The sequence below is a fragment of the Lolium rigidum genome, chromosome 1 (genome assembly GCF_022539505.1).
Source record: "Lolium rigidum isolate FL_2022 chromosome 1, APGP_CSIRO_Lrig_0.1, whole genome shotgun sequence".
Lineage (NCBI taxonomy): Eukaryota > Viridiplantae > Streptophyta > Magnoliopsida > Poales > Poaceae > Lolium > Lolium rigidum.
In genome coordinates, this window is record NC_061508.1 from 39,068,379 (window position 1) to 39,140,467 (window position 72,089).

General features: G+C 45.7%; 1 protein-coding gene across 1 annotated transcript; it reads left to right on the forward strand.

The window, feature by feature from the left end:
* The first annotated feature begins 43,750 nt into the window (after positions 1 to 43,750).
* LOC124671474 (hexose carrier protein HEX6-like) lies at positions 43,751 to 45,416 on the forward strand. Its single transcript, XM_047207846.1, has one exon. It carries the CDS (start codon positions 43,878 to 43,880, stop codon positions 45,414 to 45,416), a length of 1,539 nt encoding a protein of 512 aa, XP_047063802.1. The 5' UTR covers positions 43,751 to 43,877.
* The last annotated feature ends 26,673 nt before the right edge of the window (positions 45,417 to 72,089 follow it).

Sequence of the window (72,089 nt, forward strand, 5' to 3'; positions counted from 1 at the left end):
GGACTCGTGTCCAGCAAAGGCCTCTGCGGGCCGAGGAAGGGGCCTGCTTAAACTTTTGGGCATGCGGCACCAAGGTGGCCCGAAGAGGACGGCGGCGTCTAGTAGGGAAGAGGCAAATCCTATATGTGGCATAGTGTGGCCGCCACCGCGGGCTGCACACCCTCGCGGGTTATAGGGCTAGCCCATATATCAAGGTTCACTTCTTCAATCAAGTTTTTCTGGTTTTCTTTCAGGTTTTCTGTTTTCTTTCCTGTTTTTCAACCTGGTTTTTTGCGGGTTTTTAAATTGTTTCAAAAATTGTTCATTTTCCAAAATATATTTTTTCAAAAAATGTTCAATTCCATTTTTTGAATTTTAATAATGTCTGGTTTAAATAATGTTCAGATATAAAAAAATGTTTAACTTTTGAAAAATTCCAACTCCGATTTTTAAATTTTTATAAATGACCTTTTTTCAAATTATTTATATTTAAAAAAATTTAGATAAAAAATGTTCATTTTAAAATAACGTTCAAAATTTGAAAAGAGTTTGGACATTTTTTAAACAACGTAAAAATACAGAAAAAAGAACAAAGTTGAAAACCGAAAAATGGGGGAATACCTTTGTGGGTAGCGGCCCAATATATAGAGAACCCGCGGAGGCGTGCCTTGTGCGGTGCCCGCACGGCACACCCCTTTTAGCGGCCTATAGGACCCTGAGCACTATCTACCGATATTTCGACTTGCCCATGTGCGATTCGGATTGGGCCGCGATCCACTTCACGCCACCGCATAACTGTTTTTGCTATTTATTTCTCTGTTTGTTGTTTCTGTTTTGTTTCCTTTTTTATTTTATTTTCCTTTTTTGTTGTTTCTTACTGTTAATTTTTGTTATCTTTTCCCCTATTATTTTCATGGATATATTTAAAAATTCAAACTTTTTTACCCGGTGAACAATTTTTAATTTGAACGTTTTTTACCCTATGATAATTTTCTAAAATGTAAACCTTTTTACTCAGTGAACATTTTTTAAAATATTTTTTTCCAAGCGATCCACCCCTCAGGGATCGATTTTCATTATCAAGAGATAACGAAAAACAGCAGTAGTTCGCAACAAATAAAAAAGAAAGGGGGGAGCGCCTAATGCTAACGTTTTAGAGAGTTATTACAGACCAGTCGATGAAATCGACAGAATTTAAAACTTCTATCTAAACATAGAAGCAACAAAAGGATCCGCATGTTTTGTCATCTATCAGCACCAAAAGCAGCAGGCTTCAGGCATCAGGTTTTTTTTGCATCAGTTCCTGGTATCACCATCATGCTCCATATCGTCTTTTTCATGTTCATCTGGCGCAGCATCCATGATAGCCAGAGTCCTTGAACCAGCTCTCCCTCCAGCAGAAGATGATGTAGAAGTAGCAGCGGCAGCCAATCGAAGCAGGTTGTTAGCTCCAGTTTTGATGTTCTTCTCATCAGCAGCGTTGTGGAGACCTGCCCAGTGTTTCATAAACACAACAGATAGGATAATTAGTTCACTAGGAGATTTGATTAATTTCTTCTCAAAACAAGCTATATTACGAAGTTTCCAAATTTCCCAACAGATCGCAGCCAGACCAGCTATCTGAACATTTCTGCTGACAGGAACCAGGTTAGGGAACCACCAGAAAAACTGAGTGAAACTCCCAGGTCTATCAATCGCCCCCACAGCTTTTTCCACAGTACTCCACACATATTTTGCTGCAACACAGTTAAAGAACAGGCGAGATATGTTTTCATTCTGATGACAGAATTGACAAGAAGCATTCCCATTCTAGTTTCTTTTCAACAGATTGTCTTTCGATGCAATTGCATTATGCCATATTAGCCACAGCCAGATTTTTATTTTCAGAGGTATCTTACTCTTCCATAGATGTTTGAAGGATCTATCTGTGCCATTCCTGCAAATATGATCATACATAGATTTCACAGAGAAAATCCCATGTTTAGTCCATTTCCAAACAGGTTTATCTTTTTCCTAGGATAGAGAGATCTGTCTGACAATCCCCAACAAGCCATGGACTTGAACAACAAGATCTAGAGACAGGTATCTTCTGAAGGAAATATTCCACCCAAGGTTGGCTGCATCTGCAACTGTAATATCTTGCTCATTACAGACATGAAAAATCTCAGGGAATGAATCTTTCAAAGGATTTTTGTCACACCAAGAATCTTGCCAGAAGCTAGTCAGTATTCCATTTCCAACTTGCATTCTTCTTCCAGATAAGTATAAACTCTTTATTTTTTGCATGTCAGTCCAAAGAGGTGAGTCACCTGGCCTGCTTTTTGAGTAGAAGACTCCAGATCCTCTGAGATATTTTTTACACATGAAATCATGCCAAGGACTGTTGGAGGATTCAATTTTCCACCACCATTTGCACATGAGACTGATATTGAATTTTGTGAGATCTTTTAAACCTAGACCCGCTTTTTTCTTTGGCTTACAAATCCATCTCCATTTGACAAAGTGATACCTTCTCTTGTCTGCACTTCCAGCCCAGAAGAAGGATCTGATAGGCTTATCAATCTCCTCTATATTTGTTTTATGCAGCAGCCTTATGGACATTTGATATACCCCAGTACTGGAAAGACAGGCACCAATTTTTATTACTCTTCCACCTATGGACATATTATTCCCTACCCAAGCACTCATTTTCTTCCTTGTCTTGTCTCCTAGGAACCCCATTTCAGCCACAGTGGCTCTCCTTGCACAAATGGGAGTGCCCAAATACTTTATTGGCCAAACACCACTTTGACAATTGAACAAATCTGAGTAGATTTGAGTCTTGCTATCATCATGAAGAATCAACATAACTTCACTCTTCTCAAAATTAATTTTTAATCCAGACATGGCTTCAAAGAGATATAACAGCAACTTGAGATTTCTAGCTTGTTCCAAGTCATCTTGGATCAAAAGGATTGTGTCATCAGCATACTGAAGCATAGCAACCCCTCTAGTAATAACATTGTCAGCCAAACCAGTAAGGAGACCATTCTGCTGTGCCACAGAGACCATCTTAGCAAGACTATTAGCTGCCATGTTGAAAAGAAAAGGAGCAAAAGGATCTCCTTGTCTGACCCCTTTATGACTGCCAAAGTATGGACCAACTTTGTCATTAACTTTCACACTGAGAGTCCCTTCAGCAACTGCTTTTTTTATCCAGACTAGCCAATTTTCACTGAAACCCTTCTGCCTGCAACAGTCAAACAGAAAATCCCAGTTGACTTTATCATAGGCTTTTTCAAAATCAATCTTCAGCACCACCCCTTGTTGTTTTCTGAATTTTGCCTCTCTTAGAACTTCTTGTAACAGAGCAACCCCATCTGTAATATATCTACCTTTTATAAAAGCAGTCTGGCAAGGATGTATCACCTTGTTCATAATCGGAATTGCTCTAATGGTTAAGACTTTTGTGAAGATCTTGAAAAGAACTTGCAAAAGACAAATCGGTCTGTACTTTTGAATTTTATCAGCATCTGGTCCTTTGGGCACAAGAGTTATAATGCCATAATTGATCCTTTTCAAGTCAATTGCATGTCTATGAAAATCATTGAAGGCAGTCATCATATCTACCTTGATGATATCCCAGCACTCTTTGTAGAACTCTGCAGGAATTCCATCAGTCCCAGCTGCCTTGTTATTTTCCATCTGGTCAATGGCATTTTTTATCTCTTCCTCACTGAAAATTCTATCCATTGTCTCTCTCTCTCTTCACCACTTATAACATCATCAGCAGACCAAATATGATTGTCTAGTCTGATACCAGAATCAATACCTGGGCCAAAGAGATCTTTATAGAAAGCTGTAGCATGGTTCAGTAAGTCAGCTGTTCCATGGATAATGTTATCACCATCAGTCATAGAGAAAATTGTTCGTTTTCTTTTGCATCCATTAGAATTTCTATGAAAAAGGAGGTATTGCTATCTCCCTGAAGTAACCATCTCTCTCTGGATCTCTGCTGCCAATATTTCTCTTCTTTATCAAGAATGGTCAGTAGCTCATGTTGTAACTGGGCCCTTCTACTAATATGTGTGGCAGACAGGGGCTGATTTTCTTCCAACCTTTCAATTTCCTCCAGCTCACCATTAATTTCCTTCTTTCTTTTGATATCTCTCCCTTTTAAGTTTCCTCCCCAGCCTTTCAAATCTTTCTTGACATTCTTCAGCTTCTGTTGTACTTTTCCCAAGCTATCAAGAGCTCTGACAGGAACCTGCCAAGCCCTGGATACTCTGCTCAAGAAATCTTCTTCTTGCAACCAAGCTTTTTCAAATTTAAAATCCCTGACAGCTCTGTCTTTCTGTTCCATAGTATCAAGAATCAGGGGATTATGATCTGACACTTCTCTGACAAGCTTATGAACTGTAGTGAGAGGAAACAAGGTTTCCCAAGCATCATTCATCAAGAAGCTGTTAAGTTTTTCTAGAGTAGGATTTTGTTGATTATTTGACCAAGTATATTGACCACCTGACAGATATAATTCTCTCAAACCATGACAATTGATTATGGCATTGAACATATCAGTCCATCTGTTCTTCCTCATGATTTTGTTTTTTTCTGAAGGAAATCTAATAATGTTAAAATCACCCCCAATGAGCAAAGGCAATCCTTGGTCACTGCAGGCATTTCCCAGCTCAATCAAGAACTCTTCCTTATCATCAAGTTGAGCAGCTCCATAAACAATGATCAAATTCCATTTCATCTGTATTTTTTTATCCAGAAGAGTAACTTTGATATAGAATCTACCAACCTCAGTCTTGCAAATGTCAAACTTGGATGACCTAAAGCCACCCAGAATCCCACCACCTCTGCCAATAGAAGGAATCCATCTCCATTCAAATTCATTCATATGGTCAAATCTTCTGAAGAAAGCAGGAGAATAATCTGTCTTTATTGTCTCTTGCAAACCAATGAAATCAACCTCTTGATTTCTGAGAAAATCTGTCAAGAACACACTCATACCTTTCTTGCCAACTCCTCTGCAGTTTAAAGTAGCACCTATTATAGATACTTGTAGTTCTTCCTTCTATTTCTGGTTCCATTCACAATGCCACACAGAGGGTGGTCATTGAGGACCTTCACCGAGGCAGCACTGGATTTTTCTAGTGCCCCTCCCGAGGCAACACCGGATTTTGCTGGTGTTCCTCTTCTCCTTTTCTTCTCTGCTGACTTCCTTTGCTTTTTTGTTCTCCTGGACACCACAGGAGTAAAATCTTCCATATCATCTTCCATATTGTTACTGAACCCTAAGAGCAAATTTTTTTTCTGGCTCACTGTATGCAGATGTTTCCTTTGTTTCCTGCATTTCTTTGATGGAATGTCTAGCAATCTCTAGATCTTTGAGATAATGCACTTTTTCAAGAGGTAAAGAACAGTGACTAACACCCATTTCAAGGGCTCTAGCAATAATATCATCATCATCTAAGATAGCAAAGGAATTGGATGTGTTTAGAGAAGTACCTGACAAATCTTTCTTCTCAGCAGCTGCTGTGGCCTTGTCAGCGACTCTGGCAGATGTATCTCCTTGGCTGCTCATCCTGGAACTCCTCCTAGCAGGTGCCTCAAATTGCATAGCTTGTTGTTCACCATCTTCTTCCATGGGGTTTTCCACCTGGGAAGCTGGGTCTTCTTGAGTACATTCCACCTCAGGTTGAGAGCCATCAACAGGAATGACCACATCAGTGTGTTCATGCCTAGTAGATGGGACAGCAAGAGCAAGAATACCACTACCTGGTTCAATGAAAGGCATATGATCAGTTGCTTGACTAGAATCACCACTTTTAGTATCATCTCCATAATCCACCTGTTCACTACATTTTCCACTATGGGAGGGAGGAGATGGCTAAACTGCTTCCTTAGGTGAAAGGATTTATCACTGTTTAGAAGAGGCAAGTTCCCCAACAAACTTTCTGAAAGAAGGCTCATTTTGTTGAGCAAGGAGAACATCATCACTTTGTGGTTGTACAGAAGCAAGAGCAGTCACTACATCATTTTGCACCTATGTCAGGACTGTCTGAGTGTTTACCAGTTCATCACACATTTCTCCAGTAAAACTTTCATCTCTTACCTTTTTCCCCCTTTTTCAGCTTCAGAGAATTGTCTTCCCTGAGGTGTAGTATGGAGTTGCCTCTGGGTGCCAGCAGAAGATTGAGAACCTGTCTCAGAGTCATTACCAGTAGTTCTCTGCCTCTTGGGTGTCCCTTGATTACCACCACCACCTGCATTTGTTTCATTGATACCAGCTCTGTTGCCAGAAGGGGGAGTTGGTTCAAAGAGCTCCCTAGTATACTGAAATTCATAGAAACCCTTTTTTATCTCACCAATCCTGGTATTGGGTACCAAGGAAAGGTCCTGACAACCAATTTTAACTCTAACATAAGAGAAATTCCTCAAACTGTTCTTGTCTAGCCCCAAAAGCTTCCCTACGAAGCTTGCAACATAGTATGCAGTTGATTTGCTTCTAAATCTCATTGGGATCCCTTTATTTCTGAACCAAGCTTCCTGCATTACACTGATTGGTTCAATATCTCTAGACCATCTCTCAATATTGATGATTGCCTCCGGAACAGTTCTCATGAACAGCTTCCCAAAGTGAGATAATTCTTCAATTGCTTTTGCAGATGAGAATCTTGTTCTGAATTCTGTAGGAGATACTACCTTTGCAAAGAACCTCCAGTTAATCTTCATGGAGTCAGCCCAGACATCAAACTCATGCTCAATGTCTCTGCAAGATACCTCACCTTTCTCTACAGTAATGTGTGCATAATTCATCTGGTCAAGAGGGGGGGGGGGATTCCAGTTCTGCAGCAGGAATGGAATAGAAGCCAGATCCAAACTCCTCACTGCTATAGTATGGAGCCACATATTCCCAGGGCTCGCGATCCTGACAGACCCTCTAACAGATGATTCATACCACATCTAGTACAGACAATAGGAACAGAAGCAGATCGTTGTTGTCTAACATTTGCTGCATTGGTAGCCGTCACCAGGGGTGGTACAGAGGACCCCGCTGGATCAGGAGCAGAGGATAAAGAGATAGATCTAGCAGTACCACGTTGCTGTTGCTGACTCTCATGAACTTGTAGCGTAGTCGCAGAAACTACGGCATCATTCTGAGGAATATTAGAGGTATTGCGACTTACATCAGGGGATCTGCTGCGGGAGGAGGGATTGACGGAGACTCCAGGCTGCATCTCAGGTCTATGTGCCCAGCGATCTCTGGCACGAGCTTCTTCTTCAAGGCGGTGTTTCTCTGCGAGAGCTTGCTCACGAGCGAGACGCTCGGTATTGCGAGCTGCCTCACGAAGACGATCTTTCTCCAAACGACGGCGTACCTCCACACGCCGACGTTCCTCTTCGCGGAGCCTCTCCTGATCTGCATGGCATCGATCTTCCTCACGGCGCCGGTCATCTTCTCGGCGCTAGTTATCCTCACGGCGCGCCTCTTCTTCCCATCGCCTTTGCTCTTCGCGACGATCCGCTTCAGATCCAACGCGGGGTTGATTGCCAAAGTACCCACGAGGAAGAGAACGTCCTCGAGGAGGAGATCTCTGAGGTGGCGACCTCCGGGGACCTCCATATCTACGATCGATGGCAGGAAGAGATGCCGCAACGACGGCGTGGGATCTGCGGTCACCAGATCTGACTCCTTGCCAGACTTGAGGAGGATTTGGTGGAGGGGAACGGGGGTTGTCGATTTGGGGGTTAGGGTTTGGGACGAAAATCACTCTCGCTCTATCTGTCGATCTCGGGTTGAAGCGGATCGGAGATGGGTTGAACTGCCGGATATTCCCACGACTCCGTGGTATATCCTCTCGTTGATGAACAGTGCTGGGCTGCGGCCCATTGTCCAGAGCCACCATGGATCGATTCGGATAAGCCAAGACAGCCTGAGACCCAACGCAGATCACAGCACACACACGCACAGAGGGCGGCGCGGGCTGAAAATCTCGCCCACAAAACGAATCTCGTCGCGGCCCGATCCAAATCCTGAGATCCTCAAAACAAAATCTCGCGCCAAAACTGATTTGATCGATCGCATCCAATCTCCACGATCTAACCGTCTCTTCCAAATTATTTGTTAGCAGAATTCTCTCCGAATCTGCGCTGATGAAGCCTCTCCGATGAATCAGGAATCCATCCTATGTGAGCAAGGTAAACGAGGCAAACCAAGAGCGGGGAGATGGGGGGATGAGCGCAAGGCAGGGGAAGGCGCACCGGAGAAGGGGGGATCACCGTCAGGGGCGGCGGCGGCGTTGAGGTCGCGGTAGCCATCCATCCCTGTCGTGAATCTCATTTTTTTTTAAATATGAACCTTTTTGCCCAGTGAACAACTTTTAAATATGAACCTTTTTAAATCATTTTCTTTTAAAAAATTGGCACATTTTTACCTAGCTAGTGAACAAGGCTGAAGCGAGAGACATAGGGGATACCTCCCGAGGGGTAGAGGGCAGGTTTGAAAAACAGAGAGGCTTCCAAGGCGACCCGATCGACTAAGAAATTCACAAATCGGATTTTTTTTCTTTCTAGGCAGCCGTAACGCAACGCAGATGGACCAACAAAGAAGCAATATCCACCGCCAAAAAGAAGAAGCAATCTAGGGTTTTGCTAATACCAACAACTAGGGTTTGTTTTAGATCCTAACAATCCTTCCATCTAGCCTGGCTGCTTCTCCGCCGCCTTTCTTTTCCTGGACGGAGAGGATGAGTCGCCGCCGGTTTCTGAATCTGGTGGTGCACGAGTACGGCAGCCGCATCTATTCCCTGTGCCGCCTTGACCCATCCAAGCACCTCTTCTACCCATCAGCAGCTGCAGCGCAAGAAGCAACGAAATCAGCGCCGTTATCAGATGCCAAAGCGAACGCGAAAACCCAGAAGAATCGTGGATCAGGAGGAGTGTCTGCCATGGCGTCAACGACGGCAGCAGGGACCACCTTCTGCAACCGTCCGCCCAGGACGGAGATCAACTTTCAGGAATCCCCCAACCTCGGAATGGCCTTCGGCTTGGTTACCGCATCGAGAGGGCGAGATTCCAGCGATCCCGCCTACCACATGTTCGCTTCGTTACTTGGAGACGGGGGAGGAGGAGGAGAGAGCGGGAGTGCTGACGAAATAGTCCTCTTCGCCGACGCTTCCGGCCACACCGCTATTTACGATGCGGGCACCAAGTCCGTCGTGACCATGCCCAGCTCCAGCATCCGTGTGGCGATGGAGACCGCCACCCTCTCCACGACCACGTTGGAGGGTGAGTCGTGCCTCTACGTGATGGACCTGGCACCAAACCCCTGGGCCAACCACGACCCCTGCCGCTTCGAGGCCCTCGTGTACCGCAGGGACGACCTCTCCCACCCGCCGGTCAGACCGTACTACGACATGATGGGGTGGCGGTGGTACCGGCGCGCCCTCCAGTCGCCGCCGTTCCTCGCTGACCCCGAGTACCGGAGGACAAGGAATAAGATGCCGGCCTACGCGGTGGTCGACGGCGGCGCCACCATCTGCGTGTCGTCAGGGGCGGAGGCCCTCGGCACCTATGCCTTCGACACCGCGGAGCAGGAGTGGAGGCATGCCGTTCGCCGGCAGGGCCGAGCTCGTCCCTGAGCTCGGCCTCTGGTTCGGCCTCTCGGCCTCGAGCCCCCACGGTTCTCTCTGCGCTCTAGACCTCTCCAACGCCACCAGCGCCGACATGGAAGACTCAGATCGGCCTTCATCTGCGTTGCGGCGTAGCTGGGATATCGACCTCGGCCTGCCCCAGGGGTGCAACGGCTGGCCGCCGTTTGTGGAGCACCTGGTGAACCTAGGCGCCGGCAGGTTCTGCGTGGCCAGGTGCTTCGAGCCTGAGAAGCGCAAGAAGACGGACCCAGAGATAACCGTCTTGACCGGTGTTGAGGTGTCGCGTTGTGAAGACGACGGCGAGGATGCTCTACGGATGACCAAGCACAGATCGATGGTTTACAGGCTCCAAAACCATAGCATCAAGCACGTGTTCTGATCAAAGTTTGGCTATGCCTATTAGCGGTGGTATTTTCCAGACACAAAGAAAGCTATAGCTATGTCATTGCAAAGCTAAGTCAATTTTTCTAAAAAGAGAACTTTTCGAAAAGTTAGGCATCATTTATCCATATTACCGGAAGAATATACGAATGTATACTGAAAAATCATAATGACTGTAGCAATAAAAAGAGTGCATAAATGCATATTACTCCCTCCCGCCCGGGTTTACATATTATTCTCACGCGTATCTTTAGGTTGTGAATTTAACTTTATAATATAAATTATGTAACACAGAAATAATACCATAAGAATGTAAAACATCAAAAATTTCTAACCATATTTTTTTATAATATATATAACTTATACAATATTAAAATTTTCAAATTTACGACTCAGGGGATACACCTAAAACTAATAAATCGGGACCGAGTTAGTACATAGCTAGCTAGATTCATCTGCTTTTAAATTGCAGTCTTGAAATTTTATGATCTGCCAAGAGAAATAGCGTTGTTTTCCTGTTCAATTTGGAGATTTAGCGGGATTGAGTGAGCTATTTGCATGAGTTATATTTATTGCTAAATCGGGAGTGCTATGAATCTGCTATAGCGCGCTATATCGTTAAGATAGCGCACTATTTTAAATTTTGATTCTGATGGATACAAATAATGTTGCGCTAGAGAGAGGAGTTTATTCCCATTGTGTTTAAGCCAGGTGTTCATTGCCCTCTTGTGTATGCGCTGTTGCTTGGGGATGCTGCCTCGGTGCCTCCCTAGTCTCCACCCATATTCAATCTGGCCAGCTTGTTAATGCCGCATCCTCGAGTGGAACTTGCCCTCGCGACCTCCATCATTCGTTGCCGACATGCGACAGTCATTTCGTCACCAAGTCCGGATGGGCACCTTGTTCAGTACAATCTATCATATTGTTGAGAAATAGCTAAGAACTATAATAGAACAACACTTATAAGTTGGTAAATAGGCTCAGATGCCTGCAATGTGATCACCAACTTCCCGACCCGTCTCAAGCCCACGATTTGCTACCATTTTGTGTTTCCACTTTCCACCCATGGAAATTAACTTTTCTCCCCTCTTCTCATAGCTTGCTTTCTCTCTTGCACTACGCACAAGTTTGCTCTACGCCGTATTTTATAACACATATTTTGGTTTTTTTAGCTCCATATTTTGGTTGTTGGTTGCACATGCTACAATGTCTCATTACTTGTTTCTGGAAGTAGGAAAAATGTGTATGGATGCATTGGTTGTTCGACATGGGCAGGAAGCATGTAGTTGTCATTGATGACCACTTACTTCTTTTCGTGTAATGTTCTTATGTATACTCTCTTTATAACACAAGCAGATGTTGTTTTGGATATATATTCACAAAGTATGAACTTTTTATTCGGTATGAGTTTTCTATACGTTATTATAACCTTCTACTCCAAAGCTACAAATTATATACTACTTGAATGAAAAGCAATACTAGCCTATTCAATCAACAACTACATTACAACTATGGACTAGCATGTCAATTGTGCGACATCCCATATCAGTTACAAATTCATTGTGAAAAATTTGTTAAAAAGAACTAGAAATGAGTAACATTCCATTTCATCTGAAGGCCATGCACCAGTTAACAAGTTCATAGCCGTACATCATTTTATTCAAACAAAAGTTCCCTCTGCATATGTCAGTGGAAAAACTTAGCTACTGGTATTTGGGGAATGAAGGAGCCAGATAAGTGAAAAGATAGGTGAGTTTAACATCCTGATTGATGAACACATAATATATTATAGGTATCTCGAAGTACTGAATGCATATTATTTCCACACCACCATCTTGACTGTTGTTGAGGTGTCGCGTTGTGAAGACGACGGCGAGGTTGCTCTCCGGATGATCAAGCACATGTCGATGTTTTACAAGCTCCAAAACAATAGCATCGAGCATGAGTTCTGAGCTCCGACCGACACAAATTATGTTGCGCTTCAGAGAGAATTTTATTCCCGTTTTGAGCTCGGCAGTTTTTTTTTCACATTTTGCCAGAGATTCAGTTTCATTCAGGTGCCCATTAGTATGGTTATCAGCATACCGATAGTGATAAGGGGTTGCCCAATCTTCTCAGTAAGCATGGTGGTGATGATGATCACGGGATGAACACAACGGAGATAAGTTGATGATGAAGTGGATGATAATTTGTATGACGCAACGAGATCTCTCGATTGGTCTCTGTCGCCAATGCAACAACTCTCAACCCTGCAAGATATTCGCAACTCCACACACTTGCGCACGTAGCCGCCGACCACGAAGCGGTAAGTTGCAACCGTCTAATTCCCAATGGAACAGCAGATCACATAAGACTTTTCAGGGTATACACCAATATTAATGCAATATGGTGTATGAATTCGATAGAGTTGCAAAGCAATCAACTACAAACTAGGGTTTATCTTAAACATGGTCTAATCCTAATTTGGGGACGTCCTGGGCACTTATATAGAGGTTCAGGACGACCAGGGTTCGAGAAAATACAAGAATAACCGACCCAGATCGGGATCTAGTCGAGACAGACTCGGACACGGCCGGCTCAGGAGCCGGTCGACCGGGCATGGGAACGGGCCAGGCCGGTTGAAACCGGTCCTGGCGCCGGGTGGTGACCGGGCTACGGTTCCGGGCATACTGGATAGTGCCCGGTTGGCACAAGCGTGGCGTCCGGTTTGGACCGGACGGATTCGGCGTGGAAGCCGGTCGAACCGGGGCTGGGACCGGGTGGCCCGGCGGCACGGCCGGTCTGACCGAGCCTGGCGCCGGCCTGAACTGCATCTCCTCCTTTCGTGCATTCCTCCCTCTCACTAGTGGAGAAGAGGCCTTTGGTCCCAAGCAAATGACCCACTGCTGAACCAAACCGGGTCCAATGCCCCCATTGGACCCGGTTCGTTCCGCCAGGACGACCCCACCCGCCGGCGCCTGTCTCATGAGCGGCCTTGGACCCGGTTTGTCATACAAACCGGGTCCAAAGGGTCCACCAGCAGGGCGCGCCAGGCCGTGTCAGCCTAGGGAACCCTTTAGTCCCGGTTTGTATGACAAACCGGGTCCAAAGGCCCCCTCCGGCTATATAACCTTGCTCCCCGCCCAAGTGTGAGCCACACTTAGCCATTTTTTCACTATCTTCACAAGAGGGTGTATTGCTCTCCTCTCTTCTTCACATGCACAAGAGGTGTTTGATGAAATGCTTAAGAGGATTTGCCACTTGAGTTTACACAAATCAAGCCACACTTAACTTGCTTTTTCTTCTTCATCGAGGTTAACAACTTTATCCTTTTCATCCGCAATTGATAAAATGCATGTGTATATATACATCGTGATGTTCCGTAATGGTTTTGATCAGCTTAATTATATCATGCGGCATGAATCGGCAATGGATGTACATTGACCGACGGTTTGACGAGTTCACTCGCGGGCCTGGATAATTTTATGGCCGTGGCGGAGGCAAACAAACATGGTGGCTTCATGTATTGTCCATGTGTGGACTGCAAGAATACCGTAAATTACGCTCGCTCGAGTCTCATTCACAGCCACCTTCGCGATCCGGTTTCATGCCCAGTTACTATTGTTGGACCAAGCACGGAGAAAGAGGGGTTATGATGGAAGACAATGACGAAGAGGAAGAGGATGATGACGGTTATCCCAATTTCCCCGAATACGATGATACCTGCAGAAGGCAATGAAGACAATGAAGTAGAAGATCAAGAGGCACCGGATGAGCCTCGCCGATGATGATCTTGGCCGGGCCATTGCTGATGCAAGGAGAGAATGTGAAACTGAAAAGGAAAGGTTGGCCTTCGACAAGATGATAGAAGATCACAACAAATTGTTATACCCAACTTGCGAAGATGGCCATAAAAAGCTAGGCAGCGACACCGGAATTGTTGCAATGGAAGGCGGAGAACGGTGTCACCGACTCAGGATTTGGAAAGTTGCTCGACAATAATTAAGAGGAAGCTTCCAAGGGGTAACGAATTGCCCGCCAAGACGTACGAAGCGAAGAAGATTGTCTCGCCCTCTAGGATTAGATGTGCAAAAGATACATGCATGCATTAATGATCGCATCCTCTACCGCGATGAGTACGAGAATTTGGATGCATGTCCGGTGTGCACTCGCATTGCGGTATAAGATCGGACGAGATGACCCTGGTGATGTTGAGGGCGAGCGCCCCAGAAGAGGGTTCCCGCCAAGGTTATGTGGTATGCTCCTATAATACCACGGCTGAAACGCTTGTTCGGGAATAAAGAGCATGCTAGGTTGTTGCGATGGCACAAAGAAGACCGTAAGAAAGACGTGATGTTGAGGCACCTCGCCGATGGATCCCAATGGAGAAAAATCGATAGAGAGTTCCCAAACTTTGCACAGGATGCAAGGAACTTAAGGTTTGGTCTCGATGACGGATGGCATGAATCCTTTTGGAGAGCGTAGCTGCTGACCATAGCACCTGGCTTCGTGACTCTTTGTATATATAACCTTCCTCCTTGGTTGTGCATGAAGCGGAAGTTCATTATGATGCCGGTGCTCATACAAGGCCCGAAGCAACCCGGGAACGACATTGATGTGTACCGAAGCCATTAGTCGAAGAACTTCTACAGCTGTGGTCCCTAGCAGGTGTACGTGTGTGGGACGAGCACAAGCAGGAGGAATTTGACCTAAGAGCGATGCTTTTCGTAACCATCAATGACTCGGCCTGCTCTTGGTAACATTTCAGGACAGTCAAACAAGGGATACAATGCATGCACACACCGTGCTTACATGAGCTCGAAGGTGATTATTTGGAAAAAGGTCGGAAGGTCGTGTACACGGGGCATCGTCGATTTCTTAGGATTACCCATCCCGTAAGAAAGAAAGGCAAGCATTACAACGGTGAGGCTGATCACCGGAGGAAGCCTCCTCATCGTGATGGTGTTGATATATTTGGTATGGTCAAGGATCTAGATGTAATATTTGGAAAGGGTCCCGGCGGACGGTCCGTTCCGAATGACGATGCCGGACACGCGCCCATGTGGAAGAAGAAATCTATATTTTGGGATCTACCCTATTGGGAAGTCTTAGAGGTCCGCTCTTCAATCGATGTGATGCACGTGACGAAGAATCTTTGCGTGAACCTCGCTAGGCTTTCGGGTGTGTACGGGAAGACAAAAGATACACCGGAAGCACAGGAGGACCAAGCAACGTTGGAAAGACCCCAAAAATCTGCATGAGAGAGTTAAAGGACGTCATTTATCCAGCTACGCTCTTACAAAAGCGAGAGAAGGAAATATTTTTTGAATGTCTTAGCAAGTATCAAGGTCCCGTCCGGCTTCTCCTCCAATATAAAGGGAATAATAAATATGGAGAAGAAAACATTCCGAACCCGAAGTCTCATGACTCGTCACGTGATAATGACACAGCTTGCTTCCGATTGCATTGAGGGGGCTTCTACCGGAAAATGTTCGATCGCCCATTGTGAAGCTATGTGCATTCCTCAATGCAATTTCTCGAAGGTAATAAACCCGGAAATTCTACCGAGGTTGCAGAATGATGTGGTCCAATGTCTCGTTAGTTTTGAGCTGGTGTTCCCACCATCCTTCTTCAATATTATGACACATCTCCTCGTTCACCCGGTCGATGAGATTTCCATTCTCGGTCCCGTGTTTCTACACAATATGTTCCCCTTCGAGAGGTTCATGGGAGTCTTGAAGAAATATGTTCATAACCGTGCTAGGCCGAAGGAAGCATCTCCAAGGGCTATGGAACGAGAGGAGGTCATTGAATTCTCGTGTTGACTTTATTCCCGACCTTAAGCCGATTGGTGTTCCCGAATCGCGGCATGAAGGGAGACTAAGTGGAAAAGGCACGCTAGGAAGGAAATCAATGATATGTAGGGACGGGATTTCTTTGACTCAAGCACACTACACAGTTCTACAAAGTTCCACCATGGTGGCTCCGTATATCGGTGACCACAAGAACTTTCTACGCTCCCGTAACCCGGGCGAGCCGAACGATTGGATTAGACGTGAACACATGTCGACTTTCGGCGGTTGGTTGCAAAAACATCTCCCGAATAACGAAGATATTGATGATCAGCTGTACTTGCTGGCCCGGACACCATCTTCGACCGTAGTGACTTTCCAAGGGTACGAGATAAATGGGAATACATTTTACACGATCGCCCAAGATAAAAAGAGCACCAACCAAAACAGTGGTGTCCGCTTTGATGCAATAATGAATGAAGGCCCAAATGACACATATTATGGTTACATAGAGGATATCTGGGAACTTGAGTATGGACCTTCTTTTAAGGTCCCTTTGTTTAGGTGCAAATGGGTCAACAAAACAGGAGGCGGGGTTCAGGTAGACAAGTTGTATGGAATGACAACAGTGGATCTCAACAATCTTGGGTATAGAGATGAACCATTCGTCCTAGCCAAGGATGTGGCCCAGGTTTTCTATGTGAAGGATATGTCTACCAAACCAAGAAAAAGGAAACATAAGGAAACAAATACATCAAACGATGAGCCAAAGCGCCACATAGTTCTTTCTGGAAAAAGAAACATCGTGGGAGTGGAGGACAAGACGAGACATGTCGGAAGATTATAATCAGTTTGATGAAATTCCACCCTTCGAGTGAACATTGATCCAAGCATCAAGTTAAATGATGAAGATGCTCCATGGTTAAGGCCGAAGAAGATTAAATGATGAAGATGCTCCATGGCACAAATGAGTATCTCAACATGGCAATCAATTTCCCATTTATTTTTGTGTAATCATTTAACTGTATGTAAGATATGAAAAGTGGAGATGTGGTTGGCTTTTTGTACCATATATATAGAGGAGATGTAGTCGTGCGCTACATGCTTTATCTCATCGAGCAGTGCGTCCACCCATGCGTTCTTATCCTGCCGACATCTTTAGTCCCGGTTGTACCCACCAGCCGGGACTAAAGGTTACCCACACGTCGTTGGGGAACTGCGCCCTCGGTGAGTACGACTACGACGGCGACTACGACGACTACAGTGGCGAGTACTATAGGGCCAGGCACGAGTATGACTGAATGACTCGAACAGTCGAATCTGGCCATGTATCTTAATTAATTTTCAGTTGAGCTAGGCACGAGTACTATAGGGCTAGGCACGAGTACTATCTGGCCATGTATCTTAATTAATTTTCAGTTGAGTTCTGTACTTTAATTCCACATGTAATCTGGCGGTGTTGTCGACGTCGTTGGGGAACTGCGCCCTCGGTCCAAATGTCGTCCCACCGAGGGTCGTTGTCGGCCCAAGTTGTATTCGGGTTATCGAGCTCAAACACGGCGACGGCCCGACGATGGCGCCTGTTGGACCTGCGTTGTGCCCGGAGGTCAGCGAAGAACGCGGCGGTGTTGTCGATGTCGTTGGGGAACTGCGCCCTCCACTGGCGCATCAACTCCTCGTCGTGCTCGGCGATTGCGATCCGGCGCTGCACCTGGCGGTGGCGGCGACGGTCCTTGTCATCGACGAGGCATGGCGTCGGCGCGAGGAACTCCGCCTCCTCTAGCGATTCGACGTCTGGGAAGTTCATGTCGCACCGTGGCCGCCGAAATCGCCATGCGGCCGCGTCGTAAGCGCGCGCCGCCAGCTCCGGGGTGTTGTACGTGCCGAGGGTGAGCCGGAAGCCACCGGCACGCATCTCGGCGTAGAACCTACCGTTCGGCCGCGCTCGGACGCCACGAAAACCGGACGAGCCGCGACGGCGCGGCGGCATCCCGGCGACGAATGAACGGAGGCGACGGCGACGTGTGGTTCCGCGCGCACGCGGCGCTTTATAGCACAGCGACGCGGCAAGTTTGGCGACAGGTGGCGCGGGGAAGCGGCGGGGCGTGGCACGTGGAAGCGGCGGCGACAGGTGGCGCGGGGAAGCGGCGGGGCGTGGCACGTGGAAGCGGGATCTGCACGGCGCACGGCGGTGGCGGCGGGGCGAGGCACGTGGAAGCGGCGGCGACACGTGGCACGGGGAAGGGACACGTGTGGCGGTGGCGGTGGTGGGCAGTACACGGCGGTGGCCCGTACATGGCGGTGACGGTGGTGGCCAGGCGGTGGCGGTGGCGGTGGTGGGCAGTACACGGCGGTGCCGACGGTGGCCAGTACACGGCGGTGGCGGTGGTGGGCAGGCGGTGGCGGCAGTGGCCACTACACGGCGGTGACGGTGGTGGCTAGGCGGTGGCGGTGGTGGGCGAGTACACGGCGGTGCCGACGGTGGCCGCACACGGCGGTGGCGGTGGTGGGCAGTGCGGTGGCGGTGGCGACGCGTGGCCACTACACGGCGGTGACGGTGGTGGCCAGGCGGTGCGGTGGCTTTTTTTCATTTGAAATAAGGCGGGAATGAAATTTTTTAAAAAAATTGGCCTTTGGACCCGGTTTGTATTAAAAACCGGGTCTAAAGGCCTTTTTTGCGCGCGCAGCGAAAACGCAGCAAAAAAGGCCTTTAGTCCCGGTTTGTTTTACAAACCGGGTCCAAAGAGTCTTGGACCCGGTTTGTAAAACGCACCGGGTCCAAAGGGGGGAGTATAAAAGAAAGGACTTCGTCTCCGCGGCGATCAATCCCGCGGAGACGAAGCGCGCCTCACGCCGCCAGGCTGCCCAACCGCCGCGCGCCCACGCCGCTGCCGCCGCCGCCGCCGCGCGCCATCGCCGCCGCCCTCCGCCGCCGCGCCGCCTCCGCCGCGCCCGCCTCCGCCGCCGCGCGCATCGCCGCCGCCCTCCCTCCGCGCCCGCCTCCGCCTCCGCGCGCATGTCGGCCGCCGCCTCCGCCACTCCTCCTCGCCGTCCGCCGCCACCGCGCCCGCCTCCGCCGCGCCCGCCTCCGCCTCTCCTCGCCGTCCGCCGCCATCGCCGCCGCCGACCCCGCCGGCCGCCACCGCTCCTCTCCCTCCGCCGGTAAGCCTCCTCGCTCGATCCGGCTTTTTTTTTCATTTGTTAGATTATAGTGTATAGTTAGTTTGTTAGAAAAATTAGTGTAGTTAGTTTGTTAGTAAAATTTAGTGAAAAAAAATAGTGTAGTTAGTGTGTTAGAAAAATTAGTGTAGTTAGTTTGTTAGTAAAATTTAGTGAAAAAAAAATAGTGTAGTTAGTGTGTTAGAAAAATTAGTGTAGTTAGTTTGTTAGTAAAATTTAGTGAAAAAAAAAATAGTGTAGTTAGTGTGTTAGAAAAATTAGTGTTAGTAAAATTAGTTAGAGAAAAGTTAGAAAATTAGTTAGTTAGTGTTAGTAAAATTAGTTAGAAAAAAGTTAGTAAAATTAGTTAGGAAAAAGTTAGAAAAGTTAGAAAATAGATTCATTTGTGTCGGCGCCGCCCCCGCGCGCGCCGACGACTTAGACCGTGGCGGTGCCGAGTCCGTAGCGGTGCCGCCGCGACATAGACTTAGGGTCGCGAAATAGAGAAAGAGCGAGCGAGGAGGAGCGCCGAGTCCGTGGCGGTGCCGGTACTGCCGGCGCCCCTGCCGACGCCCCCAAAACAGGGTCGTGGAACGCGGCGTTAGTACAAAAGTAGTGAAGTTTTTTATTTAGCACAATATCATGTTTTCTGCATTATCCTTAATTTGATCATATGATGGTTCCTATGTATAGCTTGCAGGTCGTTGTAGAAAGCATGGAGAGAGATGAAATTCAAGAAAATTTCATGGAGGAACTCATAGCAAACGGTACTCTGGATGATCGCGACGACGTCACCGCAACTTATTTGAATGACTCCGGTGATGGAGCGGAGAATATTGAGGAAGAAGATCCTAGTGGCGCCGGTGAGGAACAAGATCATCATAATGGCTCCCGAACTGTAGTTATCACCGAGGTATATAAACTAATTAAGCCGCTGTTGATCGACTAGATGCATTAACTAATTAAATTGTACCGACTATGAATTATTTCTTTTTAGCCCTCCGGATCGAGCACTTCTTCCGTAAAGTCGAGGAAGCGAGGCCCGGCCAAAAAGTTGGATGACGGTGTTAGGCACGACATCACCCACATCGAAAAGGATGGTAAACCGATTGCTCCGAGAAAGGTGCAAAGGCATTTATAGCTCAATGCGGAGTGCTTGTTAGGGACCACGTCCCGATCACCGTTCGAGAATGGCACAAGCCGAAGGGACTAGTGTCTGTCTGCAGAGGAAGAAGGTCAAGGTCTTTATATCGATGATGTAGCCAAAAACAGCATTATGGACAAGCTCATGTCACATTTCAACATAGTACCCGAAGAGGGGGTGACGCTCGAAAAGGCCAAGATGGAGCAGGCCCTCCGCGAGTTTGGCAAGAAGAAGATGGCCGAACTATTCAAGAGCCACAAGAAAAGATTGCGCCGCCTTATCAAGATAGAGAAGACTCCGGACAATGAGAAGGTAAAAACTCACTGGGAAGAATTCGTGAAGTACGAGCACGGAGTCGGAAGAATTTAAGAGAAGGTCGGAAATAAATAAGGCAAATGCTGCGTTGAAGCTATATCACCAAATTCCGGGTCCGAGTGGATACAGGGCTAACCGTCCTAAGTGGCAGGCAGCTGAGGCGGAACTGACCGAGTAAAGGGATCAGATTAGGGACACACGGTTGGATCGAACGGTGCAAGGAGTGGTTCTACGGGATTGGGGGAACGTTGGATCCGTAAACGAGGAAGTGCATCTATAAGAAAGCTCATCCGAAGGTTCCCATTGATGCCCCGGAAAAGGCACATAGGGACGTGGAGGCGGGGTTGTTCCAGCCCGAAAGAGAGAACGATGAGCTGACACGCGCCCTTGGGAACAAAGAACACGGCGGACGAACACGAGGCACAGCGAGGCTCCGTTCCGTGGAAGTATGGCTTTCCCGCGGAAAGGAAGAGATTTCCTGATAAAAGCCATGAGAGGAGGAAGGCAAGGGAAACAGACCGCCTGGCTATCTTAGAGGAGGATTTTAGCACCATCAAAGCCCAATTCACCATTGTAACCCAAGTACTTACATCTCAGATGGCTCAGGGGCAGGCTGTAGATCCTGCATTGCTCAGTGCCATCGCCCCGCTGCAATCTCAACCACACCGGAAAAGCGACGCGTGGCTTCCTCTAAGCAGGTGGATGATGATGATGATGACCAGGTGGTCGAGCCTCCTCGCTACCCCCGTGGATGATCTCACCGAGAGCCGTCCTTGTGAGCTGCATGTTAAAGTTTTCAACCTATCCTTCAAGGCGGCGGTCGGCATCTTCTTACCTACAAGGTCTTACCATTGCCGTCCGGTCCAAGACGACTTTGTCGTTGTGATGGTGGATGAAGTGTTGAGAGATTATGAGGGGATGGTGCTTGAGCACCCCGCGGTGAAGATGGGGAAATCAAAGAACTGGGAGAAGCCCGTAGAACCACCGTGCAATGGCGGAAGGAGAACATTGTGTTTCCAGGTGAGAAGCCACCAAGCAGGCCACCTCCTCCGCCACCTGCAGGGTCTCCTCCGCGTGATGAGTCTCCTCCGCGTGATGATTCTCCTATGCGCGATGATGATTCCCCTGTGCATGAGCAGTCTCCTCCGCGTGAAAACACTCCGGCGCCGCCTCCTCCTCCTCGTCAGGAGACTCCGCCGCCTCCACCTAAGCAAAAGAGGAAGCTAACCGGGGCACCTCCTACAGCTCCGAAGAGATCATCAACTCTGATGAGGGCACAGACTCCAGAGTTGTTACCACATCAGCAGACTGAAGAGCAAAAGGCGTTTCTTGCGCCGAAGAAGATGTTTATTAAACCGCAAACAATGAAGCACTTTACCGAGACGAGAATGAAGAGACCTGAGCTGAGATCTGATCATGACCGCTCTCTTGGACAGTCCTATAGAGCGAGCAAAGAAGCAAAAAAAGTCGCCCAGCTTGGACAGCAGGACAATCAGGCCATAGCCCACTTCGTCGTGCAGCCCTATGATGATCCAGAGACGGCATCGATGATCGAACGGGAGGCTAGAGCTCAGGGAGCATCAGTTGATTACGAAGATTACTATCCCACGGCTCAAGTGGTAAACACGTATAGATACGGAAAAGATCTCGTCAAACCCGGCGAGCTCGCGCGTCTAGGTACTCGGATGCGAAGGTTGCATGATCGGTACCTGAAAGCCCGTCGAAGAGGTGATCGCTACCTCACGGTGTATCTTCGAGATGAGCATTACTTCCGGGGAACGAGGAGATAAACCTTGAGTTAGAAGAACTCGTTTCGCTTATTCAATCAAGACGCCCTCGACAAAGTCTGTCATCGCTTGCTACTGCTCTGTAAGTGATTTATTTATGTAATTAAGTCTGTAGCTCAGCGCTCATTCATTTGCACTAACAATTATCCTCACTATATTCTTTGTGTACGCTATATATTTAATTATGCAGAATGAAGAAGCTCGAATGCAAAAGAGGCAAGCTCCTACCGCCGGGGTTCATAGACCCGCATACGGTTCATGAAGTTACGGTTCGAGACTTCGCCAAGGACACGAGAGGACAACATGGTAATGTTTTTAGTGAAGCAAGCGAGACAAAGAGGAAATATTTTTTCCCTACAACTTCAAGTGAGTGTTATATATAACATACATTATGCTTGTGCAGCTTCCACTTTATTCTCCTAATCATTGAGCTATGCTTGTGCGGTTTCCACTTTATTCTCCTTATCATTGATCTTCACAAAGGAGTCGTAAAGGTCATGGACTCGAAACGTAAAGAACATGCGGAATGGGCGGACATGACTGTCATCCTTCAGAGGTAATTTCAATCAATTTCGTATTGGCATCTTCATCTGTTCTAATTCGACGATATCATCAACTAATCATTAACTCATTTACTCATTATTTTTTGCCGGGGCAGGGCTTGGAAACGGTTCATCACTACTTGTTCCGGTAAATGGAAACCGGAGCTTACATTTGAAGATTACCCTGTAAGTAGTACTATATATATAGCTATGTCCGTGAAACTCTATGTATGATATTTACTTTCAATACGATGCTTGATTAATTATTAGTTTGATCGAACTATTTTTTCGTAAAGTGTATGTGGCAGGAACGCGGGAATAACTTATGTGGATACTACGTACGCACCTTCATTCGTGACATGACCTGTCCCAAGGGTGGGGATGCCCAAATACATGCCACTCGTGTATGATAACAAATTCTCACAATTATCTTAATTAGTACCATCTATTGTATGATTTCCATTCATATATTGATCTCCTTTTTTAAATATAGATGATACGCTCGCGGGACAGGTCTCATAACGGCGGATCAAATACGAGCAATTCAAGAGGAAATCGCGGGATTCTTTCTTACCGAGTGCATAACCCCAGGTGGAGAGCACTATGCGAAGGTCATAGCTAGGTGTTGAGCAACTTTGTAGAAGCTAATAGATTTAGTAAAGAGATCTGACTTGATATGCATGCATTACGTGTACTGTTGACGATGTCTATATATATTCACGACGATTTGTTTGTGGTTTCTTGAATGATATATATGCATTGCTGAAACTCTGCCGTGGCAGAGAAACTCCCTGTTTCTCTGCCGCGGCAGAGAAACGCTGGTACAGCCTAAACCTGTGCAGCGGCAGGCAGAGGAACCTAGGCCCGGTTCGTACCACGAACCGGGACCAAAGGCCTTCCACCGCGAGCTCCCTGGCCGCACCACGTGTCGAGGCCTTTAGGCCCGGTTTATCTTTGAACCGGGACTAAAGGGTACCCCCTTTAGTCCCGCCTAGTTGGTCCCGGTTCGGGAACCGGGTCTAAAGGCCCAAATGGACCGGGCCTATTGCCCCGTTTTCCACTAGTGTCTCCTCCCTCGCGCGTCCATGGGATGTCTTCATGTCCAGCTCCATGTCCAGCTTCACGTCCATCTTCTTGTCCAGCTGCTCCTGATAAGGGGTTTCCCGATCTTCTCAGTAAACACGGTGGTGATGATGATCACGGGATGAACACAGCGGAGATAACTTGATGACGATGTGGATGATAACTTTTATGACGTAACGAGATCTCTCGATTGGTCCCTGTCGCCAATGCAACAGCTCTCAACCCTGCAAGATATTCGCAACTCCACACACTTGCGTACGTAGCCGTCGACCACGAAACGGTAAGTTGCAACCGTCTAATTCCCAATGGAACAGCAGATCACACAAGACTTTTTCAGGATCTACACCAAATCAATGCAATATGGTGTAGGGATTCAATAGAGTTGCAAAGCAATCAACTATGAACTAGGGTTTATCTTTAATCGTGGTCTAAACCTAATTTGGGGGCGTCCTGGGCACTTATATAGGGGTTCAGGACGACCTCAGGTCGAAAAATTACAAGAATAACCGACCCAGATCGGGATCTGGTCGAGACAGACTCGGACACGGTTGGCCTGGGGGCCGGTCGACCGGGCCTGGGACCGGGTCAGGCCGGTTGAAACTGGGCCTGGCGCCGGGTGGTGACCGGGCTATGGTTTCGGGCATACTGGATGTTGCCCGGCTGGCACAAGCATGACGTCCGGTTTGGACCGGGCTAATCTGGCGTGGGATCCGGTTAGACCGGGCTGGGACCGGGTGGCCCGGCGGCATGGCCGGTCTGACCGGGCCTGGCGCCGGCCTGAACTGCATCTCCTCCTCTCGCGCATGCCTCCCGCTCCTCCCTCGTGCGTCCATGGGATGTCTTCATGTCCAGCTCCTTGTCCTGCTTCACGTCCATCTTCTTGTCCAGCTGCTCCTCTCCTCCTCGTGCGATGCTTGTTTCCTCTTCATATTTGATCGTACATAAGTAATACGACTTAGGCAGTATAAAGTTCTCATCGATCAAAGTATCACGTAGGAACAAGTTCACCTGTTGTTTAAGTAGCTTCGCACGAGCTCGTGTCATTGGTCCAATCCTGACTTCATTGGACTTGAGCTTCACAGCGACATCGTCTTCATCTTGTAATGACGGAGGTAGTAGTGTGGTAGGGATTTTCTCATCATCCCCCCTTCAAAAGGCGTCGACCTCAACGCTCCCAGGTCTTCTCCGTCATATGGTGTCAAATCAGCCACATTGAAAGAATTGTTGACACCAAACTCATCAATTGGGAAGATCTATAGAGTATGCATTATCATTGATCTTGGCAAGCACTTTGTAAGGACCAGCACCACGAGGAAGCAACTTGGACTTCCGTAGCTTCGGGACCTATCCTTGCGAAAATGTACCCAGACCCTATCACCAGGCTTGAACAATATCTCCTTGCGCTTCTTGTTCATCCTTGCAGCATTGCTCTTACCTTTCTTCTCTATCAACTCTTTAGTCTTCACATGAATCTTTCGCACAAAATCTGCCCTCTTTGATGCCTCCATATTGACTCTCTCATCTATGGGCAGAGGCAACAAATCAAGAGGAGTAATGGGTTTGAAACCATACACCACCTCAAAGGGACACAGCTCTCTGGTTTGAAACCATACACCACCTTTTATAAGCACACTTCACATGCGGCAAACAATCTTCCCACTCCTTCAGGTTCTTCTTGATCATGGATCTCAACAGTTGTGACAATGTTCTATTCACCACTTCAGGTTGACCATCAGTTTGGGGATGACAAGTAGTACTAAAAAGTAGCTTTGTCCCCAGCTTTCTCCAAAGCGTCTTCCGGAAGTAGCTCATAAACTTCACGTCAAGATCAGATACAATAGTCTTTGGGACTCCATGTAGACGTACAATCTCCCTGAAAAACAGGTTAGCAATATGCGAAGCATCGTTGCTCTTGTGGTAGGCAATAAAGTGTGACATCTTAGAGAATCTATCCACTACCACAAATATAGAATCATGGCCCCTCTTAGTACGCGGCAAACCCAACACAAAATCCATACTAATGTCTTCCCAAGGTGTAGTAGGTGCCGGTAAAGGAGTATACAAACCGTGAGGCTTCAGCTTGGACTTGGACTTGTTGCAAGTAATGCACCTCTTCACATATCTGTCCACATCCCGCCTCATCTTTGGCCAATAAAAGTGGCCAGCTAGCATGAGTAGCGTCTTCTCACGCCCAAAGTGACCCATCAAACCTCCAGCATGAGATTCCTGCAATAAGAGCAAACGCACAGACGATTCTGGAACACATAGTTTGTTAGCTCTAAACAAGAATCCATCATGTATGTGATATTTTCCCCATGCTTTACCAATAGCACACAAGCGATATGGTTCACCAAAATCATGATCAGTAGCATACAAATCACATAGTATCTCTAATCCAGGAATTTTAACATCAAGTTGAGTTAATAGCATATTCTTCCTAGATAGAGCATCAGCAACAATATTATCTTTTCCCTTCTTATGCTTAATAATGTATGGAAAATACTCAATGAACTCAACCCACTTAGCAAGATGCCTATGCAAGTTAGATTGAGCTTTCATATATTTTAAAGCTTGATGATCAGAATGTATGATAAATTCTTTTGGCCACAAATAATGTTGCCAAACCTCAAGAACTCTAATTAAAGCATACAATTCTTTATCATATATTGGATAGTTCAACTTAGCACCAGAAAGTTTCTCAGAAAAATATGCAATTGGGCGACCCTCTTGCATCAACACACCACCAATTTCAATACCACTAGCATCACATTCAATCTCAAATTGCTTATTGAAATCAGGAAGTGCAAGCAACGGTGCAGAAGTTAACAATCTCTTCAGTTCATCAAAAGCATGATCTTGGGCTGCGCCCCACTAAAAAACAAGACCCTTTTTAGTCAATTCATTCAAAGGTGCAGCAATGGTACTAAAATTGGGCACAAATCTTCTATAAAACCCTGCTAGACCATGAAAATTTCTTACTTGACTCACATTCATGGGAGTAGGCCAATTTTGAATAGCTTCAATTTTAGACACATCTACTTCTACTCCATGCTTAGAGACAACATAACCTAGAAATATGACCTTATCTTTGCAAAATGTGCACTTCTCAAGATTAGCATAGAGTTTATTATCACGCAACACTTGCAAAACATGTCGAATATGTATAGTATGATCAGATGCATTGCGGCTGTAGATTAATATGTCATCAAAGTATGCAACCACAAACTTGCTAATAAAATCACGCAAAACATGGTTCATCAGTCTCATGAAAGTGCTAGGTGCATTAGTCAAACCAAAAGGCATTACTAACCACTCATATAAACCAAATTTTGTTTTAAAGACTGTTTTCCGCTCATCCCCCTCTTTCATCCTAATTTGATGATAACCACTACGCAAATCAATTTTAGATAAAACAGCAGCACCACTCAATTCATCCAGCATATCCTCTAAACGGGGAATAGGATGACGATATCGAATAGTAATGTTGTTTATCGCTCTACAATCTACACACATGCGCCATGTACCAACTTTCTTAGAAACTAGAATAACAGGAACAACACAAGGACTAAGGCTTATGCGGATATAACCTTTGTCGAGTAGCGCTTGTACTTGCTTCTGTATCTCCTTCGTCTCTTCGGGGTTCATCCTATATGGCGCCCTATTGGGCAGCGAGGCGTCGGGGATCAAGTCAATTTGATGCTCAATGCCACGCAATGGTGGTAGTCCTGCGGGCACCTCCTCTGGAAACACGTCACTGAATTCCTGCAAAACACTAGAAACACCAAGAGAAATAGGGGTCATGTCGTTAGAAACCAAAACCTCACCCTTGTACATGAGCACAAGAGGCATAGCTGTAGGATCCTCACTAAATTCTCTCATGTCCTCTTTGGTGGCTAATAAGACTAAGGAATTCACTCTCTCACTTTTCGTTATATCACTCACGGCATTACAATTCTCTCGCCTATCTATAGGTGCATCCTCCAAGTGTACTTCAACTTTCTGACGAGATTCATTGACAATTTGCTATGGTGACATAGGCTGCAAGTTGATTTCTTGCCCTTGAACTCCAAGTGATATGTATTGGCACGGCCATTGTGCTGCACAGAACGGTCATAGAGCCATGGCCGACCCAATAATAAGTGACACGCCGTCATAGGAACCACATCAAAATCAATGGAATCCTTATACGGTCAAATGTCAAACTCAACACGCACCATGTGGTTTACCTTCATCTCACCATTGTCGCTCAACCACTGAATATAGTATATGGATGCGGGTGCGGTAGATACTTCCACTTCAGCTTGGTACACAACTCCCTGCTTGCTAAATTGCGGCAACTCCCGCCATCAATAATGACCTTGCAAGCCTTGTCAGGACCAACTAAAGCCTTTGTTTGGAACAAATTGCAGCGCTGAGTAGATGCACTAGGCAACACATTAAGAGCATGCTGAGACACAATAATAGTGCGAGCATCAGACGGATATGCATCTACACCATCACTGTCATAGTCATCATCTTCTGGAGCATATGGATCAACATCATCTCCAGTCTCATACTCATTGTCCTCATTGATAATCATAACTTTGCGATTAGGACAATCTCTCTTGAAGTGACCCTTGCCACCACATGTATGACAAGCCATATCACGGTTGCACGCAGTAGACATGCTAGAACCACTTGAACTTGCAGCAGGTTCGGACCTCTTTTTGTTGGACACATTGGACATCGGCTTGCTAGACGAAGTGGGAAACTTTGCGGAGCGCGATGATGACACTGGCACCGTAGATGGGGGCGCCCTAGGCGTGTAGCGCCCAGCTCCCGTAGCACGACCTTTGATTTGTGCTTCTTCAGCCAACTGTGCTTCAGCTTCTCTTGCATGATGTAGCAACTCATTCATTGTAGTGTAATTGTGATGACGAACAATGCCTTTGATATCATACTTCAAACCATGTAGAAAACGCTGCATTGTCATCAGAAGTGACTCACGGATACGGCCACGCTACATAAGCATCTCCATCTACATGAAATATTCATCAACAGTCTTCACACCTTGTCTCAATAGGGTCAACTTATCATATATAGTTCGCAAATAATTAGTGGGAACAAAACGAGCTTGCATAATGGCCTTCATCTCACGCCATGTACGAACAGGCAACTCGTTATCTTCTTGACGAGTACGTGTAACTCCATCCCACCAACGCAATGCATAGTCATGAAATTCTGAGGAAGCAAGCTTGACCTTCCTATCTTCAGTATAATCATGTAAGCGCCATAAGTTCTCAATCTTCAGCTCCCAAGTGAGGTATTCTTCAACATCAACTCCTCCTTCAAACTTGGGTATGGAGAACTTGGGCTTACCCAATCCATCTTCGTCATCAAACCCACGACGATAGCGTCCGAGTTCAACAAAGCCACGACCACGGTTACCACGTCCAGCACCACGACCAATTCCAGGTGCTTCATCCGGAAGATCAGTGTCTACTTCTTCTTGTTGCTGTTGTTGTGTGAGATTTTCAACAGCTAGTTGCAAAACTTGAAGACTGCGCTGGATATCCGTCATTTGATCTTTCATTGTAGTGACGGTCTCACTAGTAGCATCCAGCTTCTGGGAAATCCCCTGAACAGTGCCCTTAAGTTCATCGTCCTGAGTGCGGAATTCACGTCGCATCTCATTACGAAGAGCTTCATACTCCCGCCATGTCATCACATTAGCTGAATTCTTGTTTTTCTGGTTAACAATTTTCTCATCACTAGAAGACATGGTTAGTAGGTTAGTGCACTAAAACAAATATATATGGTGGTACTCTCACAACTCACTCAAAACTGATAAGAAAAGGAAATCTTACCGCTCCAAAGTGAATTAGTATTGCTTACCACTTGTAGGGACAACTAGTGCATGGATGTAGCGAAGCGAATATCAAGGGTATAAGAACAAATCACACGGAAAAGCAGGATATATATGGGGCTGTAGGTAGGCTACCTATTTGCACCAATAACAAGCTCTAGCGCTGACTGTAGACAACCAATGATACTCACACAAGGCGATAAATGTGGCAATGCAACTATATGGATGAAAGGTTGCAGTGCACTCGAGAGACACTAGAAAAGCTCAACAAAACAGGCACAAGATTGCTTAACTACAGGTGCAGAAAGTAAACTAGGCCTTCACTTGATCTTACTAGTACTTCACTTTTTTTTCACTCTTTTTTTTGAATCACTTTTTTCTTATTCTCTATTTTTCACGGTTACCGTAGCTACAGTAAAAAAATGATTTTACGACTCTTCTCCTTGTAACACGGCCAACAGAAATTGCAAAGCACCAAAAACCTAACGAGCATCATGTCGAGCGGTAAAACTAGTCTCTTTTGGGAAAGTTCCTAGTCACGTATATCGAAAGGCTGTGTCTATGGTTGGGAACAAACACACTGTATGCTATGTGGACTCGGAGAAACAAAACTGAAAAATAGATGATAGCGGAGACACAAACCCTAACAATACTAGATGGAAGAAAAAGATACGCAAAAACAACTACGAAAAGCAACTAAAACTCGAAATTAGTGCAATTTAAGGCTATGGCAAACCCTAACCCTAATATTTTAGCTTTTTCTGGATAGAAAAACACTCACAACTCAACTATGGGGTGGATTGTGGATGGCTTACCGAGGAAACACTGAAATCTGATACCAAGATGATTGTCAACACCCGGATTTTTAATTCCAGATGCCTATTATGCCATACATCGCAATCCCAGGAATATTGTTTTTGCGAGACATAATAGATTGATATCACAGAACATCATTCATTACAAACCATAATTATCTTACATCAAAGGATCACATGATCCAGTCTTAATACAACAATTGATCTAAGGATCAAATACATAACACATAGCAGAAGATACGTAGTAGCGGTCCATCTGTTTCACAGGCAACGCTTGACGTCAGGAGGTAGTCCTAGTTATCATAGACGTCCTGCTATCCATCTTCCTGGTACTGGTTCTCCTCTTCATAGTCTGGCCATTTGAATAGCCAGGGACAAAGCCATGAGTACTTTAAAGTACTCGCAAACTAATACTAATGTAAGCACTATCAACTATAGTGGGGGGTTCTAAGCTCTAGGTTTATTTGCATAAAGCCAATTTTATTTCATAAGCACTTAATAGTAAAAGACTCTTTATTTGCCTAACTAACTCAAGTGGGAACATTAGTGTCATTCCCACAACTATGTTGTGATCAAGTCAAATTCACCTTTCAAGTTAAAGTCACAAGTCACCAGTCATATGTCATATTTTGAAATTGTCTGATGACGGAACAGTATGGCCTTTCCAACTGCCCATGACCGCGGGCGCGGCTATTCGAATAGTTTTACACTCTGAGGTCGCACATTTTTGCCACAACATTTGCAATAATCCGTCAGGGGTAACTGACCCTGATTTATCACACTCAGTGTGCGGACTACCAACCATAACCTTTCACTTACATACCCTAGTACAGGCACCTCCCCCGATGAGTTTGGCCTCCCAGCCATGGCAAACCGCCATCCTGGGAACTGCACCGGGCTTGGGTCGGACATTCACCTCATTTCACGTCATTTCACTTTTCACGGAGCCAGCCTCGGCATAACCCCTATGATGCTTGTTTAGAGGGAACCCATACTAAAGCACATAAATTTCCAGTTAAGCCCTACCCATGATTAGGTATTGTGGGGGTACTCTAAAATTGGAATGGTATCACATCCGAACCCAACCATCAGTTTTTGTCAAATTCACCTTGTCATTCACAAGTCATATTCACCTTCACAGCTTTCAATAGAATGACTCATCATTCTAAGGTTTTCAAAGTCATTTGATTCACAAGTTCCCATCTAGAGTAGTCAATTTTAGTTTAGCACTAGCAACTAGTCATGAGGGGTGTTAACTACATTTTTACTCTCTAGGCTAAGTGTGAAGCTCTTGTGATACTCTACTCTTGTACACAATGTAACTACAACGAGTAAACTTTGGTAAATCAAAGTAAAGTTAAAGCCAGATAAAACTTGGGTTTGGATGAATAAGACTTTAAATACCAATACTAGTGCCATAGTCTCTTGCACTAGTAACTTGGCAATAGTAGAGCTTGCATTAGGGTAGCTTGCCTTGGTTGGTGTATTGATCAAAGTGTTCTTCTTCTTCTTCGTAGCAGACTTCCTCTTCCTCGTAGCCTTTGATACTAGCGTCTATAAACGGATACGAGGTAACAATCACCAAACAATACTTAAGTACTAGACTTAATCACTCAAAGGGATCACACAAGCTAATCTAGCATCACAACATTATTAACATGGTGGTTGGCTTTGGTTTCTTGTAAGAAAAATAATTTCCTCTCATTGAAATATTTATTAGGGTTTCTATTTATTTCCTTTGAGAATTAATTTCCTCTCATCGAAAATTACTGAGGTTTAATATCCTCAAATAATAAGTATGAGATCATGTTGACCAATGTCAACACTTCATATTTACAATTTGGGAAAATGATTTAAATAGATACTACATCTCATGCAATTTAAACAATACTATGGAGATGATTAATATTCTCAAGTAATAACATAGGAGGTTATGAAGACTAATGTCATCAACTCACATTGAATTACTTGTGAAAGTGATTTAAATGAGATGCTACACCTCATAGATTTGAATTACTAAATCTGAAATAATTTAAATGGGCTAGAAATGACTACATAGCCATTATTTGATTCTAGCCCATGATCATATGAAACAACCATGTCATATTTTTACATATTCAGATGGACAATATGAAATGTGATTTTTGAGAGTTGGAATCAACTCAAAATAATTTATGGTTGATTTTTAATAAATGTTTGAAATTTGAAAAGGTACTTCCTTGTCATTTTTATTGCAAGTGATCTATAATAAATCTAGGGTTGAGACCAGTGGGGTTGGCTAGATAATTTTATCAGCTTTCCAGAAATATAAAATTCAACAAATTTGGCTGAGTGGATATTTTCCTATTTAATTTTTAATATATCATTAGTATTGAATTTCAACTAAATTGAATAATTCGAGTTTTGAATTCGTGGGCTCGGGCGGGAAACTAAACGGGCCAGAGAGGGGGAGGGGTTAGCAGGCCAGCCCAGCTACGCGTCTCGCATGCACGGGCCGCCTGACAAGGGACTCCACCTGTCAGCGACTCTTAACGCACCGAAATGGTACGCGCGAGGTGAGATGTTGGATTAAAATCAGATCCAACGGTGCACGGTCGTCGTCATCTCCGACGATATCATACCCTGGCCGCGACGAGGCTAGGGGGTCGGAGGGCTCACCGGTGGCCGGCGAGGGTTGCTGTCGGCGACGTTCGACGTGGAAGACGATGGCGAGGCTCCTGGTACCGGTGGCTTCTCCTGGGACGGCTCCAATCGATGGAGAGCTTGCAGGTTGCTGACGGGGCTCCGGCGAGAAATTGGGGCGGCTCCGGCGATAATGTGGAGGGGGAGGTGGTCGAGGAGAACTAGAGGAAGGAGGGGAGCAAGATGGTGTGTGGATTGGAGGCCGGGGCGTCCTCGTTTTATAGGCACGGGAGAGTGCAGCGCGGCACGGGCAGGTCATCATCGTCGACGATGCTACAGAGGGGGAGAGGCGTGGGCGAGGGTGCAACGCTGTTCCTGGCATCATGGTGGTCCTAGTGCGCGTCATGGCGCAGCAAGAGGGGGACGGGATGGCTCGGGCGACGTCGTCGTCCTCGCTGTACCGTGGCGGATGTCATCGACGGTGACGGCTACATGGCTCGCGCGGGCCAATGGGGTTGTTTGGAAGGTAGAGGGTGACGTGCTGAGCGTGTGAGAGAAAGGAGAGGGCGAGGGAAGGTTAGAGGCGACGGGGCGACGTCGTGCACTGTCGTGTCCAGTGGCATGTCCTCGCACGCTCTGGCGCGTCTGGACGTCACTGGGCACGTCGTGTTCTGGTCAATGTGCATCTCTCCTCGACCAACGGCGTGCACCATCGTGTTCAGCAGAGTAAGGGCGAGTTACAGGACATGGTGAGGTGGGCTGGAGTGGAGTGGAGAGAGAGGTGGGCATGGTGGTGGCATGATGCCACGGCATGGTCATGTCCTTGCCATGATCATGCATGGTCTTTGTCTCTGATGCTTGGCATTGCTCAATGGGTGCAAGAGGGTGCTGAGAAAGGTCAGAGAGGTGAGGGTTTAGGTTAAAAACCATTGGATAAAAGAGGGTATGGAGTTGGCAGATTAGTGCACCCAAGGTGCTTGATGAAATGGCCGCAAGAAACTAACTTTTGAGTTTTGGCACAATATTTTATGGGTGTGTCTCACATAATATTTGGCTCCTATTGGTGGTGTTGGTTTAAAAAATAAAGATGATTTGGTGAAATCCAAAATGGGTATGATCTTGTTTCTGTTTTAATGTTGCCACTTTGCATTCTTATATTAAGCAAATGAAAAAGAAGTTGCATGGTTGGTCAACACCAAATGGGTTCACCTTGATGAGGTCTTGTATGAGGTGCAAAGAGTTGAGAGAGTTTAGTTTAAAATTTCTTAATACAGGGGCTCAAAGTGGGTACCATGATATAATTGTCAATTTTGACCATTATCATATGTGAGTGGGTTTTGATATTTTCTTTGGTTTGTTTTGTATTTTTTTGATTCAAAAGTGATTATTATGAGTTTAGTCACCTTTCCAAACCATTGACACAAGGTAGAATGGCCTAGGTTAAAGTTTTGCAAAAATAGCCATAGGCTCATATGTGATGGTATTTTTATTTTCTTTTTCTTTTATTTTGTTTCACTTTGATCCAAATTGTATTCTTTTGGGTTCATTGAGTATTAGGTTGGTTTTAGTAATAGTTTCAAACCATCTAAGCAAGGTACACATGGCTTAGATTCATATTTGCAAATATGGCTATATGCCCACATATGACTTTTCTTTTTATTTCTCTTTTCTTTGTTTCTCCTTGATTTTGAGATGGGGTAGGGTTTAGGGTTTAGCAAACATGCTCAACACCTTAAACAAACAAACATGGGAAGGATCACCACATACATGCATGCACTCTATGTACATGAGGTAATGTAATTCAAAAAAAATTGTTGGCTCCAAATTTTGAAATAAGAGAAATTCCTTTTTCTTTGTTTTAGAAAATTTGGGATGTTACAAACCTTCCCCCCTTAAACAAAATCTCGTCCCGAGATTTAAGAAAAGTTAGGATCCTAAGAGAGATTGGGAAATGGGTTAACAGGAAAACATACTCTGCATGGCATTGGGTGCTTCCTGGGCTTCGGTTGCACTCATGCGGTAGAAACGACCGTTGCGGTTGTTCGGGTTCCTTCCAGTGGAGACACGGCGCTGTTGCTGGGCAGGTGTAGCGGTGTTGGGGGTGGTTTTAGCTAGCTTCTTGGGGCACTCATTGGAGTAGTGACCCGTAACTCCACATTCGTAGCAGGTTACTGTTGACTTGTCCTTTGGGGCAATGGGTACATCATTGCTTCCAGTCCTTCGAGCAGTGTTAGGGTTGTTGTTGTTACCATTGTGGTTGTTGTTGTTGTTGTTGTTGTTGTTGTTGTTGGGCTTCGGGTGTCCTCCATTGTTGTTGGTGTAGTTTGGACGGAACGTCTGAGCAGGTGGCTTGTTGGGTCTTGGGGCAAATCCTCCAGGTGAATTGTTGCGGTACTTCTGTGCATTGCTGGGTCCATTCTGGTGCATCATACGGCGCTTGCAGTTCTCATCGGCTTGGTGAAGCTTTCCTTCCATCTGGATGGCAGAATCCACAAGGGCTTCCAGGTCAGCAAATGGGATGTTCACAAGTACAGTCTGCATCTCATCGTGCAGTCCATTCAGAAATATTTCCTTCTTCTTCTCGTTGGTGTCGGTTTCATCTGGGGCGTACCTAGACAGAGTAAGGAACCTGTCACGGTATTCCACCACGGACTCCTTCCTTGCTTGAGTTCCCTGAACTCATCCCTCATCTTCTTGATTAGACCTGAGGGCACATGGTACTTGCTGAACTTGAGTTTGAAGTCTTCCCAGGTCATCATCTGTCCTGCATTCACTGCTCGGGCACTATTCCACCAGGCTCTGGCAGGTCCTGACAGGTAGTGGGTGGCAAACAGTACTTTCTCTGCAGCTTCAACTCCTGCAACTTCCAGGTTGTTCTCCATTGTTTGGAGCCAGTCATCTGCATCTAGGGGCTCTTCAGTCTTCCTAAACATTGGAGGATTAGTGTTCTGGAAATTCTTCAACTTGGATCCAGGATGATCCTGATGTCCATGTCCTTGGTTGTTCTGGGCTATCTGTTGTAGTGCAACAAGGTTGGCTTGTCGCTCAGCTCTTTCTACTTCTCTATCTGCCATCATCATCTGTAGCATCTGCAGCATTGCATCTTGCTTGGTGCTGCGGGTTGGAGGGGCCATCTGAACATTGAGGTAGATCATAAGATAAGAGGGAAATTTCTATGGTTTGTTTGGTTTAATTTTGATAAGTTTCAAAACTTGAGTAGTGTTGAGGGGGTAAAAACCAACAACACTTTTTCTTTCATACCAAACATCACACATTACAAAACTAACACACCGTTGGTTTTAAGAACCATTCCTTCGTTCTACGATACAAGGGGACAGATACAAACTCACACCTACACGAGTGCTCTAGAGATACTACTCTTCATCTGGAATGGTAGGTTCTTCGCCTTCATGAGTAATGTGCTTGGCGAAAGGTGCGGGCGTTGTCCAATACCTTGCGGGTCTTGTACAGCATGAGGTCCAGGTATGCAACATAGTGGTTCATCTCCGGGTGCGGTGGCATGGTTATTGGTCTTCCCATGGGGTCATGTCTTGGGTAGTAAAAGAAGCGAGTGTTCTTGATCTTGTTCACATTCTATCCACACAGACGAGCAAGTGCTTCCTGCATGGCTTTGGCTATTCCATCCCTCCAATTGTTCCCTTTTACAGAAAAACCATATGGTTTTCCAAATCGGGGCTCCCAGCTTTCCTCTTAGATTTGCAGTAACTTCCCACTAAGGTTGTCTTCCCGACGGATTATTGAGTGGCACTCCAAAGAACTCGGGATACGGGCGTCCTAAATATTCAACTAGTTGCTCCAAATCCTTCTCGAACATTAGGTCTCCTCAGTGGCCAAGCTGATAGGACTCATAGTGGTACTCCATCTGTGAACCATTTAGGATGAGTAAGTTAGTGAAGTTATCAAGTGTGCAAAATTTTATGTAGAATTACAAGGAAAAGTAGATCATGGATTTATTATTTTGAAAAGATCTCAAGGATAAGAGTGAGAATAAGTTTTCATAAATATTTACTTCATGTGTTTTGAAACTAAATTTTTCAGACGTCCATTCTAACTAGGGCCTCCTGAGGTCAAACAATGGCTCTGATACCAACTTGTCAACACCCGGATTTTTAATTCCAAATGCCTATTATGCCATACATCGCAATCCCAGGAATATTGTTTTTGCGAGTCATAATAGATTGATATCACAGAACATCATTCATTACAAACCATAATTGTCTTACATCAAAGGATCACATGATCCAGTCTTAATACAACAATTGATCTAAGGATCAAATACATAACACATAGCGGAAGATACGTAGTAGCGGTCCATCTGTTCCACAGGCAACGCTTGACGTCAGGAGGTAGTCCTAGTTATCATAGACGTCCTGCTGTCCATCTTCCTGGTACTGGTTCTCCTCTTCATAGTCTGGCCATTTGAATAGCCAGGGACAAAGCCATGAGTACTTTAAAGTACTCGCAAACTAATACTAATGTAAGCACTATCAACTATAGTGGGGGGTTCTAAGCTCTAGGTTTATTTGCATAAAGCCAGTTTTATTTCATGAGCACTTAATAGTAAAAGACTCTTTATTTGCCTAACTAACTCAAGTGGGAACATTAGTGTCATTCCCACAACTCTGTTGTGATCAAGTCAAATTCACCTTTCAAGTTCAAGTCACAAGTCACCAGTCATATGTCACATTTTGAAATTGTCTGATGACGGAACAGTATGGCCTTTCCAACTGCCCATGACCGCGGGCGCGGCTATTCGAATAGTTTTACACTCTGCAGAGGTCGCACACTTTTGCCACACCATTTGCAATAATCCGTCAGGGGTAACTGGCCCTGATTTGTCACACTCAGTGTGCGGACTACCAACCATAACCTTTCACTTACATACCCTAGTACAGGCACCTCCCCCGATGAGTTTGGCCTCCCAGCCATGGCAAACCGCCATACTGGGAACTGCACCGGGCTTGGGTCCGACATTCAACTCATTTCACGTTAGTTCACTTTTCACGGAGGCAGCCTCGGCATAACCCCTATGACGCTTGTTTAGAGGGAACCCATACAAAAGCACATAAATTTTCAGTTAAGCCCTACCCATGATCAGGTATTGTGGGGGTACTCTAAAATTGGAATGGTATCGCATCCGAACCCAACCATCAGTTTTTGTCAAATTCACCTTGTCATTCACAAGTCATATTCACCTTCACAACTTTCAATAGAATGACTCATCATTCTAAGGTTTTCAAATTCATTTGATTCACAAGTTCCCATCTAGAGTAGTCAATTTTAGTTTAGCACTAGCAACTAGTCATGAGGGGTGCTAACTATATTTTTACTCTCTAGGCTAAGTGTGAAGCCCTTGTGATACTCTACTCCTGTACACAATGTAACTACAACGAGTAAACTTTGGTAAATCAAAGTAAAGTTAAAGCCAGATAAAACTTGGGTTTGGATGAATAAGACTTTAAATACCAATACTAGTGCCATAGTCTCTTGCACTAGTAACTTGGCAATAGTAGAGCTTGCATTAGGGTAACTTGCCTTGGTTGGTGTACTGATCAAAGTGTTCTTCTTCTTCTTCCTAGCAGACTTCCTCTTCCTCGTAGCCTTCGATACTAGCGTCTATAAACGGATACGAGGTAACAATCACCAAACAATACTTAAGTACTAGACTTAATCACTCAAAGGGATCACACAAGCTAATCTAGCATCACAACATTATTAACATGGTGGTTGGCTTTGGTTTCTTGTAAGAAAAATAATTTCCTCTCATTGAAATATTTATTAGGGTTTCTATTTATTTCCTTTGAGAAATAATTTCCTCTCATTGAAAATTACTAAGGTTTAATATCCTCAAATAATAAGTATGAGATCATGTTGACCAAGGTCAACACTTCATATTTACAATTTGGGAAAATGATTTAAATGAGATACTACATCTCATGCAATTTAAACAAAACTATGGAGATGATTTAATATTCTCAAGTAATAACATAGGAGGTCATGAAGACTAATGTCATCACCTCATCACATTGAATTACTTGTGAAAGTGATTTAAATGAGATGCTACACCTTATAGATTTGAATTACTAAATTTAAAATAATTTAAATGGGCTAGAAATGACAACATAGCCATTATTTGATTCTAGCCTATGATCATATGAAACAACCATGTCATATTTTTACATATTCAGATAGAAAATATTAAATGTGATTTTTGAGAGTTGGAATCAACTCAAAATATTTTATGGTTGATTTTTAATAAATGTTTGAAATTTGAAAAGGTACTGCCTTGTCATTTTTATTGCAAGTGATCTATAATAAATCTAGGGTTGAGATCAGTGGGGCTGGCTAGATAATTTTATCAGCTTTCCAGAAATATAAAATTCATCAAATTTGGCTCAATGGATATTTTCCTATTTACTTTTGAATATAGCATCAGTATTGAATTTCAACTAAATTGAATAATTCAAGTTTTGAATTCGTGGGCTCGGGCGGGAAACTAAACGGGCCAGAGAGGGGGAGGGGTTAGCAGGCCGGCCCAGGTACGCGTCTCGCACGCACGGGCCGCCTGACAAGGGGCTCCACCTGTCAGCGACTCTTAACGCACAAAAACGGTACGCGCGAGGTGAGACGTTGGATTAAAATCAGATCCAACGGTGCACGGTCGTCGTCGTCTCCGACGAGATCATACCCTGGCCGCGGCGAGGCTAGGGGGTCGGAGGGCTCACCGGTGGCCGGCGAGGGTTGGCGTCGGCGTCGTTCGACGTGGAAGACAACGGCGAGGCTCCTGGTACCGGTGGTTTCTCCTGGGACGGCTCCAATCGATGGCGAGCTTGCAGGGTGGTGGCGGGGCTCCGGCGAGAAATTGGGGTGGCTCCAGCGATAATGTGGAGGGGGAGGTGGTCGAGGAGAACTAGAGGAAGGAGGGGAGCAAGATGGTGTGTGGATTGGACGCCGGGGCGTCCTCGTTTTATAGGCGCGGGAGAGTGCAGCGCGGCACGGGCAGGTCGTCGTCGTTGACGATGCTATAGAGGGGGAGATGCGTGGGCGAGGGTGCAGCGCTGTTCCTGGCGTCATGGTGGTCCTAGTGCGCGTCATGGCGCAGCAAGAGGGGGACGGGGTGGCTCGGGCGACGTCGTCGTCCTCGCTTTACCGTGGCGGATGTCATCGACGGTGACGGCGGCTACATGGCTCGCGCGGGCCAATGGGGTTGTTTGGAAGGTAGAGGGTGACGTGCTGAGCGTGTGAGAGAAAGGAGAGGGCGAGGGAAGGTCAGAGGCGACGGGGCGACGTCGTGCACTGTCGTGTCCAGTGGCATGTCCTCGCACGCTCTGGCGCGTCTGGACGTCACTGGGCACGTCGTGTTCTGGTCAATGTGCGTCTCTCCTCGACCAACGGCGTGCACCATCGTGTTCAGCAGAGTAAGGGCGAGTTACAGGACATGGTGAGGTGGGCTGGAGTGGAGTGGCGAGAGAGGTGGGCATGGTGGTGGCATGATGGCACGACATGGTCATGTCCTTGCCATGATCATTCATGGTCTTTGTCTCTGATGCTTGGCATTGCTCAATGGGTGCAAGAGGGTGCTGAGAAAGGTCAGAGAGGTGAGGGTTTAGGTCAAAAACCATTGGATAAAAGAGGGAATGGAGTTGGCAGATTAGTGCACCCAAGGTGCTTGATGAAATGGCCGCAAGAAACTAACTTTTGAGTTTTGGCACAATATTTTATGGGTGTGTCTCACATAATATTTGGCTCCTATTGGTGGTGTTGGTTTGCAAAATGAAGATGATTTGGTGAAATCCAAAATGGGTATGATCTTGTTTCTGTTTTAATGTTGCCACTTTGCATTCTTATATTAAGCAAATGAAAAAGAAGTTGCATGGTTGGTCAACACCAAATGGGTTCACCTTGATGAGGTCTTGGATGAGGTGCAAAGAGTTGAGAGAGTTTAGTTTAAAAATTTCTTAATACAAGGGCTCAAAGTGGGTACCCTGATATAATTGTCAATTTTGACCATTATCATATGTGAGTGGGTTTTGATATTTTCTTTGGTTTGTTTTGTATTTCTTTGATTCAAAAGTGACTATTATGAGTTTAGTCACCTTTCCAAACCATTGACACAAGGTAGAATGGCCTAGGTTAAAGTTTTGCAAAAATAGCCATAGGCTCATATGTGATGATATTTTTCTTTTTCTTTTTCTTTTATTTTGTTTCACTTTGATCCAGATTGTATTCTTTTGGGTTCATTGAGTATTAGGTTAGTTTTAGTAATAGTTTCAAACAATCTAAGCAAGGTATAGATGGCTTAGATTCATATTTGCAAATATGGCTATATGCCCACATATGTTTCTTTTATTTCTCATTTTCTTTGTTTCTCCTTGATTTTGAGATGGGGTAGGGTTTAGGGTTTAGCAAACATGCTCAACACCTTAAACAAACAAACATGGCAAGGATCACCACATACATGCATGCACTCTATGTACATGAGGTAATGTAATTCAAAAAAAATTGTTGGCTCCAAATTTTGAAATAAGAGAAATTCCTTTTTCTTTGTTTTGGAAAATTTGGGATGTTACAATGATACCACATGATAGGGGAGATCCCACTAGATCCTCCTAAGGTGTTGCCCGATCTTCTCAGCGAGAACCCGGGGTAGTAAATCCTCCCAACAACGCGATGAACGCAGCCTGGAGAAGAGGGAACAAATCCAGCAAGTAACGGATCGATGAACGATACGCCTCAAACCTTGAGCTAGACAATTCTTGATGAACACAAGAACCTTCGCAGCGGATATAATAGATAAACGACATTGTCGTACCCCTCGGGGGATGATACACGTGAACACACGCAATGGGGTAAATCCTAAACTTTAGTCTAAACTTGTCTATCTAACTCTAGCCGCCCCACCTCCTTATATGAGGGGGAGTGGTGGCCGGCAAGCCCTATTGGGCCATCCTAACTTGGCTTGGACAGGCCCAAACCAAGACTGACTCAAATTACTAAAAATCCCTAATTGGCCCACATATGACCATTACATAAACAAATATAATTAAGCTGGTGGAGTCCTGAATTTGGGCTCCACATAGGCCTCCATGCCCGTATCAGATAGGTATAGTACCATCTTACGATTTTAAGATACAACTTTTACGAATTGATACGTATTCAGATGTTCATTATTATGGTTGTCAGATCACCGTCTTGGCTGGTGTCGAGGTATCGCGTTGTGAAGACGACAGCGATGATGCTCTCCGGACAACCAAACACAGGTCGATGGTCTACAGGCTCCAAAACCATAGCATGAAGCACGTGTTCACATTGACACAGATGATGTTGTGCTTGAGAAAAGAGTTTATTCAAGTTTTGATTTCGCCAGCCTTATCACATATTGCAGGAGGTTCAGTTTTATTCAGGTGTTCATTTGGCTATTATGCATACACCTCAGCCCGCAGTGCTCCGTCATGGCCGATGACAGCTGCTCGGGGACGCTGCCTCAGTGCCTCCCTAGTCCCCACTCATGTTCAATCTGGCCAGCTTGTTAATGCCGCCTCCTCGAGTGGAACCTGCTGTCGCCGCCTCCATTCTTCGTTGCCAACGTGCGTCAACCATTTCTACACCAAGTCCGACCGGACACCTTGTTCAGTACAATCTATAACATTGCTGAACGGTAGCCAAGAACAATAATAGAACAACACTAACAAGTTGGTACATAGACTCACATGGCTACTCCGCGATCACTAACTTCCCGATCCCTCTCAAGCCCATGATTTGCTAGGTTTCCACCCATGTCAACCAACTTTTCTCCCTCTTCCCATAGCTTGCTTTCTCTCTTGCGCTAGGCACAAGTTTGATCTACGCCATCTTTTATAACATGTTTTTGGCTGTTGGTTGCACATGCCACAGTGTTTCATTACTCGTTTCTGAGTAGGAAAAAAAATGAATGTATTGATTGTGTTGCTCTCTGTCGTCGCTGTATGGGCAAGAACCACGTGGTTGCCATTGATGAACACTTTTTTTTCTTTTCATGTTATGTTCTCATGTACTCTCTGTAACACAAACAAGCAGATTTCGTTTTGGACATATATTCACGAACTATGAACTTTCTATTCAGTATGAGAACTAACTTCGTCCTTATTTTGATGACATTATCAAACCTTAGTTTCAATTGATGTTGCATCTCATGACTAACACGAATCACGAAAGAAATGAAACATCTATTATAGTTAATTTCATCCCAATTTGCAACTGAAAAACTTAGTTGCAACTCCATTAAGAACTAAAAAAAATCAATTGCAGTCTAATTTGCAAGTCATATGCAATAGTACATAGGACAACAACGTAGAAGTTAACTTAACACGAACTTAATTTAGCTTGTTGAGAACTAGCAAAACCCATACAATAGTACAGTACATAGGACAGCAACGTCGCCCTGGACGTGCCTTGAGTATCCCATAGCTCCAAGAAAAAATCGCCACTGATAGCTACTTGTGCTGATCATTGACAGCGGCTCCGTTGAATTGTAGACGATACTGCAACAAGGAAACAAAATATGTTCACTGCTACAAAATATCGCAATCTCCATCTAGTCAACACACGGACCAGTCAACCATGACTGTCAGTCGTCACTTGTCCAACACCACAAGATTTGCCACCATCGAAATGTGCACTGCTGCAAAGTACCGAGTTTCTGCTACAAATTCGCGTGCACTGCTGCAAAGATTTGTGTACGTGGCCGGACGCAGACGCAGCTAGCTCCGGTGATCTGAATTGATCCATCAGCCATGGCGGTCGGCGGCGTCAGCGTCTCGGAGAGTCAGGACCGGAGCTATGGGGGCGGCGGGAGGGTCACGGCCTTCGTCGTGCTGTCGTGCATCACCGCCGGCATGGGCGGCGCCATCTTCGGCTACGACATCGGGATCGCGGGCGGGGTGTCGTCGATGGAGCCGTTCCTGCGCAAGTTCTTCCCGGAGGTGTACCGTCGGATGAAGGGCGACTCCCACGTCAGCAACTACTGCAAGTTCGACAGCCAGCTGCTCACCGCCTTCACCTCCTCGCTCTACGTCGCGGGCCTGCTCACGACCTTCCTCGCCTCCCGTGTCACTTCGCGCCGCGGCCGTCGCCCGTCCATGCTCCTCGGTGGCGCCGCCTTCCTTGCCGGGGCGGCCGTCGGCGGTGCGGCCGTGAACATCTACATGGTCATCCTCGGCCGGGTGCTCCTCGGCGTCGGCCTCGGCTTCGCGAACACGGCCGTCCCGCTGTACCTCTCGGAGATGGCGCCGTCGCGGCACCGCGGCGCGTTCAGCAACAGCTTCCAGTTCAGCGTCGGGATCGGTGCGCTTGCGGCCAACGTGATCAACTTCGGCACGGAGAAGATCAAGGGAGGCTGGGGGTGGCGCGTGTCGCTGGCGCTCGCCGCCGTGCCAGCCGGGCTCCTGTTCGTCGGCGCGCTGTTCCTCCCGGAGACGCCCAACAGCCTCGTCCAGCAGGGCAAAGACCGCCAGGAGGTGGCGCTGCTGCTCCGGAAGATTCGCGGCACTGACGACGTCGACCGCGAGCTGGATGACATCGTCGCCGCCTCGGACAGCGCATCAGCAGCGGGCGGAGGCCTGCAGATGCTCCTCACTCAGCGGCGGTACCGGCCGCAGCTGGTGATGGCCTTGGCCATACCCTTCTTCCAGCAGGTGACCGGGATCAATGCGATCGCCTTCTACGCGCCGGTGCTGCTGCGCACGATCGGCATGGGCGAGAGCGCGTCTCTGTTGTCCTCTGTGGTGACGGGCGTGGTCGGCGCGGCCGCCACGCTGCTCTCCATGTTCCTGGTCGACCGGTTCGGCCGCCGCACGCTCTTCCTCGCCGGCGGCACCCAGATGCTCGCGTCGCAGGTGCTGATCGGCGGCATCCTGGCCGCCAAACTTGGCGACGACGGCGGCGTGAGCAAGGCGTGGGCAGGGGCGCTCATCTTCCTGATCGCCGTTTACGTGGCCGGGTTCGGGTGGTCGTGGGGGCCCCTGGGGTGGCTGGTGCCGAGCGAGATCTTCCCGCTGGAGGTACGGTCGGCGGGGCAGGGCGTGACGGTGGCGACGAGCTTCGTGTTCACCGTGTTCGTGGCGCAGGCGTTCCTGGCCATGCTGTGCCACATGAGGGCCGGCATATTCTTCTTCTTCGCGGCGTGGCTGGCGGCCATGACGGCGTTCGTATACCTCCTACTGCCGGAGACGAAGGGGGTGCCCATCGAGCAGGTGGAGAAGGTATGGCGCGAGCACTGGTTCTGGAGGAGGGTTGTCTCCGCGGAGGAGGCGCCAGCGAGCGGGAAACTATGAAGAAAAGAAGAAACAAACTTTAATTACATGTGGCCATCCGCTTACGAGGCTATCCACGATCAATTCCTCGAGATCAGTTGATGTTGATCACATCACATGGTAAGATATTCAGCAATCAAGTATAGTGATTCGGAGCTGTCTATCTGACAGAATGCATCAAGACTGGAGAGGAATGCAGTGCTGGTCGAGCTGGTGCTATTATTGGTCGATCATGTGTCAGAAAATATATTTGTGCATCGATCGAAAGATCAATTCAGGCGTGTTGCACACTCTTGAACACATAGAGTGTGTTCGCATAGATTTTCATAAGCAACTCGCATTGCACATATAAAAATGATTTCGAGATTGTTAGAGATATATTTGGTATATGTATTTGGTAGTATATGATTTGTAGTCATCTCCTGCCTTATCTCTAGGATAGTCTTCTTGACTCCAAAGACTTATACCCATATATATACTCGACTGAGAAACTCAATACAACATCCAACATATTCCGCCAATCTCTCTTCATCTCTATCGTTCTACAGAGATATCCAGATCAGAGATCATGTGAAAAAACACGCGCGTTAAGCTGATCTATAATAGTCTAATTGACATCCCTCTCTTCGAGCAACCAAAGTTCACCCTCCGCCTTATCCTTTGGTGAAAACGTGAAATTTTTATACGCCTTGAGCAGTGGAACGAAGAGCTTAATTGCAACATCCGCACCCCATCCCACATTCCCACTATTTTCATTCTCGAAATAGTTAGGCCAACAAAGGATTTAGTGGGCTGGTTATTCAACAGGCCTGGAATTCAGCCACACCCAGTTGCCGGCCCATCAAAAATCTAAAACGATAGTGAAACAAATGGGCAAATCCTATACACCGACCAGGTCGGCCGCTACCGCGCGCCGCACACCCCCGCGCGCGGTATGGGCCGGCCTGGTCGGCCCAGTTCGCCTATTTTTTCTGTTTTCTGTTTTTTGTTTTCTGTTTTTCTGTTTCTTTTTCTTTTTTATTTTCTGTTTCTGTTTCTTTTTTGTTTCTTTTTCTTTTTTGTTTTGTTTCTTTTTATTTCTGTTCAAATTTGAAATTGTTTAAATTCAGAAAATTTTCAAAATTTAAAATTGTTCAAAATTCAAAAAATGTTCAAATTTTAAAAACGTTCAAATACAAAAAAAATTCAAATTATAAAAGCGTTCAAATTTGAAATCCGTTCGAATTTGAAAAATGTTCAAATACAAAAAATCTTCAAATTATAAAAGCGTTCAAATTTGAAATCCGTTCAAATATATAAAGCGTTCGAATTTGGAAAAATGTTCAAATTCTGAAAATGTTCATAACTAAAAATGTTAGTTTTTGGAAAAAAATAAATTTTACAAATTTTAAAAATGTTCAAATTTAAATTATGTCCATATCCGAAAATGTTCAAATTTCGAAAAAAAATTAAATCAAAATCTGAATATTTTTAAAATTTCGAACATTTCGAATCTGAACAGATTTTGAAATTTGTTCTCCGATTTTTTTTAAAGTTAGATATTAAAAAAGGAAAATATTAACAGAAAAGAAACAGCAAAAAAAAGAAGAAAAAACGTACCTACTCTTAATGGGCCGCGGCCCAACCCACCGACCTGGTCGCTGGGGTGTGCGGCGCCCCGTACATGCCGACCAGGTCGGTGTACAGCAGCCCCCAAACAAATGATCCCTCTCAGTTTCAGACAGATTTTGACACCAGTGTTCTCCTTTTTCAAATAAATAAAAAATCATATTTTTCAGTTTCAAAAAATTCTGAAAAAATCTGGATATATCCAATAATGTATTTCACAAATTGAGAAATATCAATTTTAAATACTTTATATTTTAAGATACACAAAAATAATAAAAGTGCAGATCTGAGTAGTCATTTTCAAATCTCCAAAAACATGTTAGATTTTGCTATTTTTGTCTAGCACAAAATAAAAAAGAATTTTGTGTTGAATCTGTATGATTGTGACATATATCACTGACAATCTCCATAATTATTTTTCATATTTTTTGATAACTTGTAAACATTTATTTATTTTTTTAAATAGCAAGAGCACTGGAGCTCGAGAGCTAAAAGCACTTTTCACTCAATTTTGGAGAAAACAATTGCAATATTGTTATCTCAATTCTAGACCAAATCTAAGAAACAAGGTTTCTCTTCACAAGAACTTGATCCAACAAAGGTTATTACAAAAAAAGTTATCATCAACATTTTAAAATGATCTACATAGGGTAACAGGTTATTCTCTAGACGCGAAGGGGCCACACTGCCATCAATGCCGAAGAAAAAAAAATGTTGTCATGCATCAGCCTCAAAATGGGATGTGTCAAAATAAATTTCTCAAATCTAATAAAAAGGGTTGAATTTCATCCCACAATAAAAAAGGAAAATTTCACTGCATATGATCCTCTCTCTCATAAGCACCTTTACGTCATCATGAACTTATCGCTTCACGACATCTAATTCCCGATCCTAGCTTCTCATGACACCACACGGCCTGCGACAAATTAATAATTGACGCCTTCCATGGTATGAAAACCTTCATGCAAGCCTTGGACCCAACACGTTTCTACAAAAGAAAAAATGGCACTTCGCCAAAATTTCAAATAAAAAAACGTTCTTCAAAAATCTACAACTGCTCCGAACAAAAGTAGGGTCCGAACTGACAAAATATTTCCCCGATAGCAAAATTGGCTGCCATTCGATGGCCTGAAACTTTAAGACCAATTTCTATTCAATTCTGCCCAATTAAAGTTGTCCCAAAGGTCCTCCGAAATCTCGCGCCTCTTCGAAAACTTCATCCCCTTTTTTGGATCTCCAACACTAATATCATATCAAAAACATCAAAGTTACCAAACTTTACTTCAGAAATGTTTGAATGCGTTAGCTAGGAAACCGGCCGGAAAGCAAAACAAAATTGTTACCCCGTGAGAAATGCTAATACCGGCCAATTTGTTTCGGCTTAATTTAAATTTTAAACTGCAATCTCTAGTAAAATAGCCGAACGTATACCTTGGTTAAGAGACCTATCAGTGAATGGGTAGGTGCACAGGAATAAAGATGGCAATTTTACCCACGAGTACCGTATCCGTATAAGCAGGGTACGGACACACTTTTATCTCATAGGTAGTAACCCATACCTTGCCTGTTAAATCATGTTAAATCATGGGTAGGGCACCATTTATACTAATATGTTGGCCTATGCATCTAAATAGCCAAGTTATTTAGTTTGTGAACCTATGTTAAGTTATCATCAGTTATCAATATGTCATGTGAGTTGTCTAATCTTGTTGACTTGTGAGTTATGAGTATGTGATTGTGAATTCTAATTTTAATAATTGTCATATACTCAACTATAGGTTATTGAGCTGAGATAATTGTTTTTTTTATCAAAACAGTTATTGCCGTATATAAAATTAAAAATAAACTATATACTATTTAATCTACCCGTTGGGTATCTAATGGGTATGGATACGGGTAGAGTTTTATACCCATGTATATAGGCATTGGTAGACAGTTCTACCAATTAACTAGCCGGGTATGGATATGATATTACTCTACCATGTCATACCCTATCCATTATCATTATTACACTGGAGCATCCTTCACATCGCGCGGTCGTTATCTCCCCTCTCCGCACAAAATCTCTTTTGTTTATTTTCTATGGTTTTCGCTTAAAAAATTAGAAACGGTGCTTCATACGTGATTAGATACCGTTACCTAATGAAATGCAGCCGAATAGTCTTACCGCTGCGTTGCCTAAGAAGTTCTGTCAGTGGACGGTAAATACGTATTTGTTTTGTGCCCACAATTTATGAATTCAAATTTTCTTTGAAAAATCTCTTTTGAAATAATGCGAGATTTCATGGTAATCCTATTTTCCGGTATTTAAATGTTAACAAGAAAAAAAATCTATCAATGCGGTGGAAGAGGTAATTCCAAATGGTTTTATATTTAAGGGGTGAAGTGTTATATTGTGATTCAAATTTATATTAAAGAGAGGCTAACTTCTGACAAGCGAGTGAGGCCTGTCGGCGGGTAGGCTTGGTACGGATCAATGCCACCGCCTATATATATATACCTCTTGTAAGCCGCATGCTAGGTTTTATCAGATTATAAAATAACCCACAACGTTTGTAATTACCTCCCGACATAGCGAAGTTTTGCTGCTAGCTCTTGTGGTTTTCCCCCCAAACGTTGGAGGGGTTTTCCATGTTAAAATCTTGTGTCTCCGCTGCGATTTTCTTTTCGTGCTTCGTTATTTGTTTGTCGTGTTTATAACATGAAGTCCGAACCAAATCAAAGATGAAGATTGTAAAGTGAACTTCGAGAGAAATTTAAAGACAAGTATGGACTTCTCTCATAAATTTATGCTTCCCGGATGATTATCAGATTATAAAATACAGAAATTTCAACCTTTTTCTAGAAAATGATGCGAAAAGACATTGAAAAGACATTGATTAATCATTAATGTTTTTCATCAAAAGTTCTTGCGACTCATCGTAAGAGCATATGTACTCGGCCCCTTTAGAGCCCCCCACCGCCCATACCCCTAGCCGCCCATCCCAAAGTTCATTTTCGGCTGCCCTCCCAGGCCGCACCAAACCCATTCCCAAACCACGGGCCGCTTTTTAGTGGCGGCAGACGAGTCGCCTCATCGCATCAATGGTATGTGGGGTCGTTAATGCACAGCCACCCGGCTATTCCCGCTCACCTTCCCGATAGTACACGCCCGTTCCCTTATATATTTCTACCTCTGTCGCTTGCTCGCCCCTGCTGCCTTGCCCTCATCGCCTCCTCTCCCACTAGCCTCCAGACCGACCCATGGTGGAGCGCTTCGACGGAGATCCAGCCATGATGAACGGCTTTGGACGACACGCCCTACACGAGGGGAAGCACAAACACTCTACGAAGCGGGGTACATGGCCCCGCCGGAGTATGCTGCCTGCCAGATCCAGTTCCAGGCGGTGGATGGCCCGGAGGAGGTCCCGAAAGGCAATGCTCGCGTTGTTCCACAACGTCCCACCAGCAATAGACGATTTCGACGATTCGTGGTCGCGGTCGGAGCCGAAGAAAGAGGCATCGGAGCGCGCTCGCCGCCTCGGGATCATTGTCGACCTCAACGAGGATAAGCCTCAGCATCGCTGAGACCCCGGCAAGGGCGGCAGCAACCAGCCGCCGTCCAAGGACGCGCCGTTCAATGACGGCCACAACTCCAACAACGATGACTACAGCAGCTTCTACCGCCGCCCCTAAAGGTCCCCCGGGTTGACAAGTTCAGCAAAACTGTAGAGAAAACATGCTATAGATTCTTGTTTTTTAAAGTTGTTTTTATTTATGGTGCCTTTAAATTTGTAAAAGCTGACGAAGTTTGATCAAACTCCATCGTCTATGCCTAAATTCACGTCTTTTCCTAATTTTTTTGATCTAATTCGTAGTTTGTACAGGGGGCGGCTGAAAACCTTGACGCACTATAACAGAAGAATCGCCGGAAACCCCCATATGATGTGCAAAACATCATCGTTGGACGCCGTTTGGCGGGGACTAGCGAATATGCTCTAAAACCTGAATGAACCCTGTATGTGGCCGGATCTGATTTAATAACAGTTGTTGCAGACTGGTACGTACATCTTGTACGTATTATTATCATGAAAATGAATGATTACGGAACATCATGATGGGCTCCCCTTCAAGGGTCAACATCAACCCAATTGATCGCCGCGTCAGCAATAATTGAGAGGATGAACCAACTCGAATTACTGCTAACAATATTTATGGCCAAAGCGGGCAACGGGACGAAGCGCCTCGGTCGACGCTGGGGCATCTCGGCTTATCCGATCGACGACGTAGAGAACAGGGCGATCGACTGATCTGATCGAGCAAGGGGGATCGATAAACATTGCAGAGGTTTCTTTCAGACACCTCGGCATCGTGGCGCCCGAATTATTAGGGCGTTCGATCGACACGCAACGTACGTGACAGTGACAAAAATACATTGTACGCGCACCTGCCCACGTTGCTCCGTCGACGGATAGGTAAGCTCCATGTGGAGTTGTGGACTGGATGGTCGCATGGAAACTGGATAAGCTAATTTTGGTTAAACAAGTACCCCCTCTCTCTGTCCATGAATAAATATACGTTTTGGACTTTATCCTAAATCAAAATTTACTACAGTATATTTACTATATTTTTCAAATATAGTTTCATTATTTACTATATATCTTCCTGTCACACATTCTCCTACTCAACCCCTTTCTAAAATACTTTGCAACTTTCTCTAGGTAGGGATGAATTTATAGCTCAAGCATGTCTATAAAGCTGGAAACCCTTTTTTTTAAACGGAAGAGGTATTTTTTTAGAAGGACTGGTTAAATTTTCTTTTACCTAAGGGCATCTTCGTGCCTCGGATGCGTTTTGGCGGACGCTGCGCGATCTCGCCGCATGACCGCTCGCTTCTTCTATGGGCCCGCCTGGCTGTGGTCACCAAGCTTGTTTCAAGCGCACTGCTTCAGCGATCTTTGCTTCTGCGTCTGCGCCGTAGCTTTCGCCACCAATGGCATCATGTCCCACGTGCGTCCGGCCTTTAGAAGGCGACCGACCTTTAGAAGGCGACCGACATCGTCTCTGCCATCGCTCACACCACCGATACCTCCGCTCCCACCCTCATCACCGCGCGCCGCCGCATCACCATGGGGAAGAAGAAGAACGATTCCGAGCACGTCCGGCAGCGGCGTGAAGAAGAAGGACCGCCGAACAGGGTGCCGCTCCCCGTTGACCTGGCGCGGCTCATGTATCAAAATTGGATGCCATGCCACTGTTGGGGGATGTGCACCTGCCTGACGGTGGTTGGCAGCTCAGCTACCTTCGGGGGCCTATCCTGCCCGTGCTTATAGCCAGCCGGAGAGGACCGTTGAGATCTGGCGGAGCGGCAATACCTGCCGACAGACCTCCACGCCGATCCCGCCTTCGCCGTGGACTCCGATCTATTGATCACTTGGCGCAAGACCGAAGGATCCGAGGAGGAAGGTGAGGCTCCTCAGCGACCGGGACAGCCCGTTTGATACACCTTCGACGTGTGCGCGTCCTTCTGTGCCTCGTCGTTGAACACGACATCCGGATCCTCTTGCGCCTCCCCGGGACAACGACTCACTGACCTACTACAACGAGGGGGCCAAGGATGACAGGGACGACTTCGTCGGTAGCGTCTTCCATGCCTGGCAGACGGCCATGGACGAGGTCGGGGAGTTCCAGCTGCCGCCGATGATGACCGACGAGGAGATCGAGAGGCTCGGCATCCTCGTGTCGGAGGTGGACCGACTGATGTGTCCGCCATTTACCCCGTACACCACCGACATCATGCCGCTGGGCCTCACGGAGAATGAGGCCCTCCAACGGGCGCTGCAGAACTCGGCCCAGCCGTTCAATCCGTGGGTTGCGCTGGCCGCTCCACCTCCACCTTCATCACTGGCAGCACCGGTGTACGTTCCGTCGGCTGCCAACTGGCCGTGGGCAATATCGTATTTCGTCGTGTTCAACGACGAGCACGAGGAGTAGGCTAAGGTACATGTGTCTTTTAGTTTTAGTTTTTTATTTTCCTTTATTCACTATGTATAAATTATGTTTCGCTTGAATACAAAACTCTAAAAAAATTGTGTCGTGTCGCTGAAGACATTCAGCGTAAACGCACACGCGGTAGAATTCAACCATTTAAATCTACACGTTTAATTTAAGTGTTCGTTTGCATCGGTCTGTTGAAGATGGGCTAAGAAAAAACCTAAACTAAACTTGCATTCCTCCGGGAATCTAGGGAGTAGTAGCAAGGCACATGGCCACGCTAGGATTTCACCACGCAACCCGTCGGTCGTTTCTCGTTTCTACTGACCGTCCACACACGCGCGCCTCGTGTAGAACTTGGGTCCAGGAGTTTTCAGTGTCCTGTCTCACTGTGCCAGGCCGGGCACTACTAACCTGTCAGATCATTTAATTTGTCAAAGAAAAAAGCGGTCAGATAATTTCTCAAGATCAGAATAGAACTTTCACTTCATTCACTCGGTCGGAAAGTAGGCCATCTTAGCCTAGCCGATCACTTTTCTTCCATAAATGAAATATATTAGTATTAAAAAGATACTAATTACATCTAACATATGCAACTATGCGCTACCCTAATGGTAATATGGATGCACCCATCAACAATACCTCCACCACCAAGACAACACCTGAACTTTAGATTCTCTAAAAGCGACGCCTCCAAGAAGGAAAACAGTGCACAAGCACTGTCGTCGCCCAATCAAAGATCTTAGTTTTCATCCTGAAGATAGTTCTCGCTCTCAAAAAAATGCCTTCAACAAGGTAATTGACAGGCACAACCAATTAAGGTCAGGCCCTTGATTTTCATTCTGAAAGGTACGACTCTGAACTTCACATGTGTTGCCGCCCCCACTTGCATACTGCTGCCGAGAGAACCAGAACACCAAGCAAGTCCCTCAACATCACATAGACTCAAACCTCCATTGCTAGACCCTTATAATTTAACTTTTTTATATGGATTTTATGTATTTAAATTATTTTATTTAGTCCTTTTAGAAAAGTAGTTCCTAACCGATCTTTTATAGTTAAGTCCCTAAAGAAAAAGATAGATAAATCAATCAATAGCATAGTCATATGAATCAATAGCATAGGCATACTATCCATAGCATGTTAATACAAATTAATAACATAATCTTATAGTGCATGCAAATCAATAACATAGATAATAGATAGTAGTGATCTAGCTTGTCCACTTGATCAAACCTATCTGGTACTTAAACGCATAACAAGACACTATTAGTTGGGCTTGCAAAAAAGAAGACTTGGGTCGGCTCACGCCAAGTCAGTTGGAGGGAGTAAAAAACAAAGACATCAAAGAGACTTGTCATAGAAAACAAGTAGCATGGGTCGACTCATTCTGGTTAACATATAAGCTATGTGCCATCCCCTTTATAATTAAGGTGGCACAGGAAGTCCCGTAGGAAATAAGGAATAAGAATTAACATATAGCACAACCCACCTTAGAGCTATAGGATATACAATCAATAATAGCATGAGCGGGAGTAGGTATTAACTAGGTACATCATGTCTCTGGTAGCATTCGGTGACTTCCTTACCCAACTTGTCATCTCATGATAGCATATGTCGTGAATTTAACACGACATAGCTGATTCACAAGAAGAAAAAGTGCAAACAAATAACATGTTGGCATTGTGTCGAACACCACGGGTGCGACCTTGGAATGAGAAAGGAATGTCGCTGCCGCTGGTTTCAGCGCTCCTACAATGGCAAGAGCTATTGTGGAGACTAGCTCAGCCTCCTTCATCTCCATGGACGCGTCAAACTTGTGGATGACAGATCGAATGGCAGTTACCAAGGATGGTGGTAGTCATGAACGATGTCAACCATAGGGGGTGCGGCATCTGCGATGGTTCTTCCAGGGGTGGTGGCCTGTGATTCGGCGGGAGGTCGATGAAGGCGCTTGAAGGAGGTCGCCGGTTGGAGTTTTCAACGAGAAAATCGACATGGAGGCTTGATTCTGCAGACAGCGGGAACCAAAGAGCAAGTCGGATTGCGGAACCAAAGTTTGACTACAACTAAAAACTCGAAACGCGAATTAATTATACATGGAGGGAGAGTAATATAGAGTATTAAGTACTAACAATCTTAGATACTACTCTCTTCATTTCATAATTTCTATGTTGATTTGGATGTATGTAAACATATTTTATATATAGATATATTTGAATATTTAAGCGATAAGAATTAGGAAACATAGATTGTATCATTGATGTGGTAACATAGAGGACTACACTTACTATTTTGTAGAGTTTTTTTCTTAGAAAGTGTGATTTAATGATAACATATCTGGTTACCCCAATCCACTTTTTATTAATTAGTAAATAATGACATATACATCTTATTAGAATACTTAGTTGCAATACATGTAATTGTATATTTACTATCTATTTGTCTTACCCCACTGTAACTGTAGTTGGTCCTACACTCTGGTGGAGCATACAATTCGTCGGCGAGACACAAACATGAACGGGAGAAGAGATCCAGAACCAGAACGAAAACCAGCATGGAGTGTACTGTACTGACTCGGGTCTGGGCTCCTCCGTTTGTATATATCCAGGTCGGCCATGTGTACCGGTGTACGTAGCTGCCAGATCGTGGCAGTGATTAATTCGGCCGGTACAGTACAGAGTGTATATAATTGTGCTGGGCGCGTATGCGTGGAGGCGTGGCGCGTGGCCAACTAGCAAGCGCCACCGCCTGGGCCAACATGCCAATCATTCATCGCCATTAGGCCATAGTTGATAGTTAACAGTATCTTATAAGCTACTACTCGGCGGGAACGAGCCGTCCCAACGAATCAGACCGGTTGTTGCGAACCACCGCCGGATTAGTCGCTGCAGCTGCTCCTGATCGTGCCAAGAAATAGGAGAAGATCATACACAAGATAGGCTAGCCAGCTCGATCAGATGTTGATCTTGGAGCTGGGCATCTGGGTGCTGCCCTTCACCCTGATGCTGGCGCCGGCGCGGCGGATGGTTCACCTGGTCGAGGAGCTACAGCGGATCCTCCTCGCCTTCGCCTGCGGCCGCCGCCGACGCCGCCCGCCCTCCTTTGCCGAGCTCTGGAGCCGCCTCGACCGCCTCGACTCCGCCACCGTCATCGCCTGATCATCGCATGCATCCACCACCCGGCCGGGCCGGCCGGTCCTCTGGCTCGATACTCGATCGTGTAATTAACTTCCTCTGCTGCTGCTTTCTTTGCTCCTGTATATTCTTCGCTCCCGAATTGTGCAGCTGTTGTTCAAGAAAGGGTGCTCTTTTCCTTTGAGAATGAGAGTGAGATTGATCTCATCTTCAGTTTTGATTTTTTTTCTTCTGTTCTTTTTTTTTCTTCTTATCAGCTTCCGTGTGTAAATTTTCAGTAATCGCGCGTCGATGAATTATTATTTTCGTGGCTGTTGTGAGGCGTCAGAATGGAGATTCTTCTTTCAGAGGCCTACAGATATGAATGAGTCCAATATTTGTTTCCAGATTCTTATTGTGATCCACAAAAAGATTCGGGTCGCGTTTGTCGCGTGCATGATGGCATCACAATCGATGCATTGCTTTCTGCAAGGTGGCCCTCTCGTCTCATTTTGTATCTGGGCTCTCAGGGCATCTCCAACCGGGCTAACCATCCCGCGCCCACGCGTTCGGATTGGTCGATCCGGACAAAATCCCGGCCCAACGCGGGGACACACCGCAAAAACGGACGGCCGCGGCGTCCGGAACGACGCAAACCCGGCCCAAATCTTGGCCGGGTTTGCGTGGCCGCGGATGGCACGCGGCGTCCTCGCGTGTCCGCCTCGGTCCGCGTGCGCTGGCCCACCTGTCGGTGCCCCGGGCTCTATTAAATATGGGCCGAGGGAAGAGAGCTGTCCCTATCCGGTCCCACTTTCCACTCCGGCCGCACGCGCGGCGCACGAGCTTCCGCGCCACCATGGCCCCGAAGCGCGAGTTCTCGCCATCCGCCAACGACCACGAGGCCGGCGGCCAGCCGGCCGGTCGCGCCGGCGCCGTTCGCCCGGGGCCGCCGGCGACGCCCGGACGCGAGCGGATCTACGTCACCGTAGCGGTGGCGCGGATGTTCCGGGGACGCCGGCGTCCCAATGCCGTGGGGACGTGCACCTCCCCACGGCCGGCACCCGAGCCCGGATCGGGTTCGGTGCCGCCACGTCCCGAGCTCGGCCGCGCCCGCGTCGCGGAGATCCGGAGGCGCCCGCGCGGCTGCCGGCGGACCTCCGGCGAGGACCCCGCGTGCGGCGACGCAAGTCCCAGCTCGGGACTTGTGGTTCGAGTGGAGCACGATGCGCGCCGGCGCACGTGCTTCACATCCGCGACGCGCGCGGCCGCGCGCGCGGCCGCGCACACACGCAGCGCGGCGGGGCCGCCGCCCGGCCGGCCTCCACATCGGCGAGCAGCCCCGGCCCCGGGCCCCGCACCAGCCCCGAGGCCCGGGAGGAGGAGAATGACCCGGAGGCGCGGGCGGCGCTCGCGGCGTCCCGCGAGCGAGCGAGGACCTCGATGAGCTGGCCAAATGGCCGCACCTCGCCGAGACGGCTGCGCACCTCCGCGGCCGGAGGAGGCGGCCGGGAAGGCCCGGGAGGACGCCCGGGCGGAGGCGTGGGCCTTCCTCGAGCTGGCGCGCCGTCAGGAGGAGGCAACGCGTCAGGCGGCGCTCCGGGAGGAGGAGGAGCTCTCCGGGCCGCGCGCCTGGCGGAGGAGGAGGAGCGCCGGGCCACGCGCCTGGCGGAGGAGGAGCGCCTGGCCACGGTCCGGCTGCAGGCGGAGCTGCAGGCCGCAGCGGAGGAGCAGCTCCGGCAGGAGTCCGCGCGGAGGGCACGACTGCGCGGGCCGGCGAGCCCGCCGAACCCGCACTCCGCCTGGGAAAGGGCGCAGTGGGAGCCCTGGCCGGAGTCCCCGGTGCCCTCCGGCGTTTCAAGCCGGAACAGCGCGTCGCCGCCGGGGGGCGTCGTCGTCATCGACGCCGACGACGACGAGTACTACTGGGGGTAGTACTGCCGGCGGCCACCATGCTCGCAAACCCTGTCTAGGGTTTCTTTTTTTTTAGTTTAAAACCCATATAGGGCTTTCTTTTGTGTAAAAATTCCCCAAAATAGGGCTAAGTTTAACTAACCAGCAGTTTATATTTATTTTGTGCTGTTTTTATTTTTCATTTTCATTTATGTTTTTTTATTACATATGCGGTGCGTCCACGCGTTGGGCGCAGCGTGCGACCCAAGCTGATAAGAATCTCCATTCTTATCAGCTTCCGTGTGTAAATTTTCAGTAATCGCGCGTCGATGAATTATTATTTTCGTGGCCGTTGTGAGGCGTCAGAATGGAGATTCTTCGTTCAGAGGCCTACAGATACTAGTAAGTTGTACGTGCTTTGCACGCATAAATACAGTTGCACTTTTTCTTTAATTGTTCTTAGTAGAACCAAACTACACCACCCTAAGATGTACTTTTCACATCCGTGCTCATGGCAAACAACTTGTTCAAATTTCTCCATTCTCATTACTAACATGTTCAAATATCTCCATAATCAATGTCCCCAATATCCTTGTGTTATTCGTAAGTTCCACATCTTCTCTTCTTCAATCCCCGAAACTTGATTTAAACTACCATCATCTCCAAGGGACACACTACCGAATTATTGAGTCGGGAACTCAGGATCACCAACCGAAAACACCGCACAATGTCATCAAGCGGTGGTGCCGACTCCCATCTCTAGCTCGCGCTAGCACCCTCCTCAACTAAGTAACTAAGCAGGCACCAGAAATTCACTTTTGAACTTGGGAGCATATGCTCCGGTTACCTAGAAAAATATTTTAGAATATCAAAAAATGTGAAACAAAATTTGATGTGTATATGTCGATAATATATCGTTAAAAGCTTTTTTAGCACAAAATTTTGTCTTTTTGCACATGACACAGATAATATCGGTTTTCCGCGAAATGACTTTATGAGCACATAGAATGTCGACATGTATGAATCAATTTCGGGTTCGAATTTTTCGATATTTTAAACAATGTTTTGAAGTCGTTTCAATAATAGGGAGCATATGCTACCGAGTGCAAAAACGCCTTATCTGGCCGGCAGCTCCATCCAACTTAGACAGTGATCGTGATTCCCCTCCTCTACACGCAACTAACAACGACAATGTATATGTAATGTATGATTTTTTAGAGGTAGTATTTTGGCTCATAGATGCATATGAACTTATTTATAAAAAAGGGTAAAAAATAAATACCAAGAATATAAAAAAAATTAACAGAAAATTTCACGTGTATTCTAATGACACAAGTTTTCGGCACATTTTATGGGGCTTGTGTAGAAAGCCAAAAAGTTGCACTGTGAATAGTAATGTTAGGGCATGAAAATTTATCTTTTTTACACAGGACACAAAAATTCTTTCGTTTGTCTTTTTTACACAGCACCCATAAATATAGAATATGTAGATGTGCATGCAGAATTTTATTACAGAATTTTTTGCCATTTTCAAATGTGTTTTCGCCCAACAGGTTCATATGCACCCGTGAGGCAAATTGGATTTCCGGAAAGTTATAAAGATAAGTATCATCAGTTCATCGACAAATGTATTTTATATTGTCAGAAATATAACAAAGTTACTGCAGATTTTTATTCAAATTTTCTAATTGCTTGGTAGGACAAATAGACATTTGAAATTGAGAAGTACACCCGATTTTAACTGGCAGCTGAACTTTTTTTTGCGCCTATTTGCAAAAGCAGGTTCCTACCACTTTCTTGGTAAAATACTTTTACTGCGAGGTAGGAAAAATTAGACACTTGAAATTAAAAATAGAACAACAATTGAAATTAAATACATAACTGACCCAATTGTTGATGATTATTTGGAGCGAATATTAACTCTTTGTATACTGAAACGCTCTCCTTTCATAGTAGTCTACCCGTTTTATGTTGCAAGAATTAATAGCATGCGTTCTCTGTACAGCAGACCAGATTATTTGTGGGACCGATCATGTCATGCTGGCCCATGTGTACAAGCTACCTTGAAAGGAGTCAGAGCATCCTGGACCCATCGTGAAGCTTCGAGCTGCTTCACCACAAGCCCACGCGCGGCAAAATAACCTGGCGAATCCGAGCGTCCCCAACCGTGCGATCCGCCGAGCTGGGATATGATGAGTGGTAGATACAAGGGTCATCTTTGCAATGAACGGCTTGGATCACTCCAAAAGAAGCTATGGCGGGAAAACTGTAGGGGAGTGGTAAATCCAAGTTCAAAAACTGGTGTACTATATAGTGGTATAGATGAATGAGTCCAATATTTGTTTCCAGATTCTTATTGTGATCCACGAAAAGATTCGGGTCGCGTTTGTCGCGTGCATGATGGCATCACAATCGATGCATTGCTTTCTGCAAGGTGGCCCTCTCGTCTCATTTTGTATCTGGGCTCTCAATCAAACATATATTGGAAGAAGGTTCCAGAAATAAATAAATAAATAAAGAAAAAGGACGGGCCCTGCCCCTCCCCCTAGCTTGCCACTGCCGGGGTGTGGGACGCCGCTAGAAAAAAAAACATGTGCCGCCGATGGTGGTGGTCGGTTCTCTGCTCGCTCCGATTCTCGAGAGGTGGGCCTTAAAGCATCTCTGGTCCGTTCTCCAAATAATTTTGGGACGCGTCGACATTTGTTCAGCTTCAGCCGCGTGTCTCAAAGGTTCCTTTCGTTCGGCGCGGCGTAATATAGTGTTCGATGTCCCGAGGTCGTTCTCGCTCCACAGGAGACGCTCCGACCGCGCCGGTCAGAGCGAGAAGCGAGGCGGGGAGTGGCGTCATTGACACACGAACGACGTCGAACCGTCGCCTACCTCGCGATGGAAGTTATTAGCGCGCATCGACGCTGCAGTTTCCCGAGCCTAGCTCACCGTGCCGGCGCTAATGCGCGCCACCGCTCCCTCGCCTCCCTCCGATGTATAAGAAGGGATGCTCGCGCATCGTCCCTCACACACAAACCCTAGTGTCTCTCTTCCCAACCCTAGCTGCCACCATCTGAGGAGTCGAGGGCCACCATGGCTGGCAGAGGTAGAGGTAGAGGTCGAGGCCGTGCTGGAGCAGCAACGCCTGCACAGTCGTCATCGCATGCGTTGTTGTCGTCTTTCTAGGGGGAGTGGGTGACAAGGGATTAACTTGTCAATGCCTACAAGTTGTAGACTTGGGTTTTCGTGGAAGTAGAGGGCAAGTAGATCTCGAAGGTTTCAGCCGAAAAGGTGCTCGACTGCTAAAAGCCAGGGTTTGTTGGCAATGAGATTGATCCTTTCTTTGTCCCTCGACTCCCCCTTATATAGGAGGCAGAACCGAGGATTTCGTATTACACAAGTTACAAACTCTGGGAGACACTTTGAGTTCGAACCGTAAAGTTACAAATATCTTTATTCCTAAACTATCTCTTCTTGCCATAGTCGACGCTTTACTGGGCTTCCGGGCTTCACAATCTTCGGGTTATGGACCTTCAGTCAACCCCGGGATGCCTATGTCAGTAGCCCCCCGAGATTTTGCTTGAATCGTAGAGTCCAGTAAAATCTCCATCGTGCAATTCACCCATACATTCTTCGAGTCATTTCAAATGATTTAATCGATACACATATATCTTGTACAGGGATAATGGTAGATGTGGCTGGTTCATCTGACGGATCAGGTACCAGTTAACTGCTCTTGTGGCAAACCCGCAAAAACCTACTTCAGGCCAAGTCCCTGGACATGACCCCAGAATACTGGCATAATTCGATATGTGCCGCTTTAGGACTTACTCATAAATCGAATTCCAATCATGTTTATAAGATCCATAGCGCGTCCACCAGGAATAATTCTTCGCATCTGTTGATACGGAAAACAGTAGCAGAGCGCAGTCGGGTGCGATACCACGCCACTCAGGATAGAACCTGGGGTCTTACCTTCGTAAAATTTTACGACATCTAGAGATTTTATCGCGGCAGACGCGCTCTAGGAATATATTGTCGAGTACCTTCATCGGCTGTTGGATTAACCAATTTTATCGAGCCATAAGATGTCAATATTTTGATTCTCCTGATGGGAGTACATGACGAGTTATATGTAACTCGAAGATGTACGACGATGATCATTCTCTGTATTTTATCCAATATTCTCTTCTGCAGAATCTATCGGGTGCGCGGCCAGCGCTCCCGATGGGAGTAGCCCCCGAGGCTACAGTCAAGTATTTTTACTTGGTTGTAGGCTCAACTTGCATTGTTGACTCATTCTATTTTTAAAAACAACAACTTCTGCTCAATCCTTACTTTATCGGGTGCGCGACCAGCGCTCCCGATGGGAGTAGCCCCCGAGGCTACAGTCGAGTATTTATACTTGACTGTAGGCTCAACTTTCATCTTCTTTCAATTACCCTGCGTTTCTGTCCTCCATAATATCCTCTTATCAGAAGTACGAATCGCACTTCTGATAAGAGTAGCCCCGAGCATTTGAGCAAATACTTGTATTTGGTCAAAGGCTCCCGAAGTTATTTTGTCTGCACCATCAGTATTCCTCTGTTGCTATTTTTCAAAGAAGTCCAGTCGAAATTTCCCTTATAGTGACATCAGCGCTGACGATGGCCACGAACGTTGTGTTGGGAAGGCGCGGGTTCTGCCGTTTCACTGATTTGTGGGGCCAATACTATGCGCCGTTCGACACGTTGCGCAAGTGGGGGACATGTCCTCCGCTTTTTCTGGCACGCGCGTTGTAACGCCTGTCCAGTAACTTTACAGTAAAAAAACTTGTGTGCCCCTGTGGACACGTGTAAAGCATCAGGCTCATTTCCTTTCTATCCAACGGCGCGAAGGATGGATTCCCTTCTATAAATCATCTTCTTCCTCCTTATTCTCCCATTTCGCTTCGCCGTCCAACTCTCTGCTCTCTCTTCTTTCTCCATTGCCACCACCAAGCTCTGCACGCTTGCGCCACCACTCACCGTTCTTCTCCACCAAAGCTCACTCCCATGCCTCCACGCGCAAAACTGACGAAGCACACCGCTCCAACCACCGATGCAGCGATGGAGGATGTGGAGATCTGTGGATGGGAGAGATCCAAACTCTCCAACCAGGAAAAGAAGAGCCTGAAGAAACTTGGGCTGATGAAGAAGAAGGATTTTCTCATCTTCCCCGGCGACGAGAGCGCTCCAAACCCTCCGATTGGATACCGGGTAACCTTCGTTGACCATCTTATCTGCGGTCTTTCCACCCCCATTAATGAATTTCTTCGTGGACTTCTTTTTGTTTATGGGATTCAGCTGCATTAGCTAACTCCAAACTCCATCCTCCACATCTCTCTCTTTATCACCCTCTGGGAATGCTTCCTCGAGACCCATCCTCACTGGGGCATGTGGAAGCGTATTTTCTATCTCTGGCGCAACAACTCCCGTAGCATCGTCTAAAATGTAGGCGGCGCTTGCATCTGCGTCCGTCCCGATGTGGACTATTTTGATGTCAAGTTCCCCGACTCCGTCCAAGGATGGCGCAAAAGGTGGCTGTACATCAAGGACGAAATTGTATGCAGCCAGGAATACGGCATCGCTCCCTTTAACGGTGCCGCAGAAATTCTCTGACGCCGGTCCTGGGACGCTGAAGCCTCTGCCGAGGAAAAAGCGGCAACCAACGCTCTGATGAAGTGCATCCACCAGCTTCAAAACACCCGCGGTGAAGAAATGTCGGGTGTCCAAATCACTACGTACTTCCTTAGGATTAGGGTGCAGCCTCTACAGACTCGCAAAAACCCCCTTTGGACGTATGCTGGCGAAGAAGACGTTGATCGCCTATTCGAGGATCTTTCCACAAAGGACCTGGAGAAGCTCATTCGACGCTTTTCTTCATTAAGCAAAAAGGACGAGGTTCCGACCTCTTGTCGCATGGAGCCAACAGTGGCAGCCACGCCCTACCCGAAGTAAGTATCTTTTCCTTTGAGTTGTATTTTTATTTGTCGACTGCCTCTTCATTTGTCTTGTGCATTCATCTTCGACTTTCTTTTGCAGAACCACCAAATCTTATATTCTCTTCCCCCCTTCCTGAAGATGGAGAGGTGGATGAGCGAGTCGTTGTTACTGACGACTCGCAAGAATCCTCTCGTCCCGAGAGCGTCGTCGGGTCTCACAAATCCGTGGCTTTCTTCGAAAAAGAAAATGAATCAACTCCTTCAGAGTCTGGGCGTTCCCTCTCTCCTCCTCTCGCCGTTTCTCCAAGGAACAAGAGGAAGAGGGAGGAAGTCGAAGATTCTGGCAGCTCCAAACCTCCTGGGTCACCTGCCGAGGAAACTTATCCTAAAGAGGAGGGTACCTTCTGTCCTTACGATGACGCAGGCTCCGTTAGCTTGTAAGTTTCCTTTTCTTTTATTTTATGCACAACTCTTTTTCTTCGCCAAGCTGATGGTCCTATTCTTGCAGTTTTGAAGAAGGGGAGAAAGAGGAACGCACAGTCCTTGGCACGGCTTCGACGAGCACGTCTGCTGGCGTGTAGTCAACACGTCCGTTGGGAACCCCAAGAGGAAGGTGTGATGCGCACAGCAGTAAGTTTTCCCTCAGTAAGAAACCAAGGTTATCGAACCAGTAGGAGCCAAGAAGCACGTGAAGGTTGTTGGTGGAGGAATGTAGTGCGGCGCAACACCAGTGAAACCGGCGCCAACGTGGAACCTGCACAACACAATCAAAGTACTTTGCCCCAACATAACAGTGAGGTTGTCAATCTCACCGGCTTGCTGAAAACAAAGGATTAAACATATCGAGTGGAAGATGGTGTTTGTTTGCAAAGAACAGTAAAAGCAGTAGAATGTATTCAGATGTAAAAGAATGGACCGGGGTCCACAGTTCACTAGTGGTGTCTCTCCAATAAGATAACTAACATGCTGGGTGAACAAATTACGGGTGAGCAATTGACAAATAAAGATTCAATACATATCAACGATGATTACTATGTGATTTAATCAGGGCATTACGACAAAGTACATAGACCGCTATCCAGCATGCATCTATGCCTAAATAATCCACCTTCAGGTTATCATCCGAACCCCTTCCAGTATTAAGTTGCGAACAACAGATAATTGCATTAAGTATGGTGCGTAATGTAATCAACACAAATATCCTTAGACAAAGCATCAATGTTTTATCCCTAGTAGCAACAGCACATTGATACGTCTCCAACGTATCGATAATTTCTTATGTTCCATGCTACTTTATTGATGATACCTACATGTTTTATGCACATTATATGTCGTATTTACGCATTTTATGGAACTAACCTATTAACAAGATGCCGAAGTGCCGAGTTCTGTTTTACTGCTGTTTTTGGTTTCGAAATCCTAGTAACGAAATATTCTCGGAATTGGACGAAATCAACGCCCGGGTTCCTATTTTGCCCGGAAGCATCCAGAACACCCGAGAGCCGCCAGAGGGGGCCCTGTGGGCCCCAGATGATAGGGTGGCGCGGCCTGGGCCCTGGCCGCGCCAGCCTATGGTGTGGTCGCCCCTTCGACCCTCCGAGGCTGCCCTTTCGCCTATATAAAGCCCCTGCGTCGAAAACCCTTACGAGAGGAAGCCACGGTACGCGAAACCTTCCGGAGCCGCCGCCATCGCGAAGCCAAGATGCGGGGGACGGGAGTCTCCGTTCCGGCACCTGCCGGACGGGGAAGTGCCCCGGAAGGCTTCTCCATCGACACCGCTGCCATCTTCACCGCCATCTTCATCACCGCTGCTTGCTCCCATGAGGAGGGAGTAGTTCTTCATCGAGGCTCGGGGTCTGTACCGGTAGCTATGTGGTTCATCTCTCTCCTATGTACTTCAATACAATAATCTCATGAGCTGCCTTACATGATTGAGATTCATATGATGATGCTTGTAATCTAGATGTCATTATGCTAGTCAAGTGAGTTTTACTTATGTGATCTCCAGGAGACTCCTTGTCCCACGTGTGTAAAGGTGACGGTGTGTGCACCGTGTGGGTCTCTTAGGCTATATTTCACGAGAATACTTATTCACTTGTTATGAATGGCATAGTGAAGTGCTTATTTATATCTCTTTATGATTGCAATGTGTTTTGTATCACAATTTATCTATGTGCTACTCTAGTAATGTTATTAAAGTAGTTTTATTCCTCCTGCACGATGTAATGGTGACGAGTGTGTGCATCCGTGTTAGTACTTGGTTTATGCTATGATCATGATCTCTTGTAGATTGCGAAGTTAACTATTGCTATGATAGTATTGATGTGTATTATTCCTCCTACATAAGCATGAAGGTGACGAGTGTGCATGCTATGTTAGTACTTGGTTTAGTCGTTTCGATCTTTCATGCACTCTAAGGTTATTTAAATATGAACATTGAATTGTGGAGCTTGTTAACTCCGGCATTGAGGATTCGTGTAATCCTACGCAATGTGTTCATCATCCAACAAGAGAGTGTAGAGTATGCATTTATCTATTCTGTTATGTGATCAATGTTGAGAGTGTCCACTAGTGAAAGTCTAATCCCTAGGCCTTGTTCCTAAATACTGCTATCGCTGCTTGTTACTGTTTTACTGCGTTACTACTGCATGTTTACTTCCTACAATATTACTACCATCAACTGCACGCCAGTAAGCTATTTTCTGGCACCGCACTACTGCTCATACTTATTCATACCACCTGTATTTCACTATCTCTTCGCCGAACTAGTGCACCTATTAGGTGTGTTGGGGACACAAGAGACTTCTTGCTTTGTGGTTGCAGGGTTGCTTGAGAGGGATATCTTTGACCTCTTCCTCCCTGAGTTTGATAAACCTTGGGTAATCCACTTAAGGGAAACTTGCTGCTTGTTCTACAAACCTCTCGCTCTTGGAGGCCCAACACTGTCTACAAGAATAGAAGCACCCGTAGACATCAAGTAATTTTACGGCGTCGTTGCCGGGGAGGAAAGGTAAAAGGCACTCATACTCCGGTTCCGAGTAATGATACTTTTCAGGCGCCATTGTGTGTGTGCTCGAAGCTATTTCCTTTAGACTCTGCAATTACGACATTTGGTTTCTTGTTTACACTGGTTAGGCATAATGGACAACAATGACCTTTTTATTCTATTTCCTGATTTAAGACATGGATGGTTTGATGCAAAAATTAAAATACCCATGGAACATATTAATATGAATGCTTTGAACACTATTGTTGCTAATGCTATGGAAAATTCTAAGATTGGGGAAGCTGGCTTTGATGAGCATGATATTTTTAGTCCCCCAAGCATTGAGGAGAAAATTTACTTTGATGATACTTTGCCTCCTATTTATGATGATTATAATGATAGTAGTCTTTTGTTACCACCTGTTATGGAGGATAAATTTGATTATGATTACAATATACCTCCTATATTTGATAGCTACTTTGTTGAATTTGCTCCCACTACGATTAATAAGAATGACTATGCTTATGTTGGGAGTAGTAATTATTTTATGCATGAGACTCATGATAAGAATGCTTTATGTGATAGTTATATTGTTGAGTTTGCTCATGTTGCTACTGAAAGTTATTATGAGAGAGGAAAATATGGTTGTAAAAATTTTCATGTTACTAAAACACCTCTCTATGTGCTGAAATTTTTGAAGCTACACTTATTTTATCTTCCTATGCTTGTTACTTTGCTCTTCATGAACTTGTTTATTTACAAGATTCTTATGCATAGGAAGCATGTTAGACTTAAATGTGTTTTGAATTTGCCTCTTGATGTTCTCTTTTGGTTCAACTTCTATTTCTTGCGAGTGCATCACTAAAACTGCTGAGCCCATCTTAATGGCTATAAAGAAAGAACTTCTTGGGAGATAACCCATGTGTTTTTTTACTACAGCACTTTGTTTTATATTTGTGTCTTGGAAGTTGTTTACTACTGTAGCAACCTCTCCTTATCATGTTTTTGTGCCAAGTAAAGTTTCTATGTCAAAGTTGATGTTATATTTGGGATCGCTGCGCAGAAACAGCATTGCTGTCTGTCATGAATCTGGGCACAAGTCTCTGTATAAAATTCGAAAAAATCTGCCAATTTACGAGCGGGATCCTCAGATATGTACGCAACTTTCATTAGTTTTGAGTTTTTCCATTTGAGCAAGTCTGGTGCCATTTTAAAATTTGTCTTTACGGACTGTTCTGTTTTTGACAGATTCTGCCTTTTATTTCGCATTGCCTCTTTTGCTATGTTGGATTTATTTCTTTGATCCATTAATGTCCAGTAGCTTTATGCAATGTCCAGAAGTCTAAAGAATTATTGTGTCACCTCTGAATGTGTGAATTATTAATTGTGCACTAACCCTCTAATGAGTTTGCTTGAAGTTTGGTGTGAAGGAAGTTTTCAAGGGTCAAGAGAGGAGTATGATATACTATGATCAAGAGGAGTGAAAGCTCTAAGCTTGGGGATGCCCCCGTGGTTCATCCCTGCATATTTTAAGAAGACTCAAGCGTCTAAGCTTGGGGATGCCCAAGGCATCCCCTTCTTCATCGACAACATCATCGAGTTCCTCCCTGAAACTATATTTTTATTCAGTCACATCTTATGTACTTTACTTGGAGCGTCTGTGTGTGCTTTTATTTTTGTTTTGTTATCTTAGTTCTCTGAATAAGTTCATCCTTGTATGGGAGAGAGACACGCTCCGCTGGTTCGTATGAACACATGTGTTCTTAGCTCATAATATTCATGGCGAAATTTCTTCTTCGTTAAATTGTTATATGGTTGGAATTGGAAAATGCTACATGTAGTAATTGGTAAAATGTCTTGGATAATGTGATACTTGGCAATTGTTGTGCTCATGTTTAAGCTCTTGCATCATATACTTTGCACCCATTAATGAAGAAATACATAGAGCTTGCTAAAATTTGGTTTGCATAATTGGTCTCTCTAAAGTCTAGATAATTTCTAGTAAAGAGTTTGAACAACAAGGAAGACGGTGTAGAGTCTTATAATGTTTACAATATGTCTTTTATGTGAGTTTTGCTGCACCGGTTCATCCTTGAGTTTGCTTCAAATAACCTTGCTAGCCTAAACCTTGTATCGAGAGGGAATACTTCTCATGCATCCAAAATCCTTGAGCCAACCACTATGCCATTTGTGTCCACCATACCTACCTACTACATGGTATTTCTCCGCCATTCCAAAGTAAATTGCTTGAGTGCTACCTTTAAACAATTCAAAAGTTATTACCTCTTATTTGTGTCAATGTTTTATAGCTCATGAGGAAGTATGTGGTGTTTATCTTTCAATCTTGTTGGGCAACTTTCACCAATGGACTAGTGGCTTCATCCGCTTATCCAATAATTTTGCAAAAAGAGCCGGCAATGGGATTCCCAATCCCAAATTAATTAACAAAAATAGACACTCCTCCATGGTATGTGATTGTTGGACGGCACCCGAAGGATTCGGTTAGCCATGGCTTGAGAAAGCAAAGGTGGGGAGGAGTGTCATCATAATAAAACTAAAATAAAAAGGCACTCCTTCATGGTATGAGATTGTTGGCGGGCACCAGAGGATTCGGTTAGCCATGGTTTGTGAAAGAAAGGTTGGAAGGAGTGCCACCCAAAAATAAAATAAAATGGGAGCCGCTCTTTGAAGGTTTGTCTGGCAAGTGGGTTAGACTACCCGCTACCATTTGTTGACAACAACAAACACCTCTCAAAATTTTACTTTTATGCTCTCTTTATGTTTTCAAAATAAAAGCTCTAGCACAAATATTGCAATCGATGCTTTCCTCTTTGAAGGACCATTCTTTTACTTTTATTGTTGAGTCAGTTCACCTATCTCTCTCCACCTTAAGAAGCAAACACTTGTGTGAACTATGCATTGATTCCTACATACTTGCATATTGCACTTGTTATATTACTCTATGTTGACAATATCCATGAGATATACATGTTACAAGTTGAAAGCAACCGCTGAAACTTAATCTTCCATTGTGTTGCTTCAATACCTTTACTTTAAATTATTGCTTTATGAGTTAACTCTTATGCAAGACTTATTGATGCTTGTCTTGAAGTACTATTCATGAAAAGTCTTTGCTTTATGATTCACTTGTTTACTCATGTCATTATCATTGTTTTGATCGCTGCATTCATCTCATATGCTTACAAATAGTATGATCAAGATTATGATGGCATGTCACTTCAGAAATTATTTTTGTTATCGTTTTACCTGCTCGGGACGAGCAGAACTAAGCTTGGGGATGCTGATACGTCTCCAACGTATCGATAATTTCTTATGTTCCATGCTACTTTATTGATGATACCTACATGTTTTATGCACATTATATGTCGTATTTACGCATTTTACGGAACTAACCTATTAACAAGATGCCGAAGTGCCGGTTCTGTTTTACTGCTGTTTTTGGTTTCAGAAATCCTAGTAACGAAATATTCTCGGAATTGGACGAAATCAACGCCCGGGTTCCTATTTTGCCCGGAAGCATCCGGAACACCCGAGAGCCGCCGAGGGGGCCTCGTGGGGCCCGAGATGATAGGGTGGCGCGGCCTGGGCCCTGGCCGCGCCAGCCTATGGTGTGGTCGCCCCTTCGACCCTCCGAGGCTGCCCTTTCGCCTATATAAAGCCCCTGCATCGAAAACCCTTACAGAGGAAGCCACGGTACGCGAAACCTTCCAGAGCCGCCGCCATCGCGAAGCCAAGATCTGGGGGACAGGAGTCTCTGTTCCGGCACCCTGCCGGACGGGGAAGTGCCCCCGGAAGGCTTCTCCATCGACACCGCTGCCATCTTCACCGCCATCTTCATCACCGATGCTGCTCCCATGAGGAGGGAGTAGTTCTTCATCGAGGATCGCGGCTGTACCGGTAGCTATGTGGTTCATCGCTCTCCTATGTACTTCAATACAATAATCTCATGAGCTGCCTTACATGATTGAGATTCATATGATGATGCTTGTAATCTAGATGTCATTATGCTAGTCAAGTGAGTTTTACTTATGTGATCTCCGGAGACTCCTTGTCCCACGTGTGTAAAGGTGACGAGTGTGTGCACCGTGTGGGTCTCTTAGGCTATATTTCAAGAATACTTATTCACTGTTATGAATGGCATAGTGAAGTGCTTATTTATATCTCTTTATGATTGCAATGTGTTTTGTATCACAATTTATCTATGTGCTACTCTAGTAATGTTATTAAAGTAGTTTTATTCCTCCTGCACGATGTAATGGTGACAGTGTGTGCATCCGTGTTAGTACTTGGTTTATGCTATGATCATGATCTCTTGTAGATTGCGAAGTTAACTATTGCTATGATAGTATTGATGTGTATTATTCCTCCTACATAAGCATGAAGGTGACGAGTGTGCATGCTATGTTAGTACTTGGTTTAGTCGTTTCGATCTTTCATGCACTCTAAGGTTATTTAAATATGAACATTGAATTGTGGAGCTTGTTAACTCCGGCATTGAGGATTCGTGTAATCCTACGCAATGTGTTCATCATCCAACAAGAGAGTGTAGAGTATGCATTTATCTATTCTGTTATGTGATCAATGTTGAGAGTGTCCACTAGTGAAAATCTAATCCCTAGGCCTTGTTCCTAAATATCGCTATCGTTGCTTGTTACTTGTTTCTATGCGTTACTACTGCTGCGTTACTACTCGCATGTTTACTTCCTACAATATTACTACCATCAACCGCACGCCGATAAGCTATTTTACGGCACCGCACTCATCGCTCATACTTATTCATACCACCTGTATTTCACTATCTCTTCGCCGAACTAGTGCACCTATTAGGTGTGTTGGGGACACAAGAGACTTCTTGCTTTGTGGTTGCGGGGTTGCTTGAGAGGGATATCTTTGACCTCTTCCTCCCTGAGTTCGATAAACCTTGGGTAATCCACTTAAGGGAAACTTGCTGCTGTTCTACAAACCTCTGCTCTTGGAGGCCCAACACTGTCTACAAGAATAGAAGCACCCGTAGACATCACACATCCACAACCTTAGAACTTTCTGTCACTGTCCCAGATTTAATGGAGGCATGAACCCACTATCGAGCATAATTACTCCCTCTTGGAGTTACAAGTATCAACTTGGCCAGAGCCTCTACTAGCAACGGA

Excerpts from the sequence above, each read along its gene's own strand:
- LOC124671474 (XM_047207846.1), top strand. The coding sequence starts at position 43,878 with ATGGCGGTCGGCGGCGTCAGCGTCTCGGAGAGTCAGGACCGGAGCTAT.